Consider the following 58053-nt stretch of genomic DNA (forward strand, 5'->3'; position numbering starts at 1 on the left):
TGCACACCTTCAATCCTAGCACTTGGGAGCAGAAGGAGTTTGAGGCCAGTCTGTTTTACACAAGGGCGGAGGGAGTTCTGGGCCAACTAAAACTATGTGAGAGCCGCTCCCAACAAACAAAACAGAAAGTCCTATGAGAGCCAGCAGGTAAAGACTCTGGCTGAGTTTGCCTGCGTTAGATTCCTAGATCACACATAAAGATGGTAAGAGAGAACTGACCCCACAAACGTGCCCTCTGACCTTAACATGTATGCCATAGCATGAATGTTCCCTCTCCAATAATAAAATAAATACCAGAACTGTACGCATACCACTGTTGGTGAGCATCCTAGTCAATGCCTGCATCTCTGAGGAGAAAGAGACCATGAGTGTCATTCTGCATCCTGCCTCTTCACTGGTGGTGCTGGGCTTCGCTGGCACGCAGCTCAGGGCAGGCAGAACGGAGTCCAAAATGGTGGTCCACGGGCAGAACAGCAGGGTCTGGAACAAATGTGGTTCCCGGTCTCCTCTCTGGGCACCTGCATACTGGGAGTCCTTGGATCTATCTTTTCTTAGGGCATCTGCCTGCCACATGGAGAGGGGAGGCAGAAACCAGTCTGAATGGGAGCAAGGGCTGGAAGAGAGAAGGCCTTCCTAACAGTTTTAGGTACAGTTTGTTTGTTTTTTAAAGACTTTTTTAATTTATGGGCTGGAGAGATGGCTCAGTGGCTAAGAGCATTGACTGATCTTTCAGAGGTTCAGAGTTCAAATCCCAGCAACCGCAGGTGGCTCACAACCATCTGTAATGAGTTCTAATGCCCTCTCGGGTGTATCTGAAGATAGATACAGTGTACTTATTTTTTTTTTAAGATTTATTTATTTATTGAATATGAGTACACTGTAGCTGTCTTCAGACACACCAAAAGAGGGCATCAGATCTTATTACAGATGGTTGTGAGCCACCATGTGGTTGCTGGGAATTGAACTCAGGACCTTTGGAAGAGCAGTGAGTGTTCTTAACTGCTGAGCCATCTCTCCAGCCCATACAGTGTACTTATAAATAAATAAATAAATCTTTGGGAAAAAAAGATTTTTACTTATTTATTTTATTTATGTGAGTACACTGTCATTGTCTTCAGACACACCAGAAGAGAATTCAGATCTCATTACAGATGGTTGTGAGCCACCATGTGGTTGCTGGGAATTGAACTCAGGACCTCTGGGAAAACAGTCAGTGTTCTTAATCACTGAGCCATCTTTCCAGCCCTTAGGCACAGTTCTTTAAGATGAAGGCATTCCCCACAGAAATTCCTTAACGAAGCAGCTCTCTGAGACAATCCTTTCTTGTCTATACTGTTTTATTTGATGGTTGATGTAAATGCATACAATTTAGTCCAGGGATTAAATACCTTTTGGCTCAGGGCCATCTAAATACCTCCTTAGCATGGAGAACAACTCCAGATGTTTATGCTGCTTGCCCCACAGTGCTTAGTGGTATGTCATGGTTATATGTTCCAGAGCAGATGAGAGGCAGGGAATGGCTCCACTCCAGCTCTTCTCCATTCTAAGATTCCCAGGGTTTGAGCTCATTCAGCCTTACCACTTTTCATGCCTGTCTGGTAACCAGGTCCCCCGTGCCTAGACACCTCTACAACTGAAGCAGCTGGACAAGGCAGACATTTTCTTAACAGCGAACTGAAAAAGAAATGGCAAATAGAAAATGAAGGAGAAAAGGGCTAGGGGCCGCTGCTCCAAGGAGGAAAGGCTCACTGCTCTAGGTTGTAGAATTCCTGGAATGTAGCTATGTGAGAGGGACTTGACACATGCAATGCACACACATGTGGGATTTATGGATGGCTGTGAGCCTCCTTTTGGGTGCTATGAACTGAATCTGGGTCTTCTGCAAGAACAAGTACTCTCAACAGTTGAGCTTTCTCATCTCTCTAACTATATTTGCTTTTGAGACAAGGTCTCACTTATGTAGATCAGGCTAACCCAAAACTCATAGAAATATGCCTACCTCTACCTACCTAGCTGGGGTTAAAGGTGTGTACTACCATGCCTGTCCTTAACTGAGCTATACTGAAGTCTTCCCTCTCTTGGAAGTAGGTAAATGAGCCTCAGTTTCCCACACATTATGTCACCCCATCTTGTCAGGATAGGAGAGCATTTTTGTTTGCTTGTGTAAGCCCCCCCCCCAAAAAATATCCCAGAACAAGTCTCACTCAGTACCTGAGGCTCTTCCCACCACTTCTCACCCTGTGTTAATCCCAACGATTCCAAGAAGACTACAGACCCAAATCATCATGACCAAATTAATTCAAGAAAGCAGTGAATTACAGTAAGCTTTTTAAAAATTTGTATACATGGGATGTTTTCCCCTCAAAGCAGGGTTCAAGAGATCAGTATTGGGGACTGGAGAGATGGCTCAATAGTTAAGAGCACTGACTGCTTTTTCAGAGGTCCCGAGATCAAATCCCAGCAACCACATGGTGGCTCACAACCATCTGTGATGAGATCTGATGCTCTCTTCTGGTGTGTCTGAAGACAGCTACAGTGTACTTATGTATAGATAGATAGATAGATAGATAGATAGATAGATAGATAGATAAACAGATAATAAATAAATAAATAAATAAATAAATAAATAAATAAATAAATAAAGAGAGATCAGCATTGAACCTGGTAAAGATAAGGGTCCTCAAAGCTCAGGGGTAGGGGATTTTCAAATGGGAGACTTGGAAAGCAAATGGATGGGGTTATAGAAACAACAAGGTTATCATACAAGGCAGTCCTAATAACAAGAGGGAATAATAACCTTGTGAACAAAGGTAGGATTCCAAGGTGGTCAGAACAGCTTTTTCCAAACAAAAACATGGCTGCCATATCCTGGAGCAGGCAACACAGACCATCTGCAGTCAAGGTGACAGGCAGGATAAGGCCTAATCCTTGACAAAGAGAAATTTAATCCTAAACAGGGGATGAACTCAGTTTTTCTTTAAGATGGCTTTCAAACCTAAGATGGAATCAGTGTGCTTCCTCACCTTCCCCTACCCTACATCACTCCGGCCCAGGACTGGGCTTCACTTCCTTCCCCAGGCTCTGAGTCCTATAATTAGCTGCTTTGGCTACTTATTCTCTTGGTTCCCATGGACTCTCTTGGTTCTCTTGGCCGATCTCCTCCCTCTCCCATGGTAGATATATTCTGTTGGCCATGTTCAATCTGGACTCTTCCGTATGCCTCTGGCTGTTTGCTCCTTCATATGTACAATAAAACCCTTTTCCACCATACCTGGGAGAGCTCATGTCCCCGTTTTCATTCACATAACAAGTTCCAGGACTGCCAGGGGCACAGAGAGACCCTGTATCAAAAAACAAACTGAATGGATGGACTCAGTAAAGAAAGAAAACCAAAATAGCTGCCCCATGGGTGGAAACGTTATTTCAATCTGCCAAGGCTGTTCCTTGGGAAGGCAGGGAGGAGCAATAGAGTTGGAGGTAGGAGTTATATGGAAGTGGGTACCTGGGGGAAAGGAAGCCTATGAGCTGCGTGGGGGCTTGGGACTTGGAACTGAGGAAGCCTGGAGGCTAACATGCTAATGTTATCACAGTCAGATGTTCTTAGAAGAACCACACATCCCTTTTGCCAGAGAGCAGGATTCCTTTTACCAAGTAGAAACTATCTTCAAGCCCCCGAAGGAATGTTGGCTTTTCCCCAAATGCCAGACTTTGGGAAAAGGAATTTTCAGGGGACCTGACACAGTGTAGACCAAGATATTCTCAAACTCAAAGACCTACCTGCCTCTGCCTCCTGAGGGTTTAGATATTTCTAGGCATCTGGGTTGAGAATGTTGCTCATTGATAGTGTGTGGAAGTAAATATTAAATGGATGGCTTAGCCTTTTATGGGCCCCGAGGTCTCACTCCGTGGACGCCGCTCTAGTGTTGAGCTGAGCGCACAGACTCTGTCACTTGGTCCACAAGCTGCTGTCTCCAGGCAGTTCCCTTCCCAGGCGGTTCACTCTGCCTGCCCTGTTGCTTCTGTTCCACGTGGATACGACCCAACGTGCTCCTTTCCTCCACTGTCCAGCACAAAACATGACTCCAAACCCTGGTAATTTACATATTAAATTCTCAGTCCACAAACTCTCTACACGATAAGCTTATATCCAATAGACAAAGATACAAACTGCCCTTCTATATGAGATAAAAAGACCTATAGAAACCTTTAAAAATATTCACAACTACCTATTGCCAATTGTGACCACCTGGATCTAGATCTCCTTCTCCAGCTCCATCTTGATTCCTCCCAGAATCTCCCTCCTGCCTCCACTTCTGCTCCTTGACTTTTCCTCGCCTCTCTCTCCCACCTTAACATAAATCTACAATAGTGTGCTTGCATGTGTACAAAGCCCTGTGTTGAGTCCATAGAATAGGAGTTATGCCCAAGTTACAGGTACTCCAAAGCTAATCGATGTAAACACATAAGGTCTCTCACTGCTGCTGTTTCAGTGGGCCAGAGAGAGCCCCAAGTCTAAGGGTGCAGGGTATTTATTGTGGTTACAGCAAGCTTGAGGAATTTCCACACGGGTCAGAAAGTTAATATTTTAAAAACTGCATTACCACCTGACAAACAGGATGCCTAAGTTATCTATTCTCTATCTTCAGGATGTCTTAAATTATCAGTATGTACCTTGACCCTGCTATTGTAGCCTGATTGGCTGTTGCTGGGGGGGGGGGGGTAGAATACCATAGAATGATTGCTTAGGAGGATTCTATGATTTTCTTCCTAGAATTGGAATTTAGGCCCCCTTGTCTTGTACAAATGGAATTTCTTCAAAATAACAATAGCAACAACAACAGAGTTAGTTGGGCTTTACAGGGGGATCAAGATCATCCCTAAAACAGGATGTTCTTCTAGAGGTCCCAAATTTAATTCCCAACAAACCACATGGTGGCTCACAACCATCTATAATAGAATCTGATGCCCTCTTCTGGTGTGTCTGAAAACAGCTACAATTTATCATATAAATATAATAAATCTTTTAAAAAAAAAATCATCTTAAACTACCTAGAGTTCAAGAACATCCTAGGATACAAGAGACTGTAAGTAGAAATAGGTTTCCAGACATCTTAACAAAACACCTGTGTTTTGTTTTCCTCTTTTTATTAGCTCAAAGATGGAATTCTAAATTTCTGATTTAAAGTAACTCCCAGACGTCTTTGCTTTGGCTTTCTATAAAGAACAGGATTTCAAGCTGAGTATGGTGGCACATCCCTTTAATCCCGGCACAAGAGAGGTAGAGGCAGATAACTGAGTTCCAAGGCAGCCTGGTCTACAAAGTGAGTATCAGGACAGACAGGGTTGTACAAAGAAATCCTTTTTTCTTTTTTTTTTTTTTTAAGATTTATTTATTTTATGAACGTGAGTACGCCGTAGCTGTCTTCAGACACACCAGAAGAAGGCATCAGATCTCATTACAGATGGTTGTGAGCCACCATGTGGTTGCTGGGATTTGAACTTAGGACCTCTGGAAGAACAGTCGTTGCTGTTAACCACTGAGCCATCTCTCCAGCCCGAGAAACCCTGTCTTGAAAAACAAAAATAATAAATAAAAAAATTGATAGAAGTAAATGGCTGCTAGATTAAAATTCAAAATACTAAAGGGGGAAAAAAGGCAATCCAGGTGTGGTCATCGCACACAGCTATAATCCCAACATTTGATAGAAGAATCAGTAGTTTGAGGTCATCTTCGGATATATAGCAAGTCCTAGGCCACCCTGGCTACATGAGACCCTGTTTTGCCTCCCACCCAGAGAAAAAGTTGTTTTTTTATTTTTTTTTTGTTTGTTTGTTTTTTAAGATTTATTTATTTTATGACTACACTGTAGCTGTCTTCAGATACACCAGAAGAGGGCATCAGATCTCATTACAGATGGTTATGAGCCACCATGTGGTTGTTGGGAATTGAGCTCAGGACCTCTGGAAGAGCAGTCAGTGCTCTTAACCGATGATCTATCTCTCCAGCCCGAGAAAAGGGTTTTATGTTATTTACATTTTATGTTTATGTGTATGCGGTGTGTGTGCAGTCTGTAGACACTGAAGAGGTGGTGGATTCCCTGGAACTGGGCCCTGGAGTTGTGAGCTGTCCTGTGTTCTGGGAGAGCAGAGCCACCTCTAGCTCATTTGGTTTTCTTAGTGCTACAGTGGTGCCAGTCTGACCCCATCCTTCAAAGTCCTCCAGCTCGTCTGCAAGTGGAAGTATTTCCTCCTCAGAGGTTTTCAGGGTCCGTCCTCTCCTACACCCTGAGCTCCTGATAGCTTAGGAAGCAATACATTTCTTCCTCAATTACAGTTAGTTTTAGTGTTCTCCTATGGGGTATAAAATCCAAGCTCACTTCCTGGCTTTGAAAACCCACCAATCATTGAGCTCAAAAAACAAAACAAAAACCATCAATCCCTGGACATCCCAAAAGTTAAGGACTTGAAATTCTACCAATACCCGCCCAGAAAAAAATGTGTGTGTGTGTGTGTGTGTGTGTGTACAGACAGACAAACGCTGTATAAGCCTGTCTTCTTCATTCCCTGCTGCCTTTTGCCCAAGCAGAGGCAGCCATCCTCTTGTGTCTCTCCCAATAAAGTATCTTGTGTGAGATTTGTTGTGGAGTGTGACTTCGTGGTACTCCTTGGCTCAACAGCCAGGATACCTCTCCCCTCAGATCTTCAATACCTGTGTTCCAGAGGAAAGCAAGTCCCAAACCCAGGCGTGATGGTACACACTTTTAATTTGGGGCACACCTTCTGCTGAAGACCTACATAAAGACATTGGAAGGAGATTCTTCACCTGCCTGCCTTGTGGGACTGAGCAACTGCAAGATCCTTGAACTTCCATTCACAGCTGCTGCTGACCATTGTTGGGGAGTTGGACCGTAATTTACCATCCCCTTACTATACAGAGGCTACCCATAAGTTCTGTGACTCTAAAGAACCCTGATTAATATAACATGCAAAAACAAAAACCATTAACAAAGCAAAAACTAAAACTGGGTCTACAAGAAAACAAAATTTGATATAGCTAAGTGAGGTAGCCCATGCATTTAATTCCAGCATTCTGGAAGCCTATCAATCAGAGCTGTAACAATCTCCTTGGCTCCAACATCACCTCCTTAGCCAGGAGATTGATTACTCACTGTGGTTTCAGTTTTACTTTTACAAGTGTGTTTTTGCCTCCATGTGTTTCTGTGCCCAGGAAGGCCAGAGTAGTTACAGCTGTGAGCTGCCATGTGCGTGCTGAAAATTGAATCCAGGTCCTCTGGAAGAGCAGCCAGTGCTTAACTGATGACCCATCTCTCCAGCCCCTGCTTTTAAAAAACAAAACATAAACCAAGACCTCATTATACAGCACTGTCTCCAGCCCTGCCTGGCTTGGAAGCTCTGTGGAGACAAGGATGGCCTAGAGCTCTGCAGATCTACTTGCCTCTGCTTCCAGAGTGCTGGAATTAAATGTGTGGGCTACCACACCCAGCTGTGTCAAAATTTTCTATTTTCTTGTAGACCTAGTTTTAGATTGTGCTTTGTTAATGGTTTTTGTTCTGTGAGCCAGTGGTTTTTAAGGTTCCCTACAGGAGCGTGGGTAAGGAGAGGTTGCTCACAGACACACCGTGACTCAAGGCAGCTGCTGCTGACTTGCTCACTGAAAAGCTCACTCCAGAATGGGCTTACTAAAGCTGCATCCAAGGAACTTCCTGTCCAGCTTGCAGGTAGTTCCACCAAACTCTTCTCTCTTGAGTAGTTGTTACTGTCTAAATAACAATAGGGAAGTTGTTCAGTTCGTATTTTTGAGACGCTGGCCTAAGGAGAACTCCAGGGCAGAGGAGCTATAAATCTCAGGCTAGCTTCCAACTCCGAGTAGCCTAGAACCTCTGATCTTCCTGCCCAGTCTAAGTTGTGAACCAGGTGCTCCCACCACTTCCCCCCTCACCCTGTCGAGTAATAACTAGTGTGGAAGCGAAGACCCTGGGACTATCAGGCGAGCACACAACTGCTGTGCTCCAGCTTCGCCTCTTCTTTCCCTCCCGAGACAGGGTTTCTGTGTAGTCCAGAAGGCCTGGGACTACGGATGGCTGGCCCCCAGCAGCCTGAGCTGGGACTAAAGGCCTGCGCCACTGCTGCCTTGCTCTGTTTTGAATCCAGTTTTTCTTTGTTCACAACAGGACCGTAGGTCTGCCACAACCCTACCGGGAAAGCTTACATTCCGTTTCAAATGATAAAAGTAAAATAAAATAAAAGCAAAATAATTCAAAAAAAGTCAATGCTCTATTTTTTTTTCACGCTGAAAATTTCTAGTTTAAAATTCTAAGAACTACCTGGTTGTGGTGGTTGATGCAGTTGCACAAAGGCTGAAGCAAGGTCAAGGCCAGATTGTGCTATATTGTTAAGGGGGGAGCCAGGATGGGTAAGTAGGATCAAAATACACTACACCCATGTATGAAAATGACATCATTTAATACCCATATGTAGAGCATACCCTAAAAAAAAAAAAAAAAAAAAGCCAAGCAAGACCAAAAAGTCACATGGAATCGTACAGGCTGAGCTTTATGGGCACCATGAAATATTTTAAGAACATTTAAGGCTATTTTTACTAGTTATTTTTAACATAATTCAGAATTCCAAAGTATTAAAGAGATGACTTTGAGAAGCTCTCATGTTTCTCTTCCTGTGTGCCTTTCCTTCTCTTAACCCTACCACTTAAAACTTCATTAAAAATGCCTTGCAGGAGCAGCAAGATGGCTTCCTAGTAAAATCCCACAACCTTCATGTTGGAAGGACCAGCTCTTCAAACACGCTGCAGTACAGTCACCAGCCCTCACAGTAAATGAATGCAAAGACAGGGTCTCTGTGTAGGCCGGGCTGCCTTCTACCTCGGAGATCTGCCTGCCTCTTAAGAGTGGGGATAAAGGGAGTATGGTACTATGCCAAGCAGCCATGTTACGTTTTATGGAATTTTGTTATGTCTAGTTTTTATGTAGCCAAATATTTTTTCTTTTTGAGATAGACTTTCCCTCATGTGGGCTGGGAATGTAGCTCAGAGAGAACGCTCACCTAGTATATGTGAGGCTGTGGGTTTCCCCTCTAGCACCATAAACAAGGTCTAATATGCAGCCAAGGTTGGCTACCAAATTCCTGCCTTAGCCTTGATACAAACTATCTGGTTTGTAGCCATTTTTTTTTTTTTTTTAGTAAAAGTGTAGTAAAATAAACATGAAAATCAATTTTATTAATCATATTTTAAATTCTTTTAAGAAGTCAGAGATCCCCCTGCCTCTAAAGTGCTAGGAATGATTAGGCTGTGCCACATGCCAGGCGTCTTTTTTTATCCCAATCTGCACAGCTTTAATACTGAAATATTAAGTATTTTCCAACAAAAATGAGGAAAAAGCAGTTCACTAATGACCAATTTTTTAAAAATCTACTGTTTTCTAACACAAAGGCACCAACAATAAGAATAACAGAAAGGCTAACAGAGAAACTAAAAATCTGAAAACAACTACAATTAGGACAAACTAGTGGCGAATATATAAATTCTCATTATATCAGATTGAAATGTTTCTCTTATTCCTTTTTTGGTCATGAACTATTCCACAAAGACTCAATGTGATAATTTCTAATTTGAAGTTCTAACACTGTCTCCTTAAAGCATTAAGTTAAACTGCTTTTAGAGAAAACTTTTGCCAAGATAAACATAAAAAAAAAAAGGTCTCAAAACTCGGACAAAAAAATTCAAATGACAAAAATGTGGAGAGAGAGCCACACTCACTGCATTAGGACAGTTTATTGTGTTCACAGGACATAAATGGAACCAGGACACCAGAGAAATTCTCCTGAAACTACAGCTAGCTAAGTTGTCTTAACAAAAGATGATAGCAGAAGCTCAACTTGACAAGATGACTTCAGTTTCGTCTGTATCCCAGGATAATCAAAGACAAACCCCCACACACCACTTCCCATCCACGTGCGCTCACACGCATGAGTCTGAGCCAGTAAGCAATAAGTATGGTGATGCCAAGTGTTCAACAGCAGAGCACAGTATAATTTTCTTAAAATAATTTTTTTCCTAGAAGAGATCAATAAAAAATTTGCCATTTCACACCAAGATGCCATGGGATGAAAAGCTATAAACTCTAAGTATTTTCTGCCACTTAGCAAAGGGATTAAGGAGAATGTTCTGCCACAAGAAATCCAGTGCCCACTCGGGACCCAGTTTCTGATTACCCATTCAGTTCCAGGGATTCCCCTAACTCCCAATCCACCACTCAGCACATGCCACTCTTAAGCCCTTCTGCATTAACAATCTAGCAGCATTTTTGTAACTAATTGATGTTGATACTAATCCATTTTAAATCAAAGGAAATGCTAAATGCTTAGAATTAAAACTAGGGTGGGAACTTATTGGTGTTATGGAAGATACCTGTGTGGACTCCTTACCCATTCATTTAATTAAAAAAAAAAAAAGAGGTTATAAACTTTTTGGAAAGGGAGATGGCACCTGAAGATGTCCTGACCAAGGGTTTTTATACCTAAGATTTAAGATGTCACACTTAGAACATAGCAGTTATTGACAACAATGGAAACAGTTCTCAAGGATGTTTCCTTATCACTGACTTTTGCAGAAACACATTTGTAAATTTTTCCTTTGTAACCACAACTGAAAGAGAATAAGTGTGCTTACTGTGCACAAACTAATGGCATCTCAGGATTTCATGACAGGAGAGCTGGCTTTGCACTACAGCTTTACTTGATTATAGATCTCTTTCCCCATGCTTCACCTGGTTATCTCCGAAACATTTGAACAATGCTTTTCTGTGAATTACAATGCTGTAGGGGATAGGCACTTTTAGATACATTACAATTATCTTTAGGAGTTGGCATCTTTGTTCCATTAACTGAACCCTTCCATGTGCTTTTAAAGGGTTCCCAATATTCACCTTTTGTTCTCCTCTGGGATTTTGAATCATCTGCAGTAGTTTGCTTTGGGGAGTTCCTGTCTTTGGAATGCTTCCTCCGTCTATTCAGCAGCCTGTCTGGGGGTGAAGATGTGCGCAGCTGGTACTGATCTGGGGATCCTTTCTGCCGGTTTGGCACCATTTGTTCCCTGTCTACCTCTTTCTGAAGTTGCAATGCTAACAACCTGTCCTGTTCTTCTTGCTTATGTCTCTCAAAAAGCATACGTTCCAAATCTATCAGTTTTTGTGTAAAATTCACTTCAGTTTCTTCTTGATCTGAGGATGATTCGATGAATATTTTCCTTCTTTTTGCAGAAAAGCATGGATCCACGACTTCTTCAAACATAGATTCCTGGTTTTCTCTTTTGGAAATCTCTTTTCCAACTAGTAAGTGATACACTTTACTTTCCGCTGGGACTCTGTTGCCCCCAGTTACCTGGGTCACACCTGACACAGAGGACTCTTCATTTTCTGGTTTGCTAGGAGGCTGAGCTGCAGCTTCATTATCGTAAGAAACTGTGGCTCTAGGTCCATCGTCATCTACAATGCATAAGGCATCGGGATCGGTTGGTACTGTTTCAACTTTCCCCTCAAGGCACTGTCCAGTGTCCTTTACACATAACCATGACACAGGTAACTCTGCCAAAGACTCCAGACCTTGTTCTTGAGTTTCTAAGCAGATCTGATGAGAAAGTGTTGGCATATTGTTTTCAATTTCTATGCCTTGCAACACAGGGCTCTTCATGTCGCTACTGTCCGTTTCCTGTAGAAAACAAAAATCCTGAGTATATGAAGTAAAAACATAAGCCAGCTCCACTGATAGATGAATGGTCACTGGACACAATCACATATTACTAATAAGGGATTCTCAACACCACTGCCCCCTCCCCCACCTTTCCTTCTCTTTCTTGATGGTAGCAAATATCACAACCTATTTACCATAATTCTTTCTTTTTTTTTAAGATTTATTTATTTGTTTTATGTGAGTACACTGTAGCTGTTTTAAGACAGCTCTTAACCGCTGAATCATGGCTCCAGCCCAAGAATCAGGGTTTAATTTTTAATATCCACATGATAGCTCACAACTGTCTGTAACTCTAGTTCCAGGGATACAACACCCTCACAACATACATACATGCAGGTGAAATACCAATGCACATAAAAACAAAGTCCTCAGGAGACAAAGGCAGGAGGTATACAGGGCCAGTCCAGGACAGCCATGGCAACACAGAGAAACCATGTATCTTTTGAAAGAAAAAATTCAAAATCTCAAAATAAAACAATTAAAAATAAATCAATAGGGACCAATGAGATTGCTTAGTAGTTAAGAGCAGTGGTTGCTATTCCATAGGTCCTGAGTTCAATTCTCAACAGCCATATGATGGCTCACAACATCTATAAGGGGATCTGATGCCCTCTCTGGCATCAGATGTATATGCAGCAGAACACTCATACATTAAATAAATGTTTTAAAAAGTAAATAAATAGAAGACAAATAAATCAAAATCTTAAAAGAAAAGAGAAAGTTTAACTTGGGAACAGAAAAGCTCATTTGTTTGTGTATTTACTAACAGAGACAAAATTATCTATTGGCCCAGGTCCATTAGAGAAAAGTGAGCCAAGACAGCACAGGTCTTAGTAATGCAGGCAGGAATGGATGCCCCTCCTCTGAGCACTGGCATACCTTAGACTTGCAGGTGTCTTCTTCATGCAGAGCTTTATATGCCCACGCTGTCTCAGGATTCAACTTAGGTAACAAATATCTTTAAACAAACAAACAAAAAATGTTTAAAGTTTTTAGTAATCTTTAATGTCTTAAAAAAATTCAATATGGTACAAGGTTGATGAACCACTTATGCCTGAAGGTTATGTTTGCTAGCTACCTTACTGAAGCATCTCTAGGTCTCAGGCCAATGTTAAGATAAAATTTGAAACCCTGAGTATTCCAGGACAGCCAGACTGCCTAGCTAGCACACGGGAGGTCCAAGTTTCCTACTGCATAACACTGCAGGGGATGGAGGAGGGTAAGGGATTCATGACTGTATTTTAGTGGAAAAACAAAAAAGGAAGAAAAGGTCATATTAAATATCTCAGAGTTCTTGAAAAGGGTTTAAAAGGTTGATAGGACCAAATAGTGGAAGACCATAAAGTTTCTCAAAAGTCACAAAAACATCATTCTAGGCTGGGTAGTGGTGGTGTGCACCTTAAATCCCAGTGTTTAGGAGGCAGAGTACCTGAGTTCAAGGGGAGCCTGAGTTCCAGGACAGCTGGGGCTACACAGAGAAACTCTATCTCAAAAAATAAGCAAATAACAAAACAATAATAATAAATCGTTATTTTAGGAGGCTATTATGACTTGACAGAAAATTTGGCTATTATTTTTTCTTAAAATAGAAGTGTAAAATGGCTTTTATTGTTTCTTCCAGCAAGGACCCAGGTTCTCATGCATGTTAATAGCTATTTATCATTTTAAACTAATTCTCTCCTATGATATAAAAAAGGTTTATTGATGCAGTTAGTACAAACCAAGAGCTGACACATTATATAAGCTCTTCTTTCAACTCCATGAACCATGGAGGCATCTGACACCCCAACATTTAGATGAGAGGATTTCATTATCCTCCTGACAACTCGATTTCCAGATGGCTGCAGGAAGCAGCCCTTAAGGCCCTCCTGACAATGTGAAGCGTTAAAGGGATCTACAGCATTCCACCACACTCACTGCTACCAACTGCTAAACATGAATTTCTACAACCTATGCCTTCTCCTTTTTAGACAAGGACTTACCATGTCCCTTACAATGTCTGAGCTGGGCTCAATTCCAAGTTCTCCTGTCTTACTTAGCCTTTTGAGTAAGTAGGACTAAATGAATCAATTATACCTAATTCAAAGCATCCTTTTAAAAAGCAACCATAGTCCTTTAAAGATCAGGAATATATATAAGAGGCATGAAAGAAATCATTTATGGCCAGGCAGTGGTAATGCACTCAGCAGGTAGAGGTGGAGGAGGCAGAGGCTGGTGGATCTGTCTGCCTCTGATCTCTAAACTTGGGGCCAGCCTGGTCTACAGAGTGAGTTCCCAGATAGCCAGGGCTACCGAGAAGAGAGACTGTCTCAAAAAAAAACAAAAAAACAAAAAACAAAAAACCCAGTTTATGAAAGAATAGTAATGCATGGGAAAGGAATATCACTGAAAAAGGCCAGAGTGAATGACAAAACTTTTTTTTGTGTGTATTATTTTTCTTTTTGAGATTATAATTTACTTAGCTTTGACATGCCAAAGTAGGTGGGGGAAAGCCCACAAGGCCTGGACCCTAAACAAAGAACTACAAGCAACCAAGCAATGCTGATAGTGGAAAAAAATCCTCTTCTCCAGGGGAGCCCAAAAGTAACAGTATCAAATGATCAGTGCTGAAAACACACATACAAGTAACAGTGTACAGACGGATCAGACTGTATTTAGGAATGTATATGTATATAAGAATACATATATGCATGGAATAACAATTAATGGAAAAAAAAAAGGCCATAAATTTGAAGGACAGTTTGGAAAAAGGTTTTCTTCTTTTTTTTTTTTTTTTTTTTGAGATATTGTTCTATTGAAAGGTCTCAAAAGACAGGGCCTTCACTGTGCTGAAGACCCACACGTAGACTAGGGTGGCCTTGAATTTACAGAGCTCTACCTGCCTCTGTCTTACAAGCGTAGTGGTTCATATACCCCAACACTTGGCATTTGTGCAAATATATCTTATTCCAAAGGGTTATTCTGACATGCAGAAATTCCCTAGGAAATACTGTTGAGATTGGTGCACTTCACAAACACACTACTTGGTTTAATGTTGTGTTGAGGGGAGGTTTGGTTATAAAGTTCCCTCCCTACAGGGCCTCTTCTTCATCTCTCTCCTTATACAGACTTCAGTTTCTCATATCTTACTGTTTATTACTGTGTGTATATAAGGGATTTTATGTTTACTATCACATGACTGCCACAGTACGTGCATGTGCGTGTGCACATGCATGCATGCATGACAAAGACAACTTTGTGGAGTCAGTTCTTTCTCCGCTGTTCTCGGGTTCTAGGGAACACAGATTGCCAGGCTGGTACTGCAAGCTTTTTTTCATGAGGCTACCTTGTTAGTCCTCATTGCTTACTTTAAAAAGAGTTCCTTTTCTTTTCATCAGACAGTTTCTCTGTGTAACAGTCCCGGCTGTCCTGGAACTTGCTTTATAGACCAGGCTAGCAGGAAAAAGAAAAGAAATGGAAGGCGGGGTAGATTTTAGCTGGGCAGTGGTGGTACACTTGAGAGGCAGAGGCAGGTGGATCTCTATAAGTTCAAGGCTAGCCTGATCTACGGAGCAAATTCCAGGACAGCCAAGGCTACACAAATAAACCTTGTCTTGAAAAATCAAAACCAAACCAAATCAATAAACAAAAAAACAAAATAGAAGATTTTGTTTGGGTTTTTCAAGACACCTTTCCTCAGTGTAGCCCTGGCTGTCCTGGAACCCAGAGATCCACCTGCCTCTGCCTCCAAGTGCTGGGATTAAAGTAATGTACATCTAGATGTCCCACTATGCTCAGCTCCAGCCCACATTTTTTAAAGATTCATTTAATTTTTACTTATGTACGTATGTTTGTATGACTGTATGCTATATGTGTTCATAGTCTGTAGAAGCCAGAAAAGTGCATGGTATTTCCTGAGTGGTTTATAAGCCACTGTACCCGATTTAAATCCAAGAATTGAACTTGGGTCCTTTGAAAAACAACTAGTATTCTTAACCACTAAACTACCTCTACTGCTCTTAATTTGTTTTATTTCTCAAGACAGGGTTTCCTGTGTAGCCTGGGCTACACAGAACTAGAACAATTCTAGACCTAGCTCTGTATTCCAGGTTGGTCTTCAACTCACAGAGGTCTGCCTGCCTCTGCCCCCTGAATACTGGGATTAAAGGCATGTGTGCCACTGAGTGCTTTGGTAAGATGATGCAGCAGGCGTGCGTGTGTGCTGCCTGATACGGAGCCAGGGTCAGTTCCCGGGGCCTACACTATGCCTCACAGACATCCATAACTAGTACTGGGGAGTCCAGTGCTGTCTTTTGGCACCTGAGAGCACCAGGCACACATTACATTCTATGCATTTACATGCAGGCAAAACACTTAAACACATAAAAAAGTAAATAAATCTTTAAAAGACAAAATGAAAGCTCATTAACAAACCTTAAACAGATTTGGTCGTCAATATGAACACAACCCAAAGGCAGACATACAGTAGACAGTCAGTGGGTAAATGACAGCCATATTCACTTACTTTTGAATATCTCCAAGGTTTTTTTGTTTGTTTGTATTTTTCTTCTGTGACTTGTTTGTGACTGGATCTGACTTTCTGGAACTCAGAGGAGATGCCAAGATATTTCTCTCGTAGTTACTGTTCTTCAGTAACAAGAAGCACATACAAAGATATTTTATTTTAAAAAATTTGATGAAATAAAAAGCTTTGAATTGTATTAACTCAAAATATTCTTTTTAATTAAAAATATTTTAAGAGGACAATATATGAAATGTAAATATATAGAATAGCCAATAAACATTTAAAAGAAAAAAAAATTAAAATAATGTGGTAGTTTGAATATGCTTGGCCCATGGAATGGCACTATTTGAAGGTGTGGCTTTATGGGAGTAGGTGTGTCACTGGCTTTAAGACCCTCGTTCTAGCTGTCTGGAAACCAGTCTTTTCCTGTTTACCTTCCAAACAAGATGTAGAACTCTCAGCTCCTCCTGTGTCATGTCTGCCTGGATGCTGCCATGCTCCCACCTTGGTGATAATGGACTGACCCTCTGAACCTGTAGGCCAGCCCCAATTAAATTTTGTCCTTATAAGAGTTGCCTTGGTCATGGTATCTCTTCTCAGCAGCAAAACACCAACTAAGACAAATAATTTTTATTTTATGTACATTGGTGTTTTGCCTGCTTGTATGTATGTTGAAGTTATCAGAACCCCTGGAAATAGAGTTAGAGAGAGTTATAAGCTGCCATGTGTGCTAGGAATTGAACCTTGGGTCCTCTGGAAGAGCAGTCAATACTCTTAATCACTCTAGTCCCTCACTTAAATTCTGTAAGTTCTTTACAGACTACTGAGTATGTATTTACTTAATTTTTATTTCCTAGTCTTTATTTTGCAACAGGCATCCATATACCATTGACGTGATCATAAGGAATGATTTACAGTCCATGGAAGGCAAGATGGATCAGTAGTTAAAGCTGCTCATTACTAAGTCTGACAACCAGAGTTCCATCTCATGGTCAGTAAGATAGAGAACCAACTCTCACAAGTTGTCTACTGATCTCCAGTGCAAGTGCATTCTCATGTGCACACATACACACCAAATACATAAATGTAGTGAAATTAAGAAAATATACAGGGGCTGGAGAGATGGCTCAGTGGTTAAGAGCACTGACTGCTCTCTGCCAGAGGTCCTGGGTTCAAATCCCGGCAACCACATGGTGGCTCACAAGCATCTGTAATGGGATCTGATGCCCTCTTCTGGTGTGTCTGAAGACAGCTACAGTGTACTTATATATAATAAATAAATAAATCTTAAAAAAAAATACAGGAGGATATGTTTAGGTTATATGCAAAGCTATGCTATTTTATGTAGATGTGACTATCCTTAGCTCCCAAAATTAATTGAGATATAGAGGTATACCTCTATAAACAAAATTAAGCCTATTCAAGTTTTTCTAAATAATCTCCTAGCCAATAATTTCATGGTTTATTTATTTATTTATTTTTAATTTGCTTATTTTATGTGTATGGGTATTTTACCAGCATATATGTCTATGTACCACGTGCATGCCTGATAGTTCAGAAGAGGATGCCAGAGACCCTGGAACCAGAGTTAGAAATGGCTGTGAGCTGATATGTAGGTGCTAAAAAAATCAAACCTGGGTTCTTTGCAAGTGTAAGCAGCATTCCTTACTGCTGAGCCACCTTGTCAGCCTGACAGTCTCATGTAATTATAGCTACCTTACTCTGTTGTGGAAAATATTATTTAAAGAGCCAAGAATATATCTGGAGCAAAAGTTATTATACAGAAATAAGTCATAATTGTTTACCCATCTCTAAAATTTTATAATAAACAATTACCCTAAAACTTCAATAAATCTACTCTGACTTCATGTGAAAACCAGAATTTGCAGGTCCAAGTAACTCCAAATTCCCTTCTCCAGTGTCTCCATCTCAACCCCACTCATTATCCTACTCTTACACCTGACTATCACTCTCTCCTTCCTTGCCTCCCTTCCCCCACTTTCTGCTTTAAATGACTGTAGACACGGTTTCAGCCATGTAGCTCATACTGGCCTTGAAATTGCAGTGATCCTTTTACCTCAGCCTCCCAAAGTGCTAGGATTAACCCAGAGCTGGTCAATTTAATTTCCTGATGATATATCTTTCTAAATTTTAACTCAAACTGAGGAAAGGCTATACAACAAAAGGGGGATAGATCACAAAGCTTAAGTACATTACAAATGGTAAGAGTCATTTTTTAAAAATTCTAGGTATACTTTATTTTTATAAAATATATTCTCAGGTGTGTTTTTCAAAAGTAGGAAAGAAATTAAACATCATTATAGCCCCCCCCCCACACCCCAGGGATTTTATTTAAAAAGAAACCTAAGTATACAGCTCACTGCCACAGCATGTGCTACAGCGTCGGCTTCCATCCCAGGCTCTTTTAAGCCACTAGGTCCTAAAATCCTTAGAGCTTAGCATATGCTTTCCCACCTTGCCTTTCATTTTTCTTATAAGCAATAATTGAGTAGTAAGATAACAACATATTACTTAGGGACGAGGCGAGGAGGAGCAGTGAGCCAGCTCAAGGGGTAAACACCCTTGCCTGCGTACCCGGAGACCTGAGTTTGATCCCAGAACCCACACAGGAGGAAGAGAAAACCAACTCCTGCAATCTGTCCTCTTGACTGCCACTCATGTGCCCATACACTAAATAAATGCTAAAATAAAACAGGATCTGGTTGAGGGGATAACTTATTTGCCTGTCCGAGATTTAACCCATAACCCTGACCCTGGTAAATATGTACCCTACTACAGTGAATATGCAACAATGCACAAAATGCTGCATTCATGAAAATGCTGGGCTGGGAGTGGCGCACACAGTCTTACTACTAGCACTCAGAGGGAAGCAGAGGCGGCGGGCCTCTGTGAGATCTACACCTAGAGGTTTAAATCACTCGCTGCCCTTCTAGAGTCACTTCCTATCAGCCATGTCAGGTGGCTCACAACTGCCTGTGATTCAGGTGGATCTGATGCCCTTCTGGCCCTGGGGACACCTGAACGCAGGCAGTATATACTCACAAATTAAAAACAAACAAACAAACAAACAAACCAAAAGCTTTTTTCCTGTTAGTAGAACAAAGATATCCTAAAAGACTTCTAACTGTTGTGGTGGCAGTATGTCTGTCCAAACTTACAATGCTGGTGCTCAGCCTCCTCGCCAGTTCTTCATCCCCTCTCAGCTGCTCCTCCATCTCACTTCTCCTTCTTTCCGTCTGTCTCTTCTCCTCCTCCTCCTCCTCGGCCAGCAGTCTCTGTATGTATTCCTCACTGGCTTTGTTTTCTTCTTCCTTGCTGGCTTGTCGCTCAGCCTCCACCTGAAGAATAATCAAGGACACCCTTTTCTGAATTTCTAAAATACTCCTGTTTCGCAATAATTGTAACAGAAAATTAAAGTGAAAACTCGTAAGAAGGTATCTCTGGTGAAATTCAAATCTCCATGGGCAAACTCCTATACAGCCAGTTCAAAGTCCCACCCTCAGGAAGCCCACCCCAGTCAGCCCAACAGAGCTTTGGTAGAAGACTCAAACCTCTTGCCCTCCCCTCAGTCCTTACCAGTTCCACCACAGTAGCACAGACATGCAACTTTTTCCCAGTTCACGCAAAGCCACCTGCTGCCTAAGACCAACCTCGTTGCTGCTCTCTTCAACAGAGCAGACAGATTTATTAAGGAAAAGAAAGATTTGCAAGGGTGGAGCAGGGCAGGAATACCTTAGACCTGCTACTTTTGTCTTTTTTTAAAAGACAGGGTCTCTTCTCTTTGTAGTCCTGGGTGTCCTGAAACTCAGAGATCCACCTGCCTCTGCCTCCAGTGTATGGGGAATAAAAACATTCACCATCATGTTGTTTGCTTTTTTAAAGGTTTATTTATTATGTATATAGTGTTCTGCCTGAATGTGCACATGCAGGCCAGGGAGGGCACCAGATCCCATTACAGATGATTGTGAGCCACCATATTGTTTCGGAGAATTGAACTCAGGACCTCTGGAAAAGCAGATAGTGCTCTTAACCTCTGAACCATCTCTCCAGGCCTAGTTTTTTTTTTTTTTTTTGTTTTTTTTGTTTTGTTTTTGTTTTTTTTTGTTTTTGTTTTTAAATATTGCTTGTGTGTGTTTGTGTGTGAAAACAGGAGGGCCATTGAGGCTTGTTGGCTTCCAGACTAGCTGAGAAATAAGCAGCAGCAGCAGCAGCAGCAGCTGCAAGCCCCAGGTTCGGGAGACATTTTGTCTAAAAGGAATAGGTGGGGAGCTATACAGGAAAGGAACTCTCTGTGCACACACTATCTTTATAACCAACAAACAGAATCTTGACGAGGTGCTGGGGAGACTGCTCGGTGTGGTAGAGTGCATGCTATCCAAGCATAAGGAACTGAGAACTGAGTTTGAATCCCCAGCACCAAACAGAAGGTGTATCAGCATCCTCTAAATCCCATGTGTTCACAGGTTAGCCTGTCTAGTTAAACTGATGAGCTGAAGTTCCAAAGAACAAGGTGGAAAAGGATCAGGGAAGACACCAGATAATCAAACTTTGGACTCATCATTCACAGGCGCAAATGTACACACACAAGGAAGCTGGCAAAACCATACACATAAAATAAGATAAAAATAAACGGGGCTTCTAGGTAGTTTAATTGGCACATGCTTTTAATGCCAGCACTTGAGGGTAGAGGCAGGATACCTCTGAAACCATGTCTTAACACAACCAAACGCTTTTTAATGGAGAGGGGGGCGAGGGTGTTGCAGCTATAAAGTATATTTATCATTAACCTTTCAGCACATGATAGTTATATAAACATGTGCTTTATGTAAATCTAGGATTTATGAGATCAAAAGCACAGCAAAGGCATTTTCAACAAAATAAAAACAAAAACTGAAACTATTTCATACCCACCTTGCTTATCTCTTCTTCATATTCTCTCCTCAACTCCCCAGGTTTACTGAGCAGACGAACTGGCTGGTACTCACCCACTGTTTTAATGGAAAATACAGGATTAGGGCAACACAGAACTTTATGACTAACTTTGGCCTCCCATTAAAACTTAATACACATACATACATGCACACGTGTACACACACACACACACACACACACCACACACACACACACACACACACACACACACACGCACACGCACACGCACACGCACTCACATTATTTCTATTAACTGCAAAAGGCAAAGCAAGGGTCAACAGAATTCTTATCTAGCATGCACTGGGCCATAAAAACCCACCAACAAAGTACTTAAAAAACAAACAAACAAACAAAAAAAAAAACCCAAAAAGCAAAACCAAACCAAAAGTATACTAAGAGATTAAGGAGGAGGAGTGAATAAATTAATTTTTAAAAAAATTTTAAAACTTGTGATTCTCCTGCCTCAGATTCATCTGTTGTAATTAGAAGTATGAGTCACAAACCACCATGCCAGCTGGGTCTTTGTATTCTCTAATGTCGTGTAGTTTTCCTGAGAGGAAGCTTAGATTCTCCTGCTGAGCTGTGTTCCAGTTCTAACTCCTGAGCTTCAGAATAGGATTTTATTTGGAACATTTAGAGGTAATCAAATTATGGTCATTGGGGTGGATCTTTTAATTATGACTAGTAATCTTGTAAATATGGGACAAATCTGGACACAAAAACAACAAACATGCACAAATGAGAGGTGGTATCAAGACATGCAGAGAAGGAGACAGGGCTGGAGAGATGCTCAGTGGTTAAGAGCACTGGCTGCTCTTGCAGAGGACCTGAGTTTCTCAGCACCCACATGATGGCTCACAACCATCTCTATCTCCAGCTCCAAGAGATCCAACATCCTGTTCTGGCCTTGGCAGGTGCCAGGCATGTACACAGCACACAACCATACACCAAGCAAAACACCAACACACAGAAGAGATCAAAAACCAGTCAAAGGCCCTGGTTTCACTTTGACTTCTAGTCTCCAAAACTAGTAGGGAATTTTCTTTCTTTTTCTTTTTCTGTCATACAGTTTGTGGTACTCTGTCATTCTGGCTTTAGGAAACTGATACTCCTCCTGAGCGCTATGATTAAAAGTGCACATCACCACAGCCAGGGCTGCCGCTACATCCTTTCTAATAAATCTTTATTTTTTAAGATTTATTTTATGTGTATAAGAACACTGTAGCTGTCTTCAGACACACCAGAAGGCGTTGGATTGCATTACAGATAGTTGTGAGCCACCATGTGGTTTCTGGGAATTGAACTCAGGTCCTCTAGAAGAGCAGTCAGTGCTCTTTAACCACGGAGCCATCTCTCCAGCCCTGATTTCTTGATATCTTATTTATCAATTGAATTGGGTAAGAATTTTCTGAGAGAGCTGCAGCTGTTTGTCTGTTTCACACAGGCTTGGGCTTAGAGAGACTGAGCCCCAGGACTATTGAGGCCTGGAAGTCCCTCCCCTTCCCCTCCCCACTTTGCCTTTTTTTTTTTTTTTTTTTTTTTTTTTTTTTTTTGTGGCATTCCCCTCCCTCTACCTTCTCCTACTTTGATGACCTGTCTATGACTAGCAGAAGTACAGCCAGGCCCAGTGGGCAGCCCCAGGCCAGCAAAATATGCCAGTTCAAATTGGTTCTGCTGGGAGAGTGTGCAGTGGGGAAGTCTAGCCTGGTGTTATGTTTTGTCAAAGGACAGTTCCATGAATACAGGAAAGTACCATTGGAGCAGCCTTCCTCACCCAGTCCGTGTGTCTAGATGACACAACAGTCAAGTTTGAGATCTGGGACACTGCTGGGCAGGAGCGATACCACAGTTTAGCACCCATGTACTACAGAGGTGCCCAGGCTGCCATTGTGGTCTATGATATAACTAATCAGGAAATGTTTGCCCGGGCAAAGACATGGGTAAAGGAACTACAGCGGCAAGCCAGCCCTAGCATTGTTACTGCTTTGGCCGGGAACAACGCTGATCTTGCCAACAAGCGCAAGGTGGAGTATGAAGAGGCTCAGGCATAGGCAGATGACAACAGCTTATTATTTATGGAGACTTCAGCTAAGACTGCTATGAATGTGAACGATCTCTTCCTGGCAATAGCAAAGAAGTTGCCCAAGAGTGAACCCCAGAATCTGGGGGGTGCAGCAGGCCAAAGTCGGGGCATAGATCTTCATGAGCAGTCCCAGCAGAACAAGACCCAGTGTTGTAGCAACTGAGGGGGTGGCTAGCAGCAAATATGTAAGGAGTTAGCACGAGAGCTAAGAAATAACCTCCATCCCCACCCCTCAGCACACACCTATGGTAACAGCACACTGGGCCCTGGCTCCCACGGGCTGCCTCCTGACAGCTCCGTCATGGCACTTTTTAAAGCTTCAGCAACCAACACCAGGTAGCTCTTGCCACTACTATGCCCTACTCTGGGGTTTGGGGTCAAATCTCCCCAGGACCTTCCTTCCAAAATAAACTTTCTTCACTTTGTATTCTAAGTGCAAAGCAGTGACTTCCTCATTGTCCCATCCTTGTCCCTCCCCTCATCCCCTCTGTGTTTTCCCCAGAGTTTCAGAGAAGACTTTAGTCCCCTGTCTCCCTCTCCCACCACTCAGCACTCCCTCTTCTAGATCTTGTTTCCTCCTCTTCACAAGGTGATGACGGTACTGAGAAGGGAGGAGCATACTTTTAGTTACATTAAAGACCTTGCCAGGAGAGTAAGACTTGAAGGAGGGAGTAAGGAAACATTTCTTTTTCATTTTATTTATCTGGTAAGAGTTTCTTACCAATCAGCTGGACTTGTGGAGGGTGTTCCTAGGTAGGAGTGAGAACAGAGAGGCAAGCTCGCAGGCACTGAGTGGGAGTTTGTTAGGTAACAGGACAAAGGTGGAAGTGAGGAGCAGTGTCATCCGTGGCTGTTTTCCCTCTTGTCCCCTTCCACTAACCCCACTTGAGTGTGAGGATTGGACCTCAGAGTGCTCTAAACAATCTTCACTGATTGCCTGCACCTTTAGCTCTGCTGTGATCTAATTGGAGGAGGTACCAGTTTCTGATACCGTCCTCTGACGCCTACATATACATAGGCATTTCTTCTACCCTTGAGATGGCCTTAGCTCCAGACACCACACCCCTGCTGTTTGCACTTTAATTGAAGGTAGTTTAGTCAAGATACACGGGTTTTTTGTTTTTTGTTTTTTTTTTTTTTTTTGGGAGGGGTATTGATTGATTTACCTATCTTTCAACCTTTTCAATTAAATGGAATCTACAATGAATGAGGTTTGGAGAGGCCCTATAGAAGACAGTAGCAGTGGCAGCCACTCACATCCAGTCTCCACTGCTAGCTTCCTGACTGACTGATACCTCTACTCTTGGGTATAGGTTTGTCCAAGCAACTGGGGAGTGGCTTCAGAATAGCATGGGCCATGGTAGTGGATCAAAGAAAAGTCAGGCAAAAGGAGTGTTCTTGTTTCCCAGGGTTCACATTCAATTTGCTATGTCTTACCATGTCTTTGCTACTTCCCTGTAAATACGTATAAGTCTTTATTCTCTGTACAGTCTCGTCTACCTCCTGGTTCCCATTAGCCCTCTTTTCTTCTCCCCTTCATTAATATCTTGGGTTTAGTTTCTCCTTTACCACCACCCCCACTTACTCTTACTTAATCCATGTACCACTAGGGGCTCCTACCTCAGAGGCCGCTTGTCTGATGGCAGGTAACCAGAAATGAGGGTGCCTCACAACTGCCTTGTGTCATCAGGAGGTCTCTGGCCTCTCTATGTACCACATTAAGACGTTTGAGGGTGTCTATGGGAGCAAGAGGAAACTTGACATTTTAGCCAGAGTTTGGGGGAAATTTGCAGAAGAACGGACAGACTTTTGGCTCAGAGACCAATTTGCATTCCAGCTGAGAAATCCATGAAGCCAAGATTCTCAAGGACCTAACTTAGATTCTTCCACTTAGGACTCAATTCTCTTCCTCTTCCAGGGGCAGCCTTAGTTCTCATGGCCCTGAAACACTTTTGCTTTCCTAGAACCCGTTCATCTACAAAACACCCAGGCACATCCTTTTTGCAAGTGGAGACTGAAGCTCTCCAGGTCTCCCTAGGCTTTCTCCTTCCTCCCTTCCTCTTAGGATCAGTATTGGCCTTAGTTCCTGGGCCTATCTGCTGTCTCTCCTCCTGCCAGCTCTTCTGCCTTCGTTTGAGCTCTGTTGGGTTTGCGGGGTTCTGTTATCTCCCCACCCTTCCCATTACCTTTTTCTTTTGATCAGTTTTTAGGGTAAGGACTTATCTTTTCTGCCTTTTATTTTTTATTTTTTCCCTAAGAAAGTGTTCGCCTTTCTTTCACTCTCCTAACATAACAATCGTGGTAACAGAATGCAACTGCTGATTTATCGATGTATTTAATGTAAGTAAAAATGGAAAAAAGAAAAAAAAAAAAAAAAAAAGAATTTTCTGAGAGTCGAAGAGATGGCTCCATGGTTAAGAATGCTTACTGATGGGGCTGGAGAATGTACTCTCTTCTCTCTCTCTCTCTTTCTCTCTCTCTCTCAAGGACCTGGGTTTGGCTGGTTCCCAGTACTCACGTGGCAGCCTACAACTGTCTGTCACTCCGTTCTGGGGCTCTCATGTCTCCTCTGCAGTGCATACACATAGTGCACATACACTCACATACTCAATTAAATACATACTTAAAAAAAATAAGAAATCAAGTTTTCCTTTCCTAAGTATCTGCAATTACTTAATGCTGCTACTTCCGCAGATAAAGAATTGTTCTTAAGCTCGTTAGTAATAGTGACATTCCAAGACAGGGGCTATTTAGCCATGGTTCATTGGCAAGCCAAATCTGCACCTTTTTTTTTTTTCTCTAAAGTCTTATGGAAACATTGGCACTATCTTCATTTATAAAGGGCAATGTAAATTAATGCACAGTCTACACTGGGAGATCTCACCGTCTTTGGTAGACCATACAGCCCACAAAATGCTATTCCGCCCTTTACAGTAACAACCCTCATTGATACTACAGAATAAAGGACAGGTGTGTTCTTGCACACCTGCAACGCCAGCATTTGTGAGGCTAAGGCCACCCCAAGCTACACAGTAATAAAATCTTGTCTCAAAACATGTCTAAAAAATGTTTTAAATTAGAAAATTATGGTTCCAGCAGTGCGGTGGCAGTGCACATCTTTAATCTCAGCACTCGGGTGGCAGAGGCAGGTGAATCTCAAGAGTTCAAGGCCAGCCAGGGCTATACTGAGGAACCCTGTCTCGAGAAACAAAAAGATGGTTCCCTTTCTAAGCGGTTTTGGGTCTTTTTACCCAACAAACATGTTTAATTTTACTTACCGATTTCCTTTGATTCCTGTCCAGAGATTCTAAGCTTGCATTCCTTTGCATAGTGTTTTTGAATAATCTCCCACAGGTCTGTATTAACCAGAGAATTTCTTCGGGTATGGTACCGAGTCCACGAAGAGACACGGCGGCGACAGAAGGGACAACATAAACTGGCTTTTTCAACAGTCGACTGGAAGCATGGGTTACAGAGCGTGTGGTTGCAAGGTAGGGTTACAGGCTCTAAGAGGATTTCCATACAGATGCCGCACTGACATTCGGACAAGGGAGGGATGGAGTTTTTAGGTGCAGCCATCTTCATATGCTAATGAGGCCTTCCCAACGTCAACACCGGAAAGGAACAAATGTCGTATTTCACACACAGTACGCAGAAAAATCAGCGAGGCTTTTGGTGTTTATTCTCCCATACAGCAGCGTACTGAAATCCAGACGGCCTGAGTTTCCACAGGCCCGAGGCAAACGGGAGCTGTGATGTCAGGTAAACAGTTAGTTATGCGCTGCGTCATGCAAGGGAATGAAAGAACGTTCTCCGGGAGCGCGGCGGCCTCGGGGCGGAGAGTGGTTCTGTCTCCTCGCGCCACAGCAGGTCGCATCCCCTTCTTACCCGGTGAGGACCCGCCTCTTTGCGCGAGGCCGCTGGGCCTGCCAGCTCCGGAAGCCCGGAGACCACCGCTCCAGGAGCACCCGGTACCGCCCGGAGGCCGGGCTCGGGCCGCCGCTGGACTTCCGTCTCGTCGTTGCGACGGAGGCAGCCCTCCAGTGCCCACGCTCCAGTTTCTGGCCGCCTCGCGGTTCTCCCGGGGCCGGAGACCCAGCCGCTCAGACCTGCTGTCCTGCCAGTCGGTCTATTGGCCCGGGAAGGAGCAGACACACTGTCTCTTCCAGACGTCACAAATGCCCGCCAAAACCGTGCGTCTTCCCCCCAAGGAACCGCCTACTAGGCGGGACTTCCGGGAGCTGCGCATGCCAGTAGCAACTCCTCCACCTTTTCCTGACTCAGCTACTATAGGCTGCAGAAACTTGTTAATCACTGGCTAAAAAGTAACTCTCTAAACCAAGATTGTAATTATTTTTGCAGTATTTTTTGGGCTACCCTTCTGTTTCTCCTAACCAAACTTTCTAAAGTTCTTTGTGCTAAAAGAAGAAATTGCAACAAATTTACCTTAAAGATTTTTGTTAGCATTTATTTGCAACACTAACATTTTATAGAATGTGCTTTATGACTAGCAGATATTGATTTTGTAGACATGTGACATTCAAGGAAAGCAGCAACAAAAAGTCTCAAAGAATGGCGGTTTCAATGACTCCTTGTAAAGGTTGAACTGGGGGCGATATCCTTATGGTACTGGCTAAAGCTCAGCAATTTAGAGATTTGGCTGTTATTGTTTTTCCTCTTGGTTTTTGAGGTGCTTAACATGGACCCTATACCTGAGATTTTAGCATGAGTAAATGCCTAAATGGTTTGGTATGTTGAATCTGAAGAGCTCTACAAAGAGATCCATTTCTGTGATCCCAGCTCTTGGGAAGTAGCCACAAAAGGATTATTATATATAATCTAGCCTTTGCTACATAACTGGCTCCAGGCCAGCCTGGGCTATCTGAGACCCTTCCTCAATCTGTCAGCCAGTCAGTCAGTCAATAACTGGATCTTCATCAATAGCCTAACTTTATTTAGCATTAGAAAAGTACCTATGGCTTGGTACACACCTTTAATGCCAACACATTGCAGGAAGATCTCTGTGAGTTAGAGGTCAGCCTGGTCTATACAGTGAGTTTGGTACTACTTAAGGAGACTCTGTTTCGAAAGAGAAAAGAAACACATGTGTCTTGTAATCCCAGCATTTAGCTAGTAGCAAAGGTAGAGGCAGAAATAGTAGAATCTAGAGTTGGAGTCTATTATGGTTTGTATGTGCTCAACCCAGGATGTGGCACTATTAGAAGGTGTGGCCCTGTTGGAGTAGGTATGTCACTATGGGTGTGGGCTTTAAGACCCTCATCCTAGTTTCCTGGAATCCAGTCTTCTGCTAGCAACCTTCAGATGAAGATGTAGAACTCTCAGCTCCTGTACCATGCCTGCCTGGATGCTGCCATGTTCCTGCCTTGATGATAATAATGGATTGAACCTCTGAATCTGTAAGCCAGCCCCAATTAAATTTTGTCCTTATAAGTGTTGCTTTGGGGCTGGAGAGATGGCTCCAAGGTTAAGGACACTGACTGTTCTGCCAGAAGTCCTGAGTTCAATTCCCAGCAACCACATGGTGGCTCACAACCATCTATAATGGGATCCAATGCCCTCTTCTGGTGTGTCTGAAGAGAGCAACAGTGTACTCACATACATAAAATAAATAAATCAATCTTAAAAAAAAAAAAAAAAAAAAAAAAAAAAGAGTTGCCTTGGTCATAGTATCTGTTCACAGCAGTAAAACCCTAAGACAGAGTCCAATTTGGGTAACATTGTGAGTTCCCAGTCTAACAGACTAGTTCTACTCCCTTGTAAAGCTGTAAGAAGGCTGATCTCACCAGAAAGTTGAATGCTTGGCCAGAGAATCCTGTGACATCTTGACATTTACTGTGGCACAGTCCTCTGAGGTCTTCAGCCTTCCTTTCTAAAGACTAAGGCCCACAAGCTTGGCAGAACGGAGCAAGACCTGGAACTGTGGCTCTGAGAAACAGACAGGTGCTGGGAATGGAACTCAGATCCTCTGGAAGAACAATGCATGCTCTCCGTCACTGAGTCATCTCTCTACCCCTATATTTTATGCTTTCAATTGATTAATTGCCCTTTAAAAGGCATTCAAAATCCAAAATGTTCAAAATGAGCAAGCAGTCTGATTCTTCCTAGGGAAAGTTCCCCTATCCGGTGAAAAGAATTTCTTTCCCTTTAACTCTTTTAGATTCTTAATCCCCCCCCCAAAACCATATCACTTAAGTATCATGGCAGAAGTGGATATATCTAAACTTATAAACAGCATCCTTAAAAATATTGTAGGTATGCTGGGCAGCCATGGCACACACCCGGCACACAGGAGGCAGAGGCAGGCAATATTCAACTTTGAAGTCAGCTGAATCTACATAATGAGTTCCAGGACACAGAACCTGTGTTGTGAAACAAAAAATTATAGATACACACACACACACACACACACACACAAAACTGGTTTTGGCCCTTTTTGTATATAGCATTATAAGTATTAAACAAAACACCAAATCTGAGTAATGGTTCCATATACATTTCTTTATTATGTACTTGGTGGTATTGGGGATTGAACCCATGGCCTCATACATACAAAAAAAAATGTGCTCTAGGCTACACCCCAAACTCTATTTCATTATAAAAAGAGTTTGCTTACTTTTTACATACACAATATTCATTGTCTCAATTTGTCATAATTTCTTTAGCTTTCCTCCCACTTTCGCTATCAAATAAGCCTATAAAAATTAAATTATGCTTTTTTTTGTTTTTACATTACAAATGACTGGAAGTAGAACTGCTGGGTCAAAGGTAACAGGTTAGTCTTTAACTAGGGGCATCAACTCTTTCAGGGGTGCCCTTGAGTTTTCAGGGGTCTTTGCTGCTTTCCCCTTCTCAATGATCTGAACAGCTCTAAGCAAGCCATCCTGTAGAGCCTGGTTCCTTACCATGTTGGTGATCATGAAGGAAACATCTTTGATGTACATCTGTCTTACATTAGCAGCATAATGTTTTCCTTTGTTGCCATGTACAAGGAAGAAGGTACAAAGCGCGGTGACATCTCTGTCTTGCAGCCCAAACTCCTCCAGCACAGACTCCCACACAACCCTAACGTGCTTGTTCTTGGCTTTTCTTCTAAGGACAGAGGCTAAGGTCGGGAGACTTCTCACCAGGTCTGGAAGCTTCTGAAGCATTCGAGTGTGCAAGCAAATAAGGACCTCAATGACATAGCTGTATAAAATATTTAGTTCCATTGAGGTGAACCTGCGAAAGATGTGCAAAGCTCCTTAAATGGAACAATTTGTGTCTAAACAAAAGCTGTATTAGATCAGGTTGGCTCAGTGTAAACCCTGTCGAAAAACCAGCTGTGTATTTCAGAAGTATGACCTACACCAGACTGCATATCCAAGCTCTCGGGCCACCCATAAAGCTTTGAATGGAGAGGGAACTCCTTTACTCAGTTCCCATCAGTAAGACTCACAGGTACGTACTGCGGTGCCTGGCATATAAACAGGTGCCCAGATCAATGCCTTCTGAATGGAGGAACCAAGCAATACCTTTGGGGATCATGCCAAGCTCAGTTTTGGAATCGCCACGAAAAGCTTTTACAAAATCGCAAAAGCCAGAATTTCTCAACCATTGCTCACCGGAGGGCCAGAGCTGCTGTCCATATCTCATCTTGGGCTGCTTGGTTTGCCAAAGTCTTGCTATGGTGTTCAAATCGAAGTGTCAGATTATCCTTGCTGATGTCTAGTTCTTTGAACTGTGTGTCTAGAGCTTGGAGCTTGTTGTCTACTCTACAGGGTTAAAGAACCAAAGGAAGTTCAGGTTATAGGAAGCCTGGGACTCCTGCATGTACGTGTGTGTATGTGTTTGTGTGTGTATGTGTGTGTATGTGTGTGTATGTGTTTGTGTGTGTATGTGTGTGTATGTGTGTGTGTATGTGTGTGTATGTGTTTGTGTGTGTATGTGTGTGTATGTGTGTGTGTATGTGTGTGTATGTGTTTGTGTGTGTGTATGTGTGTGTATGTGTGTATATGTGTGTGTATGTGTGTGTATGTGTGTGTATGTGTGTGTATGTGTGTGTGTATGTGTATGTGTGTATGTATGTGTGTATGTGTGTGTGTGTGTGTGAGACCTAGGCTTCATACCTTCTAGGCGAGAGAACTATCAACTATGTCCAGTTCTCCACAACCGCCTTAGATCCTTGCCCTCCCCAGGCCTGCTTCTACCACCCACACTTCTTTTGTTTTAGTTTGCTTTTCATAAGTGTACATTCTAGGTAAGAGATCAATGGCTATTTCTGCTCATCCTAAAAAGAATTCTTAAATTTAAAATTTAACTCTGAGTGTAATGTTTCCTACCCTAGCCCATTTTAAAGTTTCACAGTTAATTCAGTTATTTGAACTAGAAATCTAAGAATAAACTCAACACCCCTCCAACTCTATCTAACCCCTCCCCTGCCTGCCGTCCGCAGTAAGACACTCCGCCATCTTTCACCTGGCCCTAGGACTGCAGTAGTCTTGCTGGACCCTTGCTCCAGTCTCCGATTCATCCTCCACACACCTCTCTAAAGTGTGATCATTTAACTCAGCTAAAAACTTATCTTACAACCAGATTTAGGGCCAGATCAGCTCTCCACAGCAAGGAGTGTAATGGCTTTGTGAGTTTCCTTCCACATTCTACTTGCTAATCTAACTTCAGTCTCATATGAAGCCAAAATGTAGTTTCTTCATTTTAAAACTCTTCCCCACATTTATTTCCTCATAAACTCACTCGGATGCTATAGTCCAGCTGAAATACCCCTCTCTAAAGAGCTATGTTTCTTAGGCAAAATCAATCGATCCCTCCTTTAGTCTTTTTGGAACATCTCCAGTATAAGGTCACTTGTTTTAAACTGTATTTTTTTTTTTAATTTACCATTCTTAAAGACCATAAACTCCTTGAGGGAAAAAGCCACATTTTATTTATTTTTGTAAATCTAGCATAAATTGAACAGTTATAAACATCTCAAAGCAGATTTTTTCTAGGTTCTGTGCATGTACGTGTGTGTGTGTGTGTGTGTGTGTGTGTGTGTGTGTGTATACATACAAGCACATGCAGGTAAAGGGGATTTAAAAACCAGAGCCTTTCAACTACACAAGCATTCTACTACTGAGCTAAATCCCAACCCCCAGCTTTTTTGTTTGTTTGTTTGTTTTTATTAGCCCGTTTACATATTTTTGAATCTGCATATCTCAAAGCACTTTAGCAAACATGATTCTAATTAGTGTGTCTGCTGCTCTCTGCTTATTCCTAGTCTTCACTACTCAAGTCCCATCTTCTGAGGTCAGCACACCCAGGATTGTTCCCTCCCTGGAGCCCTGAGCCACCTTTTCATTGCCTCCTTCAAGGATATCAGGGTTGTGGTTTCATGGTTCATCTTCTTTAGGAAAAGGAGAGAAAACAAAACACAGCTCGATGAATCCCCTGTAGAGGTTGAGATCCCAAATCTTCTGCTGTTTTCCACTCGGCAACAGGCAAGAGCAATGGGAACATGCCGTCTCGTCTAAACACTGCCTGGAAGGTCACCCAGTGCAGGAAGCTTTTTATAGCTTGAACATCCAGATATAGTTTCAAAGAACCGATGGCATGAACACAGGTGTCCTGGAGTCCACTATGACATTTGTCTTTGAAAACAGGATAATCCCACCTAATGACCCAACACTTTAGTAACCTACTGTTATCTGGATTTTTGGAGTTTGCTGTTTTAATAATAATAACATGTTTTTTTTTTTTTTGCCATTTTATTTATCGTTATAGAGCAACATACAACCATATACAAAGGCAACTCTGTTTATACTGGAAATGTATATATGGCATATAAAGGTATATGTTACTTTGCTCTGTAGATCAGGCTGGTCTTGAACTCAGAGATCCACCTGCCTCTGCCTCCCTAGTGCAAGGATTAAAGTGTGTGCTACCATCATGCCTGGCACTTAAAGACAGGGTTTTCCGTGGTTATCCTGGAACTCTCTTTAGACCAGTTCAAGCTGGTCTAGAACTCCCAGAGATCTGCTTGCCTACTTCTGCTTCCCTAGTGCAAGGACTAAAGGTAAGTACCACGATGCCCAGGTAACAGTACTTACCTGGGAGCCATCGCTCTAGCCCCAGGCTTCATATTTTAATAGCGTTCTTACTAAATTAGAAACTAAATCAATTCTTAAAGAGTCCCTTATTTCTTAAGGATGATAATGATGGGTTTACAGTTAAAAATCTAACTAACGGTAGGAAACCACTGAGTACTATGGAGAGCTACTGAGAGAATTAAATAAGGAATTGACAGAAAAATACAATGACACAGACTTTCTCTGTGGTGGTTTGAGCCAGCAGTCCTCTTTTCAAGAAATTAACATCCCCCAAGCCTATAAATTCAAGGCCAAAAAACTAGGCCACATCTCACCCAAAAAAAAAAAAAAAAAAAAAAAAAAAGTGTTGATAATAATAACAACATGCAAACTCCAAAAATCAGGGTAACAGTAGATTACTACTGTTAGGTCATTAGAAAAATGCTTACATTGATGGTGGAATTATCCTTAAAGTATTGCTTAATAACTACCAGGGGCTTAACTGTGAAGGATTATAAACTGGAGAAACTTGTATGAGCAAAGTCACAGAGGCGGTAGGTGACTACTATGTTCAGGTAGATACAGTGTAGGTAGGCTTTTGCTTCATTGTTTTTTTTTGGGGGGGGGCAGGTTTGCTATGATTATCTATCGACCTGCCTCTACCTCACAGGCCTCCTTGCCTTAGCTCCCAAATGTGAAGGCCATGAGTATGTACTATCAAGTCCAGCTCAAGAAGGTATATTCTGATCAAAAGATTCATGAGAGCCTGAAAAAAAAAAACTAAATTGTGCACTGTCCATACACTGAATTATTTATTCCCATTTAATACTTATGGAGCATCATAAGCATGCAATAAATAGATAAAACCCATGAATGAATGATGAGAAGGCAAAAATCTTCCCTCCCAGAAAGTATGCTCACAGAGAGGCAGAGGGTAGCAAAGCTGAAATGCTGCGAGAGAGCGAAGGGTTAATCAACAGAATGGAGAGGCCACCTGCAAGACCAGAGACTAGGATTACAAATCACAAACTGAACAAGGACTGAGATCTAAAACAAATACCTCGGTAGAAAATAGTACTACCAATCATAATCAATTTCATTTTAAAGTTTTGAGGTTTGTTTATTTTTATGTGTATATGTGTTTTAAGTGCATACGTGTGAGTACCATGTGCTTGCAGTGCTCACGGAGGCCAGATGAGGTCTCAGGTCCTCTTGGAGCTGGAGGACTCCAAGATGGCTTTTAGCAGTCATGTGGGTGCTGGGAATCAAACCAGGGTCCTTTGGAAGAGCAGCCAGTGCTCTTGACTGTTGAGTCATCTCTCCAGCCCCCTAATGACACAATTTTAAAAGGACAACAAGCCTACCTGAAGGAAAGTGTGATAACCATTCTTGTCAACTTGACTACATCTGGAATTAAACAAAATCTCTAAATGGATTTCTGTGAGAAAAGTAGGTTAATCCACCTTTTTTTAAATGTGTGTGTGTGTAGCGGGGGTGGGGGTTGTTTTTTAAGACAGGGTTTCTCTGTGTAACATCCTTGGCTGTCCTAGAACTAGATTTGTAGACTAGGCTGGTCTTGAACTCACAGAGTTTCTCCTTGTTGGGATTCTGTTACCTAGCACCTGTTACCACCCCTCAGTTACCTAGCAACAGCCAGGTATACCCCACCCCTCAATTACCCAGCAGTGGCCAGGTATGCTCCGCCCCAGTGACCTGACACTATAAAAGGAGCTGCTTGATCCCTCCTCTCTCTCTCTCTCTCTCTCTCTCTCTCTCTCTCTCTCTCCTCTCTCTCCTCTCTCTCCTCTCTCTCCTCTCTCTCTCGTGCTCTTGCAGCCTTGCTCTCCCACTCCTACCCCTCCACTTCCCTTTCCCTTCCCCCTCTCTCCCTCCACGTGCTCATGGCCGGCCTCTACTCCTCTACTTCCCCCCCTCTCTGCCTCTACCACCCTCTTAACTCTCCCATTACCTGAATAAACTCTATTCCGTACTATACTGTTGTGTGGAAGGGATTCCCAACATGGACCCCCCCCCCCAGAGGCATCTCCCTTGCCCCCAGGCCTCGCCGCACCTCCATGGGCCATATGCCCACTCTCTTCATCCTTCCCCTAACATTGGTGCCGTGACTCAGATCGTCATCCTTTCACAACATTGGTGCTCCGTGACTTTTCCTTTCAGTGACTTTTCCTTTCAGTGACTTTTCCTTTCATTGGTGCCCCGTCATCTTATCCTTACACTCCTGCCTCTGCTTCTGCTGGGATTAACAACAATGCCTGATTGGTTGATCCACTTCTAATATGGATCTTTGAGCTAAGAAGAAATTCACCTTTAGTCATTTTTGCCTTATCTTAGCCTCCAACTCCAGCAGGCACTCCCTGGGAACCCACAGGCCACTCATGTCAAGAAACAGGTAGGGTGACTGTAGACCCTCACTTCTCTCAATCCCCCAGTCTCATCTCTAGTTCTGTAGTAGACCACCTGCTGCACCTGCCGCAGCCTGGACTTCCTCTCTGCCTCTATCTCCAGTGGAACAGATGGATCTTCCACTCTAACCTTTCTCACTGCCACTCCCAACTCATCACTACACACACACACACATCTCCAACTCCAGCATGCATTCCCTTGGAACCCTCTAATCCACCAAGCCTGGTGGAGAAGCCAATAGGCCATCAAAGCAGGTCAGCTAAGGGCTTTTTTGTGGTGCCTGCACCATGGACAGCTACTCCGAATTGGGTGAAGGCCTGGTAGGTAAAAGACCCCCGGCATGGTGGAGGGCTTGGCCATTCCGGAGGCTCCTCGATCTCAGGACAGATTTTAGGAGGAGCCAAAGGCTGGTTCTCGGGCAAACTCTCAGGCTTCGGAGCTTCAGGTTTCGGTTTATACTCCGACTCAGAGAGCCAGGGCTCGGGAGCCTGGCTTCCGTTTGCGCACCCAAGGCTGGACCCAAGGTGGGGATTCTGAACTAAATCTTGCCAGACAGTAATGTAAGTCAAAGGTGTTCTCTGGAAGTCAAACATAAGCCACTCTGAGGAGCAAGATGTCTGCCATAGTCCTTTTTTAATCTTAACTGACAAATTGTGTGCTCTATCGTTAACTTCAATCAAACTCAGAGGAGTTGTCACAGTCTGTCTCACCATCAGTCACAAGTAACACAAAACAGAAACCTAAGACACACAAAGACTAACAGATGCCTGTCTCTGTAGGACCCCCTTTCGGGGACCCCCACTCAGGACACGGGGTTACCCAATGAAACACGAGAGACCTTGTTGCAAAAGCATGAGGTAGTTTAATGACGGAGCTCCGGGCCAATATCTCATGCAGGAGTATCGGCAAAGAGGCTCAAAAGCCGGGGGTTTTTTATAGAGGGAGGGTCAAGGGGGGAGGCTAGGAAGAGAAGCTCTCCCAATATTCACTGCAGTCAGGGAGTCAGGAGCCCGAGCTCCACACAATGACCTCTTTGCTCCTTTCCCCAATGTGGGAGCTTGGGCTCTTCTCAAGGACCTGGCATTTACACAAGAATTAATTACACTCCAGGGTCCCAGGCACTGCGGTGTTTATATAAGTTACAGCTTTGCTAATGACTGTGAATTTCAGAGCTCTGCAATCATGGCGTCCAGGTGTCTGGAGGAGGCAGTTAAACAGTTAAGCCCTAAATTTCCTAGCTAACAACTGACAAGATACTCCTCTCTGTCTGTTCACTCCCGAATTCTATCTCTTTGTATAAGAGATAGCCTAGACAAATCATATTCAGACAATAGGAATCATTTCTCCTAAAAGAGAGAATTCAGCATTGCAGAGACTGCCAGATAGTGGAAGGTCTTAATTATTAAGGACTGAAATATACTATGAAGAGAATACCAAAAACCAGCAATAAGATTATCAGGCCTTGAGATTATCAGATCTTGAATTTAATTTCCTTTCATCTCCACCTAGACAGACAAAACCACTCCAGAAATACAGATGGCCGGGAGGGTGTACAGCTTCTCCAATCCAGGAGAACTACTATACCCTCACCGGCACCCAGACAGGAATCATCCAGGCGTCCCTGGGGTTCCTTAAGACCTCTTGGGACGTCTCCCAAGGCAACGCAGTCGGTGAGCCCCTGGCACATCTACCAATACTCACACTCCCCGCCTCTACCCAAGAGGTCAGCCTCCATCTCTACCCGAGACGCAAGCGACTGCAAAACCAGAACAAGAACTCAAGAGCAACTGCAGAACCAAAAGTACAGAACCAGAATTTAGCCAGCACAGAATTACAAAGACACAGACAATATCTAACCTCCAAGTGGGTCTTTGGAGACGAGGGTGGTCGTAGATCCCAGACGGGCCCCCAAATGAAAGTCTCCCGCAGAGGGGAGACCCTCAGTCTAGTCTCGGGATAACATGACCCCCCAAGAACTCACGAGAGACTGTCCTTGCTGCAATCACAAGAGGTTTATTGAAATCCAGCGCTGGGGTCGAAACTCATATCCCACCCAAGGCAGAGGAGTTCGACCCTGAGTGGCTGAGAGTAGGGGTTTTTATGGAAGACAAACCACAACCTGAGAGGGGAAGTACATCATTGGAGAATACCAAAAATACCTGTGAAGAATCATAAGGGAAACACCAGGTTTTCCAAGATTGTTTATGATGTGTTATTTAACTTTTATGTTTTTACGGTTAGCCAGTTCCTGGAATCAAAGGATAGTATTGCAGAACTGGCTAGCCTACATTTTTGGCTCTACTCTACCTGCTAGGGGTCTTCTACTTTACCTGTTAGGGAGCCAGGCTTTCAGTAGGGCTTGAAAGAAAGACACAACTCTATTCAGTTACCAGAAGTGTTTTACTCCATCTGCAAGAAATCCAACTCTAAGCACAGCTGGCTCCAACTCCAGATATATACTCACAAAGGTATATACATACAAAGGCAGTATGCAAATTCCCTAGCTGCAGTGTGGAGATGTCACCCCCTGGGGTGAAGTCACCCCCTGAGGTAGCAAAAAGCAAGAACAGGAACAGGTGTGGAGTAGGCTTGTGACTGGGCATTAGTATTACAAAGGTGTGTTTTCCCAAAGTCAAGGCATGCAAGCAGAAAGTTCAGCTAACCCTTAGCAGGTGGGGGTTGGGTGTAACTCCCAACATTTTATATTTTCATTCTTTCTCCTCTCATCCAAATCCTGTCCCCCATTCTTATAGTCTGTAGCAGATTATCTGTTGTGGCCTCTGCTCACTCTCTCTGCCCCTATTCACAGGGGACAAAGCAGATCCTGGTGGAATACTCTTTTCCTCCTTCCTGTGGACTCTCTCAGAATCACCCCCCTTTAAGCCCATTCTTATTCCTAAACGTCAGCTCCCAATACCTTGTACCTGGAACCCCCAGTGGTCACACCTAGAAGGATCCTAAAAGTGTTTCCCACAAGGCAACGCACAGCTACCACACTTACCCAAGATCCAGGCAGGGCAACGGAAACCAAGGAACAGACGCTGGAGAGCAAACTGAAAGCAAGACAGACAACACGGATACAGACAACCGCAGTACCTGACATCAAGCTTGAGTTGTTCCTCTGACCACCATTCCTCAAGACCTCATAGGGGGTCTGATTTCCTGGCCAATGAGTCTTAACTACCGGGAGACACCCCCAAGTGAGACATGAGAACGGATGCAAACATAAGAGGTTTATTTTATGACAAGTTGGGGGTCTAACTTGTGGTGAGGGAATGGAAGACAACCAATGGCTATAACAAGCGGTTTTTATATTTTTAGGGGTACAGTTTACATCAGCAGGGTTACAGTTCAAACTTATTGGCTAAGCATATTGACCTTTGAATCTATTGGCTAACAAGCATATGACACGCATTAGAAATCTATCTGGGACCATAGGTGACTATCAGTCAGTATATTCTGTGGTTTTTTAAAGAATGTTCCTGCTCTTCTTGAGAACTGTGGGTGAAAAATGGAACTTGACCTAGTCTTGACCTGAGGCCATGGGTGTAAAGCTGGTGAAAGCCTCTAGGGTCCTTCAGTACCACCACCTACCTGCCTTGTTTTCTATCTTTTGTATTCTATTGGTGAAGCTTGCCTCTGAGGTTCCTGTTCAAGTTCCTAACTTTTTCATTTCCACATTTCCCTCAGTTTGGGTTTTCTTTATTGGTTTTATTTCCACTTTCAGGTCTTGAACTATTTTATTCATTTGTGTTCCACTGTGTGCTCTAGTTTTTACAGACTTCTTTAAGGTCTTTTTTCATTTACTTTTTAAGTACCTCTATCTTCTTCATGTAGTTGGTGTAGGTTGATGTGAAGGAGATACATGATTGGACAGATGAAAGTTGGTGGGAACAAGTTTTGGAAAAGTGGGAGAGGAGGAGAAAGCAGGAGATTCAAGAGGAGGCAACATGGAAGCAGACGTGGATGTTTCTCTCGGTGCATCTCTATATGGATAAGGTTGTTACGATTATTTCTAAAGGTTTCTATGGGTCAGTTTATCTTATCTAGATGTGCTGTTTACATCTTTATCAACTGGTCATAAGTTATTGTGTAGAGGGACTGTGGATTGAGAATTTAACATTTAAAGCTGTTTGAGAAGTTATTGATTGTTGAGTCACGACTTTACTGGGCTGCAGAGGACAGTGTATGAGGACAATGGCTGAGATGCAGCTGAAACTGCTAGTTGCCCAAGTGAGGTAAGGGTGGGTGGGGCTCATAAAATGAGATATGTGTGTGTGTGTGTGTGTGTGTGTGTGTGTGTGTGTGTGTGAAAGGCTTGGCAACAACACGCCAAGGGAAAGTGAGTGAAAACAACCGCTGGGGCAGTCATGGACCACCCGAGACAAAAGCAGCTGGGCGGGTGAAGTGGACCGTGCCTGGGTCAAAAGAAACCGGGGTCTTCGAGTACTTAGAGATAGTGTGGAGCCACTAAGATAAAGATACCCCAGATCCACTTCCTTTCTGAGGGCCCTTGATTGAGAAGGCCTGCTAGAGAACCTGTCTGGGTCCTTACTGTTAGGCTGAAGGACACATATAAATTGTTTGAGACCAATACCCAGAAGACAGAGGATATTGCTTAGTGGCTGGAAAAGTTTCCTCTTGCTTGGGCTGAACCGGCAGGTTGAGGTCATGTGTGTTTGCATGCTTCTGTATATGTGGAACTTAAGATCCAGGCTGATCCTGTCTCAGTGCACCAGTATCCGATGTTGGGGGAGGCACGAGAAGAAATTCAGCCACACATCTCTAGCCTCCTCCAGCCTCCTCCAGCCTCCTCCAGCTTGGGGTGTTGTTTAGTGCCATTTGTGCTGGAACACACTGCGCCTGCCAGTCAACAAGCCAGGCACTAATGATTATTCTTCAGTCCAGGACTTAAACTATCGAGTGGCTGCCATCCACCCTACTGCACCTAACCCCTACACTCTGTTGAGTTCTTTGCTACCTTTCAGAATTTGGTACATGATCTTAGACTTGAAAGATGCTTTCTTTTGCTTGACCTTGGCACCCAACAGTCAAGAATACTTCATGGAAAGACCCAAAGGATGGGACCTCCGGTCAGCTGACGTGGACTAGATTCTCTGCCTATTGGACTCAATCCTGCCACCTTGCTGCCCAATCCCGACCTCGAGCCACTACAGCAGAAGTGTCAGGAAATACTGGCAGAAGCCCTTGGATGGAGGAAAGACCTCTCCGACTGACCCCTGCGACCGATCCCTGCAGGGAGCCGAGGCTACCTGGTTTACAGACAGAAGCAGTTTTCTTCATGAAGGTCAGAGATGAGCGGGTGCTGGTGTGGTGGACTGCACAAATGTCATCCGGGCTGACATCTCCGGCATGTCGGCACAAAAAGCAGAGATAATTTCCCTAACTGAAGCTTTGGAACTTGGTGCCCGGCAAAAAAAAATTAACATCTACAAGGATAGCAGGTATGCCACTGCCACAGCCCACGTACATGGTGGCATACACACAGAGAGAGGACTGCTCACATCAGAGGGGGAAAAATATCTAAGCAAGAAACCTTGGATCTCTTGGATGCCCTGATGAAGCCAGGAACTGTGAGCATTAATCATTGCCCAGAACATCAGAAGAGAAGAGACTCAGTGGCCCAGGGTAATAACCAGGCAAATCAAGTCACTTGAGAAGTGGCCATGTAGGAGCTTATCCCAGCTATGGGCTTGCAAGAGACACCCACTAGGAAATGGGATTAGAGTAAGGGATGGTCACACTTAGAATATACAGCAGAAGAAAAGGCCCAAATTGCTAGCTACCCCACCAACTATTAGAGGAGGAAGGACAATAGTGTGCTGAAGAGTGGAAAACTATACTCCCCAGAGAACAAGCAAAAGACTCACTTGACCAGATGCATAGTGGACTCATTTAGTGGATAAGAAGCTAATCCAAGCAGTTAAGGACTCTAAGGTATATGTAATGGACCTTAGGTTTTTAGACATCCCCACCCATGATGGGAGCTCTGATGGAAGCAAACTGCCTATATGGGAGAAAGAGGGCTCTGGGCTTGGGGGTATGGATAGGATGTGCATTCCCGGCATGGAGGTATTACCTGTGGGAGATCCCCATTTACATTTGCCCTTGAGATGGAAGAAGCCAGGCAGAAATTCACCGAGGTAAGGGTCCAGACCAGTTTTATTGTGACACTTAGGGATGTGAGACTACAGGAGACACCTATTGGAACCCCTCCTCCTTCTGGGACTTGATCATGGTAAAAAGAAATTACATTACTGGGGGATCCTACCAGGGGAACCAAGGGTATTGGGACACCTCCTCCGCAAATGCCACCTGTAACTCAGTAATAATCAGATTCCCCCAGAAAGGCAAAAAATAAATGGAATGGCTAAAGAGAAAAACTCAGGCTGCACAGATGGTGGTGTGATGATGGCCAAGGAGAGAGAGGAGCTAGCCAAACGGAAGAGAGAGAGAGAACAGAGGCAGGGCTGGTGGGAGTCTTGATTTAACTTGTCCCTTTGTTAACCACCCTCATACCCACCTTGTTAGGACCCCCAGTTGTTCTGCTATTGTTTGTACCCTGCATATCGAGCAGGCATATAACCTTCATAAAAGACAGAATAGTTGTGATACAGCTGATGGTCATGAGACCCTGAGAACAGGACCTGAAGATTATGAATTAGTCACCAGAGACCCCTGAGTATAACTCCAAGATTGGAGCTTGTACAAGAAAAGGGGGGGGCAGGGATAAAGGACCTTAGGGACTTTCACCAGCCTTATACCTACCTGCTTTGAGTCAAGGCTAGGCCAAGTTCCAATCTCCACCCATAGTTCTTGAGAAGAACAGGAACAGTCTTGAAAAAATAAAGCAGAATGTATTGACTGATAGTCATTTTACCCTCTGGTCCCAGATGGAGTTTGGATGCATGCCATATGCTTGCTAGCCAATAGATTCAAAGGCCAATACACTTAGCCAGTAAGTTTAAACTGTAACTTTGCTGATGTAACCTGTACCCTTAAAAAGTATAAAAACTGCTTGTTATAACCACTTGGTCGCCTTCTAGTCACTTGCCACGAGGGGCTGTTTGAGGGTAGAACCTGATACCTGGAAAATAAACCTCTTGCGTTTGCATCAAACTCCATTCTCGTTTCTCATTTGAGGGCTCTTCTGGTAGTTAAGGCTCTCTTTGAGTCTTATAGTCAAAATATCTTTATTTGTAGATTATAATGGGGTTTACAGGGTTCCACTTGAGGTTTAATAATAAAGACATGGAAACACCTGTATAGCTTAAAGTTGATGGCCTGTTGGCTAGGACAGTCTCTCAGCTAGCTTCTATCTTAACCCAACTTCTCTGCCATTGCATCTCTCCTGTCTCTCCCCCCCCCCCCGTCCTGTTTCCCTTCTGTCTTCTTTCTGTGTCTGTCTGTCTGGACATTCACCTGGTTCTTCTTTTCTCAGCTCTGGATGCCAGTTCTTTATTAAGGAAAAAGCCACACTCCTTTCTCAATCAGTTTGCATTGGGGGCTATGTGACCTTACTAAATGTCAGGTGAGGAAACAACATTTACAATATGCTGCTAGTAGGGTGCCGCTGGCTCCCATTAACAATTCAGTACACAGGGACACACTTTTTTTTTTATGGCTAGTAATACAGTATTTGTGGGTCATCCCAACATCTCTCCCTTTTAGTTCAAGAAATGGTTTTATTGGGCTGGAGAGATGGCTCAGTGGTTAAGAGCACCGACTGCTCTTTCAGAGGTCCTGAGTTCAATTCCCAGCAACCACATGGTGGCTCACAACCATCTGTAATGAGATCTGGTGCCCTCTTCTGGTGTGTCTAAAAACAGTTACAGTGTACTCACATAATATAAATAAATAAATTAAAAAAAATTATGTCCACAATGTTCTGACCATTTGTATTTCACAACTTCAGTGACAATATCTCAGTCTCTATCTGAAATATTTTATTCCTTTAACATATCTTAAATTACTTTATTATCACCATTTAGGTTTTCACATCCTCTTAGACCCTAAAACACCTTTTTAGATCCTTAACAACTTAAGTGTTTATGTCTTTCAATCTTCATAAACTTGACACATCTTTTGCGAGTTTTGTAAAGAGGTTGACTGTAAGACAGACAGATAGCTCTAGGAGAATGAGGCCTGTGGCATGAATCTTATACATGAAGATAACTGAGAAGGCACCTTGGTTACTACTGACAAACTTACAAAACTATAACTATCTAGTCTTAGATCTCATCAGAAACCCAAGAAGGATAAATCTTACTTGAGTAAATAGAATGTACATAGTCAACAGCTTCCAAATCTGCAAAAATGACAGATATTTACTACCTGGACAATCACCCAAGGTTCCTCTGTGGTAGTGGGGATGACCACTGGGCCCAGAGATCTGACAGACTATTTGTGAAGAAGACTGTTAGGCAAGATTGACCTCCTAGTGTCCTGCTTATCCAGGTTGGACAGCATTCTGCCAGCAGTTGAGGTAAAGGTCAGTGGCCAGCTTTTCCACATTTGAAGCAAGCTCCAGGTAGAGGTTCTTCTGTGTTCATCTTCTTCAGAGGAGATTGGGGATGCTGCCAGGAGCTGATGTGTCTGTTAGAAAGTCTTTTATTATTGTAATGTTGTAAGTGCCATGTTCTGCAGATCTCTGAGGTGTTTGAGGACTATCTATCTATCTAAAGAATATCTAACTAGACAAACTTGTACCTAACCTGACTACTGTGTAGTTCTGAATGCATTAAAGAATATGATTATTTATAGTTCTAATAGTCCTGGCAAACTTGCATAAGACTAAATATGGGTTATAGATAATGGATATTCTCTGGTTCACGTTAATGGTTGTAGTTGTATAAATAACAAGTTTAATTCAGATTTATCTGCGGTATGTTCAGTGGTTTCTGTATGCAAACCAACTCTTTCTGCATATATTGAGAGTCAATAACTATATTAAGCGATTCTGAAACATCTCATAGGACCATGAGAATTAGCATATAGTTCTGACTTTCTAACAAGCATATGGGCTTTGAATACTTATTTTTCTGACTTATAACCTGCTATTTCTAATTTATTGGCATCTGTATAAAAGGCGGGAGCTTTAGAAATTGGTGTTCCTCTTACCATAAAAGGAAGAATCTAACTAGTTCTTTTTATAAACTGAAGTCAGTTACTTTTAGGGTATTTGTTATTAATTTCTTCCTCCATAATTATTGCAAACTCTTTGATTACCCATTAATTTCCCACAATGAGGCAATTTTCTGATCCGTACTTTTTGTGCTGAATTTTTTATAGACCTATTTTATATCCTAAATATTTGATAGACTAAATCAATCACTATAAATGACAAATATATAAGAATTCCAAGGGTTCTTCTATATGGTAAGCCTTTAGCTGTTCTTGGACCAGCTGTTCTAGGGCCTATAACTTTTATTATGTAGGGACACTGGTCTTCCCCCAAAAGCTTATCAGTTAACCATTTTAATGGTAGGGGAGTTAGTACTTTATCAGGAGTGGCCCAACTGCTACTAAACACTTACTGTTTACTATACATGCCTGGACAGTCTGTAGTTGTCTTTTATAACATTTTTCAATACCTTCATCAGGAGCATCTTCTATTTTATTACTTGTTCCTGAACTTGAAGTTCCTAAATGTCAATCTGTGATTTTCACTGTTGCAATAGATCTCTTCCCCATACCTTCTTGGCTATATCTACCACATATGCCTTTAATCTTCCTGTTTGACTTTCTGGTTCTATACGTTTAATCCATTTTAGACTTTCTTTTACCTGAGACAATGTTCCAATCCCGAAAAGCTGTGGCCATGCTGGATTCCAATCCTTTTCAAAGTGGCCATGTTGGATTCCAAGAATCTTGTGAAATTATTGCTACATCTGCTTTGGTATCCACTAGCCCTTCCATCTAATTGTAAGTTTAACTTTGGTCTCTGATTATTTATAGCAGTTTCCTGGTACCTTTAAAATCCCTCGTTCTGTCTATTGGAGTAGGTATGCTTAGAGCAGTGCTATCTGTCATTTCAGGCACTAGTTTTCCTAGTTGCTCTCTAGAGCAGTCTGTCCTTGGCTGACAGGGAATAAATGGCTCCTGTTAATTTTTGGTAGGCCCTGAGCAAAGTAGGTGGTTTCCAGATTGCAAGGAATTACCTTGTATATCTCTGGATGACCTACATCCATAAACCCTGTGTTTGCCCTTTCTACATCTTTTACATATCTCAGGAAGCTTTCTGGATTATCATTAGAGAAAATATTATCCTTAGGAATTGTTTGTCTATGGTCTTTTAGGAAATGACCTGGTCTGCCAGGTAATGCCAAAGCATCAGGTATTTTGAGCTCTAATATTTTAGCAATTGCTTGTCCTATCATAACAGCATTGGATTCATAAGAGCCAATATCTTCAGCAGTTTTAACCCACTCATAAAGAGGCACAGATTTTGTCTTTAAAGGTCTGATAGCCCTTTTGCATTCAGCGTTAGCATTCTCAAAAACTAAAGACTCATTATTTCTCTTGTATCTGGACCTGACATTGCTCTATTTTTCAGCTGAAGTTAATCTTTGTTTTTTAAAAAAAAATCAGTAAAAGCTTCATCTGAGCCATGTGTTTTCTTGGTAAATGATTCAGATCATCTTCACTGTGTTCGACCTTGTCCCAAGCATTTAAAGCCACAGTGTGACATTGTCCTAAGGTGACATCATCAAACAGAGTGTGCATTTGTAACTCAGCATATTCACCTTCAATCAGCAATTGATCCTTGGCAATATCAATCCCTCTATTCTCTCTGCCAATTGAGTCATGGCACCAATGTTGTAATAGAATCTCAGCCAGTGTTGGGACAGACCATGCTAGGCCAATATGGTTCCACATGGAAGAGGTTTATTGAGGACGACAGAGACAAAGGGGGAAGAGAGGGAGAAAGAAGAAAAAAAGAAAGAACAGCAGGAAGGACCTGCCTTTTATTTAAACTGTACTGTAACCAACCCCTTGCAGGTAAAGGTGAGAACTAAACCAAATGTACACTGGGAATGTATAACCATTGCCATGGCAACAGATGTGTGGGTCCCTGTCTCCTGTGGGTGATGTCATGATGTCACTGCTGGGTTTGGAGGTGAAAGCCAGTTCCTGATGCCAACAATTGTAGCTGAGGGCCAGCTTCCAATATTGCTGTTACTAAATCTTTCCAACCTTTTGGAATTATGTAATCTAGTACCTGTTTCATATAAGGTAAGCACATTCCATAGGCTACTATTGTCTCTTTAAGTCTCCTAAGATTTAGCATCAATAAAGGTTGCCACACAAATTCATGATAACCTTGTGGGTTTCTTCCATCTGAGGGTAACTATTTTACAGTAACTGGAAAAATTATTGTAGGTTTTCTAACAGGCCTGGACTGCCATCCTGTATTTCTGTCATAAGGTAGCACCATAGGCTTTACACTGAATTCCTCTGAGCTAGCTTGAGAAAATTCTTTATTCTGATTTAAAAGCTCCTCTCATTTCTGTATTCTACTGTTTGTAATTTAGCACCCCACCTCTCAACCCTCTCTTTAAGTCTATTTCCGGTGAATTCAAGAAAGAAGGTCAAAGAGATAGTTTGGTTTCAGACCCTGGGACTGAGGTGCATATTTTACATATTAAAGCAGATCTGGCCTCCAGGTTCTCCCAGCATGCCTCAGTCTGTTCCTACCTGGTATATCCTGCCCCAATCCTGTACTTTCCAGCTCAGGAGCTGCTTCCCTTTCCCCAGAGGCTCTTTCCTACATAATCCAGACATTCTGGTCTCCTCTCTATTCTCCTTTTCTCTCCTCACATGCCCTTTCTGTCTCTCCCCCATCAATTCCCCATGGCAATTCCCCTGACCTCAAACTTTGGGTCCAGTGAACTCTCACCAAATTGCAGTTTCCCAATAAACTTTCCTTGAATTGGCTCATTTCACCTGTGGTGGAAAGATAACCTACTGGAGATTTTTCTTTTCTACTTTATTCTGAACTTTCTTAGAAAGGGTATGGAATACTGTGATCAGTGATAAAAATATTATAGTTAGTTCTGTAATGATAATTAAAACAAAATTATAAGGAAGTCCACATGCCCTCTTCTATAATGTTTTCATTTTAAAAAAATATTTATTTGTTTGTTTATTTATTTATTTGTTACATATAAGTACACTGTAGCTATCGTCAGACACACCAGAAGAGGACATCAGATCTCATTACAGATGGTTGTGAGCCACCATGTGGTTGCTGGGAATTGAACTCAGGGTCTCTGGAAGAGCAGTCAGTCATTGCTCTTAACCACTGAGCCATCTCTCCAGCCTAGTGTTTTCCATTGCTGACATAGAAAATACTCTTTATTTTAGTCTTGCTAACTCTATTCTTCCTTCAAAGACTTCACTTTACTTTATTCAAATTTAGTATTTCTTTCTATGACTGTCTATATTCAGTATTTTTTTTCAGTGTCTATGCACATTTATAAAACATTTCTACTTATTTCAGTACTTAAGCCTCTCTAAACGCTGTCCTCTGAACTGCACGGTCCAAGCATACATTACGACTCTGAGGTCTGGAACTTCAGCTTCTCTAACACCAGCTGCTATCTCTGCTCCATGCTCCGGTGCCTGGATTCTCTCTTTTGGGTCTCATGTCTGGAACTCTTGTTCCATCTGGATTTAGGTCCTAGCCTGGATCTCATGCCCCTTGCTTGTGTGCCAGATATTGGGGGGGGGGGTCTCAGGGTCCCACTTGAAGTTTAATAATAAAGACGAGGAGGCATCTGTATAGTTTAAAGTGGTTGGCTTGTTCCTGGGGTCCTCTCTCAGTTTCTAACTTTACCCGACTTCTCAGCCATTGCCACTGGACTAATGTCACTCCATGAGGCTCCCACTGTCCCACCTCTCTACTCTGTCTCTTCTCCCTTCTGTTTCCCTTCTGTGTCTGTTGTCTGCCCATTAGTCCAGCCCATTCTTCCTGCCCCAGTTCTGACTGCCCGTTCTTTATTATACTAAAAGCCACACTTACTTTGGGGGCTATGAGGTCCTACCCCGAGGCATCATGCAGCAGGTGAGGAAGTGAGCGCCAACTAACAGTTCAGAACACAGGGACACACTTATTTATAGCTAGCAATTCAATAGCTGTAACTCTCAACAACAGATAATATGATAGTATACATAAGTGACCCTAAAAATTCCACTGGGAAACTCCTACAGCTGATAAACACTGTCAGCAAAGTATCTGGATACAAAATTAACTCACAAAAAGCCTTTCTAGAAACAAATGACAAACTGAGACAGAAATCAGAGAAACAACACCTTTCGCAATAGTCTCTAAGATATCTTGGACTAACTATCAAGTAAGAGAAAGACTTATATGACTAAAGCCTGGGCTGTTGTCCCAAGAAATTCTTTTTCCCAAAGTTTGGCATTTAGATAAAAGCCAAGAATTCCCCCAAGGAATTAAGAAGATAGTCCCTACTTGCTAAAAGGGGTTTTATTCTCAGGAGAACATTAAACTATGCCTGTGGTGCCTGTTAACACATCAAGGTCTATGTCAGCCTCTTGGCTCCCTCAGTCCCTACTCACAGGTACCTGTTAGTCATCCTGACTGGCACACCTACCTGTACCCTGAACCTCACCAGTCCCTGAGTTTTGCTTCCTATACCACATCTTCTCTTCCCTGTATAACTCAGTCACTTTGGCTATGAGATCTCTTGGTTCCCATGTGCTCTTCTGTCCCTCTTTCTTCTCCCTTCTCTCCTCTTGCTCTCTCCTCCCACAGCCTGGTCTATTATTTTTTATTAATTTATTTATTTTATGTATATGAGTATACTGTTGCTCTCTTCAGACACGCCAGAAGAGGGCATCATATCCCATTACAGATAATTGTGAGCTACAATGTGGTTGCTGGGAATTGAACTTGGGACCTCTGGAAGAACAGTTTGTGTTCTTAACCATTAAGTCATATCTCCAGTCCCCGGCCTGGTCTATTCGACTGGCCCAGTTTGGTCTAGACCCTTCCAGATGCCTCTGGCTGTGCTCTCCCTCATATCCACAATAACCTCCTCAATCATACCCAGGAGCAGCCATGCCCTCATCTTCAAAGACATTGAGGAAAGAAACTGAAGAAGATATCAGAGGATGGAAAGCTGAGAAGTTCTCATGACCATGAATTGGTAGATGAATGAAATGGTAAATATGGCCATGAATTGGTAGATGGATTAATATAGTGAAATAGCCATGAATTGGTAGATAGGATTAATATAGTAAATGGACATCCCCACAAAAGCAATGCACAGATTTAATGCAATTCCCACCAAAATCCCAACACAATTCTTCATAGATCTTGAAAGGATAGACAAAGGATAGCTAGAACAATCCTGAAGAATAAAAGAACTGCTGGTTTCCTAATATTTAAGATGTATTGCAGATCTATAATAAAAACAGCATGATATTGACACAAAAACAGACAATATTGATCAATGGAATAGAATTAAAGACCCAGACATAAATCCACACATTTATGGACACCTGATTTTTGATAAAGAAGCCAGAAATGCACACTGGAAAAAAAAAAGACAGAATCTTTAGCAAATATTGCTAGTCATACTGAATGGATGGATGCATGTAGAAAAACAAAATAGGACCGGAGAGCACTGAGTGCTCTTCCAGAGGTCCTAAGTTCAAATCCCACATGGTGGCTCTCAACCATCTGCAATGTGATCTGATGCCCTCTGCTGGTGTATCTGATAGCCACAATGTATATAATAAATAAACAAATCTTAAAAAAAGAAAAACTCGGGGCTGGAGAGATGGCTCAGTGGTTAAGAGCACTGACTGCTCTTCCAGAGTATCTGATAGCTACAATGTATATAATAAATAAATAAATCTTAAAAAAAGAAAAACTTGGGGCTGGAGAGATGTCTCAGTGGTTAAGAGCACTGACTGCTCTTCCAGAGGTCCTGAGTTCAATTCCCAGCAACCACATGGTGGCTCACAACCATCTGTAATGGAATATGATGCCCTCTTTTGGTGTGTCTGAAGACAGTTACAATGTACTTATATGCATAAATAAATCATTAAAAAAAAAAGAAAAAAAGAAAAACTCAAATAGACTCATAATTATCACACTACATAAAACTCGATTCCAAATGAACCAAAGACTTCAATTAAAAAACCAGAGACACTAAGCTGAGAGAAAAGAAAGTAGGAAATAGTCTTGAACTCATTAGCACAGGAAAAGACTATCTTCACAGAACACTGTTAGCACAGGCACCAAGATCAACAATTAAGAAATGAACCTTGGTGGGGCTGGAGAGATGGCTCAGAGGTTAAGAGTACTGACTGCTCTTCCAGAGATCCTGAGTTCAAATCCCAGCAACCACATGGTGGCTCACAACCATCTGTTAAGGGATCCAATGCTGCCTTCTGGTATGTCAGACACACCAGCTACAGTGTATATATGTGTGTGTGTGTGTGTGTGTGTGTGTGTGGGTGGGTGTGTGTGTGTGTGTGTGTATAATGCATAAATAAATCTTTAAAAAAAAAGAAATGAAACCTCCTGAAACTGTAAAGCTTCTTTGGCAAAGGACACCATCATTGCATAAAGCAGCATCCTATAGAAAGCAAAAAGATTTTTACAAACTACATCCAATAGAGAGGACTAATATCCAAAATATATAAGGAACTCAAACTATGTATCAAGAAACTAAATAATCCAGTTTAAAAATGGGGTACAGGGGCTGGAGAGATGCCTCAATGGTTAAAAGAACTGATTTTTCAGAGGTCTTGAGTTCAAATCCCAGCAATCACATGGTGACTCACAACCATCTGTAATGGGATCTGATGCCCTCTTCTGGTGTGTCTGAAGACAGCTACAGTGTACTTATAATAAATAAATAAATCTTTTTAAAAAATGTTAATGTATAACTTGACTTTGCAGACACTCAGTTGTGACTTTATTTATGCATTGTGCTTTAAAAAATGGGGTACAGATCTAAACAGATAGTTCTCAAAAGAGAAAACGCAAATGGTTAAGAAATACTTAAAGAAATGTCCATCACCATAGTCATTACAGAAATGCAACTCTCTTACAGAGATTTAATCTTACACCCTTCAAAATGGCTAAGGCCAACAAAACGAATGACAGTTCCTCTTGGGCCGGAATTAGAGTGAGAAGATCAAGTAGCAGCGGGTGAAAGAAAGACAAGAGAGGGAATATGGGCAGAGACAGCTATAATTAAAGGCCATTTGAGGGGTAGTATGGAAACATTATACAGTAGAAGCTACCTAAAATGTATACACATGAAGGTGATCTAAATGAAATCAACAAATAATGGGGGAGACTAATCCCCTAATGTACAGCTCCTGCCACCAAATGAAGCTAACAGTACTGGGATTGGGTTTCATCTAACTGAGACATTGACCAAAGTTCCATGGGACTTCCAACAACCCAAGGTATTGCCAAAAATGTAGGTTTCTTGCTACAAACTGACATCAAGGCTGCATTGCTGAAGACAACACATATAGAAGTCACTGATATGCAGAAGTTGAGCTGAGCTTACACAGGAGCCTCACTAGCACATGTTAGCATCTTTGGTAGAGGAAGGTACTCAGCACACTATCACACCAAGAACCTGAGACTAGAGAGCCCAGGAACTTAGGGTAAAACCAAACACTACTGTTCTTAAAAAAAAAAAAAAAAAAAAAAAAGGTATCAATAACATGACTTCTAATGACATTCTGCTACATTCACATATTCATAGATCAGTAACTACCCCCCTCCCCACCCCATGGAAGAGGTGGTAGAACAGATGGAGGACACCAAGGAAACAAGGCACTCTACCAACAAGAACAAGGCACATATGAACTCACAGAGACTGAGACAGCATGCACAGGGCCTGCAAGTGTCTGATGGACCTGCACCAGATAGGGTCCTAGAACCGAGAGAAAAGAACACATGACCCCACTCCTAACCAAGAAGAAAATTCCAATTGATAGCTAATTGTGAATGGAAATTTAGTTTTCTCCAAGGGAATCTCATAGGGGAAAATAGTTTTAAGGAGGGTGGGCTGCACATTCAGCAATAGATGGCCAACAGAAAAAGAACTCAATGGCATCTTTGGAGGTTCCTTGACTCATCGTGTGATTTCTGGGATTCTTCTCTATTATCATCATCTTCTTCTTCATCTACTTCTTCTTTTTCTTCTTCATCATCATCGTCATCATCATCATCATCTTATCATTGACGTGTTTATAAAAAGATAAAGAAAAGATATGCCCAGGGTTTCAGCACCAATGTTAAGTAAAAGATAAAGAGTAGAGGGAATATGTTCTATGGAGGTGTGGGGAGGTATGGAGGGAAGGAGGACCCATGTTGGGTCCCTTCTCCCTGAAGGACTAGCTACACACTGGTATAGTATAGAATAGAGTTTATTCGGGGCATGGGGAGGGAAGTTAAGAGCATAGTAGGGGCAGAGAGAGAGAGAAGAGGAGGAGTAGAGAAGTAGAGGCTGGCCATTAGCACGTGGAGTGGGGGAATGGGGAGAGGAGTGAGGAGAGCTAGAGCAAGAAAACAAGAAAGTGAGGAGGAGGCAAGTAACCCCTTTTATAGTGCCAGGTAACTGTGGGGCAGAGCATACCTGGCTGTTGCCAGGTAACTGTGGAGTGGGGTTTACAGAATCTCAACATTCATCATCATCATTTTATTAATTTATTCGTGCATCTTTTTTCTTTTCTTTTATGTTAATCTCAAAAATGGGAGGCAAAAGGCCACTGATACAAATTATTATGGCCAAACTTGTTGCAGTAAATATTGAAAAGTTGAAACCTTTTATCCCTGTTGCTTCTTTCTCTGGTGGATACGACCACCCTGGCGAGTTCCTTTCCTCCATTGCCTGGTACAAACATGACTCACAACCATTAACTTATCAAACAGGTTTATATGTTAAATTCTCAATCCACAAATCCTCTTCACAATAAGCTTACAATCAATAGACAAAGATATAAACTGCCCATTTATGTGAGATAAATTAGACCCATAGAAACCCGTAGAAATAACCATGACAACCTCAAGCTAGAGATGTGTTGAGAGAAACACACACATCTGCCTCCAGCTCCTCTGTAGTCAATCTCAGCCTCTCGCTTCCTCTTTTGCTCCTCCCACCTCCTTCCCCGCCTACCTGTCTACTGTCCGATTATGTATCGCCTTAACATAAACCTACACAAACTAATTAAAGCAAGCTTTTTTATTTATATACACTGCCCTAGGTGGGGTTTGAGAAGTCTGCTTTGGACGTGATGAAGACAAGGCTTTTTATAGCTCTTGGGTAGGAAGTTTCCAAATGGGGGATTTATTGACCAAAATAGGTGGGGTTTTAGTAGCAGAACAGAAGCATAACAAACTAGTCCCTCCTGAAACAAAGACATGGTCGTAAGGTGGGCCAAAAAAGTAGACCTCAGTGGTCAAAGAACCTCTTGAAACAAAGGTAGGATTTTAAGATGGCTATAAACAGGTTTTTGAAATAAAGATATGTTTGGCATGCCTGGAACAGGACAGACCATTTTTAATTAAGGTTACAGGTGGGACACTGCTCAGTCGTTCAGAAGAGGAACCTAGTTTGTCTTTACTCTAGGATGGCTTCTAAGCCTAAGATGAGGCGAGCTGGTTCTTCATTTACCTTACAGACTCTTTGCATGTATGCTATGGCTTCCGGTTTAGTGTTCTTGTGGGACTCCCGAGTGTGAGAACAAGTGGGTCTGATTCTTGTGCCCGCTCTTGGGCTCTTTTCCTGCTGTTTTATTCTGCTCTAATGTTAGTTTTTATTATTTTAGTAACATTATAACTGATTTTATTGTTATGATCTCTCAAAAGCCTGATTGTTAGCTGGGAAGTGGTGGTGCTTCCCTTTAATCTCAGCACATGGAAGGCAGAAGCAGGTGGATATCTGAGTTTGAGGCCTACTTGGTCTATGGAATGAATTCTGGGACAGACAAGGCTATACAGAAGAACCATGTCCTAAAAAAGAAAAAAGAAAGAAAAGAAAAATCATGTTTGTTTTCTAGTCAAAGACAGAACAGGGTGGATCCGGATAGGAGGGGAAGTGGGAGGGACCTGGGAGGAGTTGATAGAGAGAAAATCTTAATCAGGATGGTTGGTCTTCAGACCCAGGATAAACAGCTGAGGTGCATATTTAACACACCAGAGTGGACCTGGCCTCCAAGTTTTCCCAGCATCCCTCAGTCCCCACCTGTTACAGGGCATGGCTGGCATACACCCCTCTACCCTCTGCCCTGGATGAGCTTTTCAGCTGAGGGGCTGTGCTTCCCCTCCCCCAGAAACTCTTCCCTATATAATGCTGATATTTTGATCTATCTCTTCTCCTCCTCCTCCTATCATTCACGGTCCCTCTCCTCTCTCCCTCCCCATGCTCACTTCACTGACTCCCTCCTGTGTGGTCAGTGAACTCCCCAGAGAGCTTCCTCCCAACAAGCCTGCCTTCATATATACTCTAATAATGTAGCTCGAATTGGCTTATTTCGTCTAGCTTACCAGATGAATTATCTATTTTCACTACAAGGAAGAAAAAAATAAGGATAGTGATAAATTTGGACTTAATGGCTCCTAGGTACAGTTGAGGACGTTTATTGTAAACACAAGGGAGAAAACAGCTACAGGCATCTGGAAGAGTCCAGACTGAACTGGGTGGGCCATTCGAGGAGAGGGAGTGGGGACAGAATGAGAGTTGAAAAAGAGAGATGGCTCAGTGGTTAAGAGCACTAACTGCTCTTCCAGAGGTCCCAAGTTTAATTTCCGGCAACCACATGGTGGCTCACAACCATCTCTAATGGGATCTGATGCCTTCTTCTGGTGTGTCTGAAGACAGCTACAGAGTATACATAAAATAAATGAATAATTCTTTTTAAATAAGTGCAAGAGAGGGACAACACGGAGCCAAAAGGCCAACAGAGTGCTTGGGACCCAAGAAACCTTGTAGCTGAGGAGGGGTTTAGGGTAGGGCAGAGTGAGACGTGCTGAGAGGAGCAGGGACACTGAGTAAGACCTGTCTTTGGTTTCTTTGAGACCTAATGGGTAGCATGGACAAATCAGAAAGAGCCAGTCTCAAAACAATAAAGAAGTAATGAAAAGGCCAGCAACAGTATTTAGTGGTAGGGTGCCTACTTGTGTGTAATCCCTAGGCTTACTCCTCAGTATCAGGAAGTATGAAAGAGGTGAAAAGGGGGTGGGGAGCAAGAGCTGGGGTGTGTTAATGGCAAAGGAGCCAGTCTGAGAGCAAGGGAAACAAGGAGAGAGAGAGATGTCTGCTCAACCTCTTGGTGACACATTTCCCTTGCTGTCTGGTAGCTTTTGTTGTGTGGAAGCAAGGGTGCTGACTAGCATTAGAAGCTTCCGGCTGCTTGGAACTGTTAATAACACCAGAATGGCTGGTCTGGGCGAGTCTGGGCAGATCAGGTAGGGATTGGTCAAAACTGCTTACATCCATGCATTCTTCACCTGCATTTGTGACATTGGGAAGCACCCAGTCACCTGGGTTGCATTCTTCTTAAATCTCATTTATTATTTTTTTAACGTCAGACACATTTTATTATAATCTTAATACAGTCTACATAAATATGAACTGGTATTTATTTGGGTTCAGTTATAACATAGCATAAAAAATTGAAGCACTGATTGAAATAAAGCAAGCAATAGACATTCAATAAACACACTTGATTTATTTTGTATAAAAGGGTTAAGTTTACAGCTAAACTTTTGTAAAAAGTTTAGCATAAGTACATCACTACATTTACAAATAGGTTATTTCAGCTACTGTACATGAAAACTCTAATTAAAGAGTCCACGAGCTCTTGCTCTCTTGTTCTCTTGCTCTTCCACCCTTGCCCCTCCTCTCCCCCCTCCCCCATGTGCTCATGGCCAGCTTTTATTCCTCTCTCTCTCTGTCGCTACCACTCCCTTGACTCCCCCCACAGCCTGAATAAGCTCTCTTTTGTACTGAAAAAAAAAAGAGTCCACGAGGTTTCACTCTCTCTCTCTCTCTCTTTCTCTCTGTGTGTATGTATGTGTATATATGTATACGTATATACATATATACACAGCTTTCAGTAGGCTCATGTCAAAAAGGCCATTTCTGACCAAAGACTTCATTTAATCTCATTATTATTGTGTGAGTGTGTGCATAAATGACGGTGGTGGTGGTGCTGGTGACATGTTCATGTGTGTGTGACAGGAAGAACACTAGCACACATGTGAAGGCCAGAGGACATCTTTGTGGGGATAGCTCTCCTGTGCTACCTTTACTTGAGTTCTGGGGATTGAATCCAGGCTCTTAGGCCTGCAGAGAAAGCGGTTAACCTGATGAGTTGGCTTGACCTGAGGACTGCATTTTTTCCCCTTTGAGTCAGGGTCTCACTATGTAGCGCTGGCTGGCCTGGAATTCATTAGGTAGACCAGGATATCCTAGAACTCACAGAAAGCCACCTGTCTTGTGACTTTTAAAGGCATGTGCCATCACATCTCACCCAGACACGTTCTTTTAAAAGAAAAGAATTATTAGATATTCAGGGTTTATCACTAATTTCTATGCTAAAATTATATATAAAGTTGCTTCAATATGTCCAAACCCAACATTAGGTACGAATGTCTTATGCATATAGTTCTTTAGGAACTATGGCTCAAATCTAAATATTAAATGCAAGCTATTTAAATTGACATTAACTTCATAAAATAACTATAATAATAAATAATAAATATTAAATTCTGGCAATTTAAATGGAAGCATTAATTTACTATGACACGAGGCTGTTTTACTAAACCCAAATCACCTGCAGAATCATGCATGAGCCTGGAGTTGGCTACTTTAGAGCAGGTTCTTTTACATTGGACAAGATATTACCACAGGCAGAAAAATAACACAGTCATAACCTTTTCTCTAGGCTAGAGAGATGGCTCAGTAGTTAAGAGCACAGCCTGCTCATTCTGAGGTCCTGAGTTTAATTCTCAGCAACCACATGGTGGCTCACAACCATCTGCAATGGGATCTGATGATCTCTCTTTCTGATCCTTTCTTCTGTCATACAGGAATACATGTGAATAGAGTGCTCATAACAAATAAATTTTAAAAGAGAGAAAACATTTCTGGTTTGGTAGAGGACATTTTAATCTCAACTCTGAGTACGGAGAG

The 58053-nt window shown here is 42.4% G+C and overlaps 2 protein-coding genes and 1 pseudogene across 4 annotated transcripts; 1 reads left to right on the forward strand and 2 right to left on the reverse strand.

Annotated features, from left to right (window-relative positions):
- Positions 1 to 5408: 5408 nt before the first annotated feature.
- On the reverse strand, positions 5409 to 27499 carry RNF168 (ring finger protein 168). Of its 2 annotated transcripts, XM_080919198.1 has the most exons (7): positions 26606 to 27499; positions 21224 to 21300; positions 19471 to 19650; positions 16292 to 16413; positions 12667 to 12745; positions 10965 to 11745; positions 5409 to 5569 (listed from the first exon to the last, which is right to left on the reverse strand). In XM_080919198.1, exons 1-7 carry the CDS (start codon positions 26910 to 26912, stop codon positions 5457 to 5459), a joined length of 1659 nt encoding a protein of 552 aa, XP_080775324.1. In that variant the 5' UTR covers positions 26913 to 27499; the 3' UTR covers positions 5409 to 5456. The 2 variants fall into 2 exon arrangements, with proteins under 2 accessions (XP_080775324.1, XP_080775323.1); XM_080919197.1 differs by lacking the exon at positions 5409 to 5569 and having other exon boundaries at positions 9816 to 11745.
- On the forward strand, positions 22802 to 23490 carry LOC308422551 (ras-related protein Rab-5B-like; annotated as a pseudogene). Its single transcript has one exon. The product of its transcript is annotated as a ras-related protein Rab-5B-like (transcript).
- A 2326-nt stretch (positions 27500 to 29825) lies between the features above and the next one.
- Positions 29826 to 32739, reverse strand: SMCO1 (single-pass membrane protein with coiled-coil domains 1). The gene is made up of 3 exons (XM_080919199.1): positions 32675 to 32739; positions 30950 to 31099; positions 29826 to 30566 (listed from the first exon to the last, which is right to left on the reverse strand). The coding sequence occupies exons 1-3, from the start codon at positions 32722 to 32724 to the stop codon at positions 30122 to 30124; spliced, it is 645 nt and encodes a 214-aa protein (XP_080775325.1). The 5' UTR covers positions 32725 to 32739; the 3' UTR covers positions 29826 to 30121.
- Positions 32740 to 58053: the final 25314 nt, after the last annotated feature.

Source organism: Micromys minutus (genome assembly GCF_963924665.1).
Source record: "Micromys minutus genome assembly, chromosome: 7".
NCBI classification, from domain to species: domain Eukaryota; kingdom Metazoa; phylum Chordata; class Mammalia; order Rodentia; family Muridae; genus Micromys; species Micromys minutus.

Excerpts from the sequence above, each read along its gene's own strand:
- RNF168 (XM_080919197.1), bottom strand. The coding sequence starts at position 26,912 with ATGAAGATGGCTGCACCTAAAAACTCCATCCCTCCCTTGTCCGAATGT. Across the intron at positions 21,301-26,605 it reads ACAGGAATCAAAGGAAATCG|TGGGTGAGTACCAGCCAGTT; the intron begins GTAAGTAAAATT and ends CCATTAAAACAG. Across the intron at positions 19,651-21,223 it reads ATGAAGAAGAGATAAGCAAG|GTGGAGGCTGAGCGACAAGC; the intron begins GTGGGTATGAAA and ends ATTATTCTTCAG.
- SMCO1 (XM_080919199.1), bottom strand. The coding sequence starts at position 32,724 with ATGAACCATGAAACCACAACCCTGATATCCTTGAAGGAGGCAATGAAA. Across the intron at positions 31,100-32,674 it reads TTGAAGGAGGCAATGAAAAG|AGTAGACAACAAGCTCCAAG; the intron begins GTGGCTCAGGGC and ends TTAACCCTGTAG. Across the intron at positions 30,567-30,949 it reads ACAGCAGCTCTGGCCCTCCG|GTTCACCTCAATGGAACTAA; the intron begins GTGAGCAATGGT and ends CATCTTTCGCAG.